Below are 70,152 nucleotides of genomic sequence, written 5' to 3' on the forward strand. Positions count from 1 at the left end.
TATCACAATGGATGTGCTCAGTGCAGGGAATGCCTGCAGGATGCAGCTCTCCTGCTAAAATCCAGGACAGCTCTAGGAAATACTGGACAAGCCAGAGTGCTGTGCTCTCACAACTTCATGGGAGGATGGAATTTTCCATGGTTTTGGACAAACACTGAAAATGATGAGAACTCGATATTCCCCACCTAAAAAAAACCCAACCAAACAAAAACCCCTCACCCAAAAACAACAACAACAACAACAACAACAACAACAACAATTCAGCTCTGCAGAACAAGTTGATTTGTTACAGCAATGGCAATTACTGTACACATTCCTGTGCACAGGCAGGTTCTGAGCAGGGTGAGTTTAACCTGCAGTGCTGCAGGACCTGCAGGAAAAGCCTCCCTGGTTATGCAGGGCTGGGACACACCTCCTCACCTTTTCCTTGTGGATCTAACAGGATTCAGGCTCCCAGCTGCCATCCCAGCCCCAGCTCTGCGTGCTGAGCCCATCCCAAGGATCCAGCCGGGATGTGATGGAGCCCAGCAGAGCCAGGAGGCAGCAGCACCTCTGGAGGCAGCGCCAGCTGTGCTGCCCTGCACGTGTCCCCAGGCTGTGCCCGGCTCCAGGGCACACAGCAGAGCTCCTGGAGCCACCACAGCTCCGTGGCACTGGTGTCTGCCCGGCTCTGCCGCGTGGGATCGCTGACAGGGACAGCAGGAAGGGTCCCTGCTCCTCGGCCACCACCCCTGCACAGTGGCTGGGAAGGGACCTGGGCTGCTGGACACGAGCCCAGGTGGGCAAGGAGAACAATCCTGGCTTGTATCCAAAACAGAGTGAGCAGGAGCAGCAGGACAGTGATTGTCCCCTGTGCTGGCACTGCTGGGGCACCCCCAGAGCTGGGCCCAGTTCTGGGCCCCTCACGAGAAAGGCACCGAGGGGCTGGAATGTCCAGAGGTGGGAACGGAGCTGGGGAAGGGTCTGGAGCCCCAGGAGGGGCTGAGGGAGCTGGAAAGGGACTCAGCCTGGAGCAAAGGAGGCTCAGGGGGCCCTTCTGGCTCTGCACAATCCCTGCCAGGAGGGGACAGCCGGGGAGGTCGGGCTCTGCTCCCAGGGAACAGCGACAGGAGGAGAGGGAACGGCCTCAGGCTGGGCCAGGGGAGGCTCAGGGGGGAGATCTGGAAGGATTTCTTCATGGAAGAAATTGATTTCTTCATTGTCAGGCACTGGCAGGGGCTGCCCAGGGCAGTGGTGGAGTCCCCATCCCTGGAGGTGTCCAAGGAAGGTCTGGATGTGGCACTCAGAGCTCTGGGCTGGGGACAAGGTGGGCATTGGGCACAGGTTGGGTTCAGTGACCTTGGGGATCTTTTCCAGCCTCAGTGATCCTGGGATTCTGTGAAGGGGTGCTCACGTCAGGTACCTCAAACACAACCAGTGTTGGTTTCACCTGTGCTTTCCCTCCCTCCCAACACACCTCTGCTCCTGTGGCCTCTGGGAAGAGCAGGGATGTGCCTCAACTCCAGCAAATCCCAGCTGTCAAATGGATCTGGGGCAGCAGGGAGGCGGCACAAAGAGAACCCCAAGTCCAGCCACTCACAGCCAGGCCTGCCATGACTGCAGCTGGTGAGATGGGCACTCCTGGACACACAGCAGCCACTGGGACACTCCTCACCCCTCCATCCTACACAGAACTCCAAGTTCTTGCTGTCAAAGGGCTTTCTTTGCTATGGATAGAGGGGAAAAATGCAGAAAAACAATAAAAGAATAAAAGCCAACCTGAGGATGTCCAAGCAAGGGTTGATCTGACTGAGGCTCAGGACACTCTTGTCCCCCATGATTCCTCCCAAAACCTGCTGAGCTTTAAAAAGGACACTGAAATAGGCTCAGTTTTGTGCCAAAGTCTCTCACAGCCTCTCCAGCACCAAGTTTTAGTGGATCAGCCATCAGGATCCCCACCAGGCTTGTGGTGGTGCATATTTCTGGGAGTTACTTTGTTTCTCTGTGACGTGTCTTTCCCCTCCCCTCCCTGTCCCTGAAACGTTATCCCATGGCTTGGTGTTGTGTGTCCCCCCGCCCCTCTCCCGAGGTTTGAAAGAGTCCGGGAAAGAGGCACCCAGCCTCTTCTCTCTTCTGGAAGCTAGCCAGAATAAACATCCTGCGATCCCCCGGAGGGAGAAGCAGCACCTTTTTGGTCTTTTCTTGGTCTCGAAGGATCTCCCTGACCCCTCCATTCGACAGAGCTAGCTTGGATTTACTTCCGGGGGGCAAAGGGAAGGACTCTTCAGGTGGCGCCCATCGCGGGGGCTTTAGAACCCCTCCGGACGGCTGGAAAACACCCCATGGGTGTTTTAACAAGCCTAGGTACTGTCACCTACCTCGCAGTTCTTCTGACGGGGGTCGAGTTGGTAGCTCGGTGAGTACACGAGTGTCATGGGGTGGCTTTACTTTTAAGACAGCTTAGAAAGAGGGGAAGTTGAAGCTGCTGGTGGCTGATGGGAGTTTTTCCTCCTGACTAATTATCAGTCATTTCCAAGAATTGACAGCAGATCTGACCATTAAAAAGTGAATTCAACTGGTAAACACCCCCTTAAGAAGTACAGACAGAATTCTCTTATTCTCTTTGGTTTCCGGCTTCTGAAGAGGTAACAAGGCTCTGTCTTGGCCTCCTCGCCCCCTCTCCAGGCCGACAAGGCCGCGGGGTGGAGGGGGGGAGAGGGGGGAACAGAAGCAGCCGAGCTTGGTTTTCAGTTTTTGCTGCTAGACTGAAACTTAACACCATGAACTCTTGCAGTTTTCCTAAAGCTTTTAATTCTTTTACTACCTGGATAAACATACAGATTACTCCTTTTCTCAGAAAGACAGAGAAAGAGAGAGACAATCAACATAGAGAAGACATCATAGAACCACCAAAAACAGTGAAGAAAAGAGTTAAGTTTAAATAAGAAAGAGAGAATAAGGAGATGCTTTACAGCTGAAATATCTTTCTGTTAAAGCTATGGAGATAGACAATAATAGTATAAAAAGACTCCTTTAATTCATGATGAGTGTTGGGAGGAATAGAGTATTCAAAGTGTAAGTTTTGAGCAAAAGCGAGAGAGTACTTGTGATACTGTGAGTTGCTGGAATTGAGTTGAGTGAAGATTTTGAAGCTTTGGGGGGCAAAGAGAAAACTGTGTTCCAGGAAGGCTCTCAGAAACAAATGAAGAAGACTTCTGCCTTTGAATGACTTATCCTTAAAAATAAAATCCCTAAGCTCAGTGACCCATACACACCTCGGAGAGATGTGAGATGGGAGGAGAAGATCTAATGACAGATTTCCGGGCAGCTGGCATTAGAGAAATAAAAAACTATGACAAAAATAGTTTTCTCGTGAGAAACTCCGTAAGCTAACAGAAAGAGGCTTCTGTTTCTCTACAAAGACTGATGAAAAGACTGTAGCAAGAATTAAGACTGTTTTTAACCACCAAAGTCCTAAAATTATTTGTCTCTACGTTGTCATGTGTACAGAGAAATAGTTAAGATGTGAAAGATAAGGGGGTTTTCTGAAAGTTTATTCTGGTGTTCTTATTCTTGTAGTTTGTTAATAAACTGTCTTTATTCCTTTTAAGTTTTAAGCCTGTTTTGCTCTTGTTCTAATCCATATCTCACAACAAGAAATAAATAATTTTTTTAATTACTGGTTTAAAACCACGACAACGAGTCAACTCAGACCGAGAACCTTTTTTTTTTTCTTTTCTTTTCTTTGAACACCGCGCATCCTTCAGGAAACAGGTACTGGGGGGGTCGCGGGGGGTGTGGGAAATCCGGCGGTTGTTGTGGGGTTTTAGCGGGGCACGGTGGTGGTAGTGCCGGTGCCAGAGCCTCTCCCTGGTATCGGGACCAGCGGAGTCCACGTGGAGTGGGGGAGGTGCACCGGCAGCAGGTCCTGGGCTCCGCGGTGGTTTCTAAACCCTGACCGCAGTTTGGATCTTTTCTGGTTTTTTCGGAGGTAAAAAAAAGGTTAGACCAGCCTGTGTAGTAAAGCCTTAAGATTGGCCATGGGTACTCTTTTGTCTACACAGGAAAGGAATAAATATTCCCTTATTAAGAATATTTTAAAGGCTGGAAATATCAATTTCTCAAAAAAAAAGCTGAGGAAATTAGTAAAAGGGTTTTTTTTCGCATTTTCCGGATTTAAATGTTGATTCCCTGCCTGACTGGGACAAGGTTGGACAAGCCCTTACTATGCAAGTTGAATTGGGGGACAGCACAGCTGGCAAATACCTCCCCCTTTTCCTTTTAATTCGGAAAACCAGCCTACAGAGGCAAAAGCCTCTGGCTTGCTCTTCCCCTCACCTTCCCTCAGCACCTCCGTCAGAGGGCTTGTCCCAGGCATTACAGGCAGACAAAAACTGCCTGTACCCTTCCCTCCCCGCAGAAAATCCAAAAAAACATAGCTTTAAATCCTCCCTGCAAGGAGGAGAGAGCTCTGCTGAACTTACTCAAGAACATGTGCAGAGCCAAAATGGCGCCGGCCGCGTGTTACCTGGCCACATGGTGAATCCCCCTGTGTATCCCCTTTCTCCTACCCATAATCCCTCCCACCCACCGGTTCCTGCCCCCAACCCTTATCACAACCCCTTTGTTCCCCCTGACATTCCACCCTGCACCACCCGCCAGCCCTGCCTGGCCCCACCCTATGACCCTGTCCCCCGAGGCTGTAACCCTATCCCCTGTCCCTCCGGCCCCTGTCCCGTGGGGAGGAGGAACGGGGAGGGAGGGAGTTACACCCCTTGCTCCTGCAGAGGGGCAGGGGGAGGGGTGTCCCGGCCCTGCCTCCCGCTGGGAGGCTGCGAGCCTCCCGGGCCCGGCATGGGGGGTTGCGGGCTCTCTCCTGGCTCCTGCAGGGGTGGGGCTGAGTCTCTCCACAGACCCGATGAGGGAATGAAACCCCCGGGACCCGGCATGGGGGTGTGCGGGACCCCAGGGCCCGGCATGGGGGTGAGGGCCCCCCCGCCCAGCTCCTGTGGGGGCGGGGCTGGGGGCGGGGCTGGGGGCTGGGCCGAGTGGGGGGTGAGGGGCGGAGCCCTTCCCAGTTCCCACGGTCCGGGGGGCGGGCCCGAGACCGAGCAGGGAGGTGAGGTTGCCTCACCACATTCCAAAGGCGGGTGTGGTTGCGCTGCTGCAAATTGCCCTGATGGCCCCGGGGGATGCCCCAGGGAATGGAAGGGTGAATCCTCTCAGCCTGCTCCCAGTGTGGAGCCACATGGTGCCCCTGGGGGATGGGGGAATGCGAGCCTTCTCGATATCCGGGCAGGACAAGCCTCTCCCCCCTGCCGGTTCAATGCAACTCCTGGGAATGGAGAACAAAATGGTTGTGACTCAGCCTTTTTCCCTCCTGCTGCTCCGGTGACTTTTACTGGAACAAGACCTCAGAATCGGCATTACAAGCCGTTTTCATACCAAGACAAAAAGGAAATTTGCAAAGTACAAAGAGAATTTGGCCGTAATAGTGAAATATTTAAAAGCATTGTTAAAACAACATTAACCTCAAATGATTTAGTTCCTACAGATATTAAAGATCTTTTTAGGTGTTTGCTTACACCATCTGAATTTGAATTATGGGAAAACACATGGAAGCGATTTCTAAAAAACATACTGGTGGAATTATTAAAAACTAATCACCAATATGTAGATTTATTAAATAATCCTATTACTTTAGAGCATTTATGTGGTGAAGGAGTATGGGAAAAACCTGAGGACCAAACTAGGGCATTGCTAAAAGCTGTGATAGATAAAATCACTACAGCTGCAGAAAAGGCTTTCACACAGCTACCTACAGCTGACACTAAGGGCAGTTATATTAATGTAAAACAAATGCCCTCAGAAGGATTCCTGCAATTCTTAGACCGATTAAGAGAACAAGTCTCCCGTCAGGTAGAAGGCCCTGTAGTACAGACAGAGTTAGTCAAGGAACTTGCTCAGAGAAATGCTAATGAATCTTGTCGTAGAATTATTTTAGGTTTGCCTGTGGATCCCCCTCCGACCCTTGCACAGATGTCAGCAGCCTGTGCAAGGAAAGCAGAGATGTTTTTGCAGGAAAAGAGACCTCCCTGGACCACCCCAAGATCTGTTGCTGCAGTTTCATCTGAGACAAGGAATGAACAGATGACATCTGACCAGCAACAGCGAATTTGTTTTTACTGCAGAAAACCGGGACATTTTGCTAAAAACTGTCCTTTAAAACAACAGAAACACACGGATACCAGCTTGCCAAAAAACTTACATCACAGCGCTTATCCACTCAGCGTGCAGACATAAATGAAGTGGAAATGAATCTCTGTCCTTTAATAAAAAGGGGGAAGGGGGGTGAAAAACTGCAAAAATATAATTGTGAAAAACGTTTGCCTAATAAGGTCTGGCAACCGCAAAAGCGATTCAGACTTATAACTTCTAAAGCTTTTTGTTTCAGATCTGACTGCTGGACTGTCGTGGGAGTAGATTTGCAGGATAATTCACAAGACCTGGCTGGACTGGATAGCAGGTATTTTGTTATTGGAGACACAGCACACACACCAATAGAGATTGAGGTGGCTCCCATGGGTGGCTCCCATGACAATTAAGGGAGACCTAACACACCTCATTCTCTTAGCTAGGTGCCCCCAACCACCTTACTATATAGATAAAGGGCAGGTAATAGCCCAGGTAATCCCTGTTCCAACAGAAGTCCCAGTAGATGACAAAGCACCAGGAGTCTACTGGGCAGAAGTAGTGGGTGAAAACAAGCCCATTATGGGATGTAACTTAACACATAAATCAGAACATCTCCATGTAGAAGGGTTAATTGACACTGGGGCAGATGTGACCATCATACTGGAAAAGGAGTGGCCCTCACACTGGGAACTACAACCAGTGGCAGGAAAAATACAGGGTGTTGGAGGGATGAAACTGGCAAAAATTGCTAGAGATATCGTCCAGATCAAAGGTCCGGACGGTAGGATAGCTAGTGTCCGACCTTTTGTAATTGACTACAAGTGCCCCTTGTGGAGGAGAGATACCATGTCTCAGTGGGGGGTGAAACTCACTATTCCTGAGACACCTCAGGATCTTTGATAGAGGCCACTGTAGAGCGTCCTGTCCAAAAATTATCTTGGCTAGATAATGATCCAATTTGGGTGAACCAGTGGCCTCTCAGCAAACAAAAACTTGGGGCGCTAGAAAAATTAGTGGAAGAAGAATTGGCTAAGGGACACATAGTAGAAACAACCAGCCCTCGGAATTCCCCGGTGTTTGTAATAAAAAAGCCAGGGAAAGATAAATGGCGTCTCCTTCAAGATTTAAGAGAAATAAACAAAAAAATACAAGACATGGGATCTCTCCAACCAGGAATGCCCTCCCCAACCATGCTACCACAAGATTGGCTACTAGCAGTACTGGATATTAAAGATTGCTTTTTTCAAATTCCCCTGCATCCAGAGGATGCACCAAGGTTTGCCTTTTCCATTCCTACCATTAACAGGGAAGCTCCAATGAAACGGTACCACTGGACAGTATTACCTCAGGGGATGAAAGCAAGCCCCTTCATCTGCGAGTGGTATGTGGGGTCATTGCTGTCCTCAGTGCGTGCTGAAAAGAGAGAGACTATCATTTTGCATTATATGGACGATATTTTAATATGCTGTCCCAATAACAACATACTGAAAGATACCCTTGACCTAGTGGTTAAAGTTTTAACCTCTGCTGGATTCCAATTGCAGGAAGACAAAGTTCAAAGGATGCCACCTTGGAAATACCTGGGCTTGGAAATTACAGCATGGACTGTTGTTCCACAAAAATTGGAAATTATTGGTAATCCTAAAACTCTAGAAGATCTCCATTCCTTATGCGGGTCACTAAACTGGGTCAGACCCTGGCTAGGTCTCACCAATGAGGACCTGGGCCCTCTACTCAATTGATTAAAAGGGGAGAGAGAGTTACTGTCTCCTAGGAAGCTGACTCCAGAAGCAAAAACTGTAATTGAAAAGGCACAAAGGACCTTGACAGAAAGACAGGCACACTGCTTCAAACCTGAGCTGCCTTTCAAATTTATTGTCCTGGGGAAATTGCCACATCTACATGGGTTAATATTCCAGTGGGCCGAGGGGCAGAGGGACCCACTCTTAATAATAGAATGGGTTTTCTTCTCTTATCAAAGACCCAGGACTATCACCAAGCCACAAGAGCTGATTCAAAAGGCCAAAGTAAGGCTGCAAGAACTGGCAGGTTGTGACTTTATGTGTATTCACCTCCCAGTCAGGCTCTCTGGAGAAGGCAAAAACTCCCCTGAGAGACTGACCAAAGAGATGTTTGAGCATCTGCTGCAGAGCAATGCTAACCTCCAGTTAGCTCTGGACAGCTATAGTGGGCAAATTTCAGTTCATGCACCATCACACAAATTGTTTCGTGAGGAATTCCATCTCATTCCTCGTGAGAAAAGGAGCCGGAGGCCACTCAAGGCTCTCACAGTGTTCACTGATGCATCTGGGACATCCCACAAGTCGGTGATGACTTGGAGAAATCCACAGACTCAGCTTTGGGAAGCTGATGTTGAGTTTGTAGAGGGGTCACCCCAGATAGCTGAACTAGCTGCGGTCGTGAGAGCCTTTGAAAAATTTTCAGAACCAATTAATTTAGTTACTGACTCAGCCTGCGTAGCAGGAGTGGTGTCCAGAGCGGAACAGGCAGTTGTCAAGGACATTGAGAACGAGCATCTCTTTAGATTGCTTTCAAAACTGATTTACTTGGTCTCGAATAGAGAACAACCTTTCTATGTGATGCATATAAGATCGCACACCCCATTGCAAGGTGAAATCGCTGAGGGGAACCGGAAGGCTGACTCCCTTGCTGCCCCAGCCGAAAAGGTATGTCTCCCTGATGTGTTTCAGCAGGCAAAAATAAGTCACCAGCAATATCATCAAAATGTGCCAGGACTGATTCGTCAGTTCCAGCTGACACGGAATCAGGCCAAAGCCATCGTGGCTACCTGTCCCAATTGTCAGCTTCAGGCAGTGCCATCATTAGGCATCGGGGTTAATCCCAGAGGCTTTAAGAGCTGTGAGGTGTGGCAAACAGATATCACTCACATTCCCAGTTTTGGTCGCCTTAAGTATGTACATGTGAGTATTGATACATACTCAGGAGCGGTGTATGCCTCTGCTCATGCAGGAGAAAAGTCTGTGCATGCTAAACAACACTTAGTACAGGCCTTTTCTGTATTGGGAATCCCTAAAGAAATTAAAATAGATAATGGCCCAGCATATAAATCCAAGGAGTTCCTGGAATTTGTCCAGCAGTGGGGAGTGGAACATAAAACTGGCATCCCCCACTTCCCCACAGGTCAAGCTGTAATCGAGTGTACACATCAGACGCTCAAACAAGTCCTAGCCAGGCAAGGTAGCAAAGCAGTGTGGATGTCTCCCCAGCAGAAACTCTGTAAAGCTCTGTTTACTAATAATTTCCTAAACTGCTCATTTGAAAACATGAATCCTCCTGTAACTCGGCATTTTAACAGTGGTGATCAGTTTAAATTGTCACAGCATCCACCGGTGTTAATCAGGGACCCTGAAACTTGGCAAACCAAGGGTCCCTATGAACTTGTCACCTGGGGGTGAGGTTACGCGTGTGTATCCACCCCTTCAGGCCCCCGATGGATCCCTCAGAAATGGGTAAAACCTTTTGTTCCAAAGAATCCAGCACCAGCAAGAAGAGAAGAGAAGCAAGTGGCTGTCACTTCCAAGAGAAGACGCCGCTGAAGAGAGCAAGAAGAAACCTCTCTAGCCTCTGACCTGCATACTATAACTGTGAATATGTTTTAAAGAATGTCTGTTTCCTTTTTTTTAGAAATAACCTACCTCTTACTCAAATCCATGATGAGCCTTAACCCTGCTGTCATCCTGCTCGCACTGAGCAGCCTGACAGCAGCCTGGATCGTCCCACAGCCACACCAGAACGTCTGGGTTACCCTGGCACAAACACTCCAACAGGAAAACATATGTCTATCGACTGCAGCAGCAAAAAACCCTATGTCTACCTGCCTGGTAGGAATTCCCTTGCAGCATGATGAATTCACACACAGCTTTAGTACACTGACTCCTGAGGCAGATAATAAACTACACAGCACTCATATAGAAGCAGAGTTAAGAAACCCAGTAGAAGAGTGGCTACCCCATTTTCCTAAGGCAACCCAGGAACCCCAGGAGTTAGAGCTACTGGGTTCCTCCCCAGCATCATACTGTGTACACTTTAGGGTCAGTCCTCCAACTCATAAAGAAACATTCCACCATATAATACAACATCGAGAAGAGTTCACAGCAAAAAGGTGGTGCCGTGTACTAAGCTACATCAAAGTGCACTCTTCAGCTCATACACATCCCAAAAGCCTCCCCAAAGGACTGTTCCTCATTTGTTGGGACCGTGCATGGGCAGGAATTCCATCCCGTCTCCTCGGAGGGCCGTGTACCATAGGGCGTCTATCACTGTTAGCGCCCAATCAAACATTAATTGGCGAGTGGACCCATAAAAACAATTTGACAAAAAGAATTCAAAAGAGAAGTGCTACAAAATCAGATGATGAAAATTGTGACTCAGAGATTTTCCATTGGTCAAAATCAAAAAAGGATTGCTGCATCCATTTTCCTTCCCTGGGTAGCTGCAGCTAAGGCTCTAGGTGAATTGGGACACCTAGAATGCTGGGTGGTAAAACAAGCGAATTTAACATCTAATGCCATAAGTGCCCTCCTAGAAGATGAGGAAATTACCAGGCAGACGACACTTCAAAACCGTGCTGCAATAGACTTTCTCCTGTTGCTCCACGGGCACGAGTGCCAGGAGTTCGAGGGTCTTTGCTGTATGGATCTAACATCGAAAGCTCCTAACATCCATGCCACGCTCCGAGAGATGAAAAGCATGATCAGACAAGTCAAGCAAGAAGCAGATGACTGGTTCAATGGACTGTTTAAAAACTGGGGACTCTCGGGGTGGTGGGCTTCAGTAGTGAAAACTATTCTGTCACTGCTAGTCATTGTTTTGCTGACGGTGTTAGTGTTTGGAGTGCTAAGCAAAATACTGTACAGAAGCATAGTTAAGCTAATCTCAGCTACCTCAGATGTCAACCATATAGAGTTGGCAGACCAGAGTAACCCTCACCAGCCTGCAAATGGGGATTGGTGGGCCACTTCAGGTCAGTAAGTAGTATAAGCTCATTACCTTTCATTCAATTACATATATCAAAGTAGGGGCAGATGTGGTGGTGCATATTTCTGGGAGTTACTTTGTTTCTCTGTGACGTGTCTTTCCCCTCCCCTCCCTGTCCCTGAAACGTTATCCCATGGCTTGGTGTTGTGTGTCCCCCCGCCCCTCTCCCGAGGTTTGAAAGAGTCTGGGAAAGAGGCACCCAGCCTCTTCTCTCTTCTGGAAGCTAGCCAGAATAAACATCCTCCGATCCCCCGGAGGGAGAAGCAGCACCTTTTTGGTATTTTCTTGGTCTTGAAGAGCCTCCCTGACCCCTCCATTCGACAGAGCTAGCTTGGATTTACTTTGGGGGCAAAGGGAAGATCTCTTCACAGGCTGAGTGAGAACTCCTGCATTCCCTGGCACCCTGAATTCCAAGGCCAAAGCCAAACAAAACAAGCAGAGCAAACCCTGCTCCTTCCCCTTCCCCCTCCCAGCCAGGTGGGCAAGGCAAACCATTCCTGCTGAAATACAGCTCTCAATTGGAAAGGGCCCCAAGATTGTGTCCCCTGAAAGAGAAAGCTGACAAGAGGGGGAAAATATTATTAAAAATAAAATACATCAATCACTCCACAAATTATACTCCAATACGTCCTTCAGGCAGGAAGGTCCCTGCTTGGTGCTGTATTCTCTTTCTTTGGGATTTGCTTTCTTTAGGGAACACACGGATTGCAGCAGCTGAGTGGATCACTTAAGTGGATCCTGCATATAACAGACACAAAATGTGTGTGGGGCATCGCTGTGAGGTGTTCTGGGAGGGATGGGATCGTTCCAGAGCATCTCTGGGCTCATTTCTGCAGCACAACACACTGAGAAAACCAGCAAGGGCTGGGGAGCACTGGGAGAAACCCCTGAGCCACTTTCCTTCCTCCTCCCTCCCTGCAGAGGATGCTCCTTCCTCATCCTCTGAGCCACAGGGCTTTTCCCTCCATTGTCATTCCTTCTCTTCAGCTGCATCCCAGTGCTTGTGTTTGGATTTGATACTGGGAATGAAAAATCAAAGCTTTCCTGGTGTTCCAGGAAAGGGATCCTCACAGGGATCAGCCAGGTCTGACACAGCATCCTCGAGTTAAAGCTCCAAATAAGATCTGTTCTTACCTCTTGTCGTGGTTTTAAACCACTAACTAAGAAAATTACTTACTTCTTGCTGTGAGATATGGATTAGAATAAGAGCAAAACAGGCATACAACTTAAAAGGGGGAAAAAAAAAAGAAAGTTTATTGACAAACCACAATAATAAGAACACCAGAATAAACTTCCAGAAAAACCTTTCCATCCCCTATCTACCCACTATTCCCTTTTTCACATGACAACAGAGACAAAAACTCTGGAACTCTGATGGTTAAAACAGTCCCAATTCTTGCTAGTCTTTTTACCAATCTTTATAGAGAAACAGAAGTTTCTTCCTGTTAATTTATGGAGTTTCTCACAAGAAAACTATTTTTGTTATAGTTTTCTATTGCCCTAATGTTAGCTGTCCAGAGATGCTATTATTAGAGTTCACTCCTCCCATTCTCACATCACTCTGAGGTGTGTATGGGCCATGCGTCTAGAGATAGCATTTTTAACGATAAGTTATTCAAAGGCAAAAAAAGAAAAAAAAAGTCTTCTTCATCTGTTTCTGTGAGCTTCACTAGAAAACAGTTTTCTCATGGCCTCTCAGGGCTTCAAATCTCTCAACAGTTTTCTCATGGCCTCTCAAGGCTTTTAATCTCCCAGTACTTCACTATACTATAATTACTCTTTACTCAAATTTACACTTTGAACACTATTCCTCTCTAGATCCTATATCATGAATTAAAGGAGTTCTTTTCAGGACTTCATTGTCCATCTCCATAGTTTTAACAGGGAGATATTTCAGCTTAATTAAAGCATCTTCTTAATTCTCTACCTTCCTTGAAGCTTCTTTTCTTTCCTGTCACTGGTAGTTTATAAAGTCTCTTTTCATGTTGATCTCTCTCTCTCTCTCTCTGGATAAAAAGATTAATCCGCAAGTCTCATCTGGGTAATGAAAGAGTTAAAATCTTGCCCAGGCTTTTGTAGATGGTTCGGTGATCTCTGCCGAACAGGAGCTGGAGCCGTCTGCGATGGAAGGTTCCTCATGGCTGCTCTGGAGCGTGTGGTCGCTGTTCCAACCTGCTGCAAGTCCAGGGCTTCCCTCTTTCTTCACTGGGCAGTTTCTAGTGAATTTAGTTACAGCAAAACCTACAGCCGAGCCAGAGATCGGCCTGGCCCGGCCCGGGCCCGAGGAAAACCTTCCCCAGGCCCCCCCATCTCCCGGGCAGGAGACGCGGCAGGCCCGGCCCCGGCCCCGCCCGGCCGCATGGCCTGGGCAGGGAACGGGAGGCCTGGAGCTCCGCCACCCTTCCAGCCAGGAAACAAAGAGAACCCAGAGAGCTCTGCTTTTACACTTTAAGGTAGGGTTCACAAGTTGATCCCACTTTTCAATGGCCTAAACTGCTGTCAATTCCCAGCAATGACCGATAATTGGTCAGGAGAAAAGACTCCAAACACTTCCCAGCAACTCCAACTCCCTTAAAGGTAAAGTAACTCTATGACACCTCTGCTTTTCACATCCAGGTAACTTTTCCTTTTCCATTTCCAACTTTTACTATTTAAAGGTGAAACCTTCTGTGGTTTGTGTCTGCCTGAACTGTTTGAGAAGGAAAATGGTTTGAAGAATATTGTGTCTTTTTTGGGGTTTTTTTGGGAATTGAAAGATGCTTTCCCCAGTGATTTGAAAGGAAAATAAGCATAGATGCATTTTTCAGAACTGGAATAACACCAGTTTAAAAAAAAAAACAAACAAAAAAAGCACAATCAACAGTTTCAAGTGAAACACTTGAAAATCAGATTAATAAATCAGGTCACTTCTGAGCAGGAGCAGCTGATCTCTGTCCCTTCAGTCAGCTTCTGTGTGATGCTTTTCTTTGCTTCTTTCTGTAGAGGAGCCAAACTAATTCCTTTCCCCTCCACTCCCCTTCTGGCACCGGTGGAAAATCTTCTCCCATCCCTGCTGGAGTGCTCTGCAGGAGGCTGGTGTGGCTTTGTCAGGGGTAAAAGCAGTCTGAGGAAGGTGCAAAGTGGGAGCCTGGGAAAGGATGGAAGGTCTGCAGCCTCTGTGCTGTGTAAAATGCTGCAAAAACTGCCCTGAAGACTGACCAAAGCCCCCCTCCCCTCTGTTAAACACAGATTTCTGTCAGGAATGAGGGCTCTGCCCTCAGCTCAGCACTTGGGGACTCCCCATGGAGCCACCCCAAGCATGCAGAGGGCACTGGCACTCCATGGGATGAGGTTTGTGTGGATACAGACCCCAACAACAGCAACCAGAGCTCCCTTCTTGGGTTCCATAAAGCAGATTTAGGTCCTAACCCATCTCTAATATGTCTGCTCCTCGTAGCCAGATGAATAAGAAACAAATATAAATCACAAGGAATTTATCTGATGATGGCAAGGAGAGAAAGGGATGAATAATTTATTTGACGGATATTATTCATCCATCCATGGAGCCAGCCAAGTAATGAAAACATTTATTCACAAATCACTCTGTTGACAATCGAAAACTTTGTACAAGAAGTAATTCATATGTATGATTTGACTCCTGGAAAACCCAAACTAGAGAGCTGACCTTGCTGAGGAGCAGGAAGTGCTAAAGCTGGGCTTATCTTAGACCCACCCCACGATTTCCATCTCTTTCCCACCTCTGGGACTACACAAAACAGATTTCCAGCTCTGAACTATGGAAAACCTGACTTTCACCCACAGCCGCCACCAAAAATCATTAAAACATGGCACATGACTTTCCCATGAAGGCAGAGATGCTCTTCCCACCAACCAAGCCCCACTCCAGAGTGCAGGAGCTCCCTCCATAAATAAACCACTAGAAAAGCCTAAAAATAACTGATTCTTTTTCTTCCAGAGGACATTCAGCTGCTTTCCAAGATCTGGGCAGTTTATTCCATTATCAGAACTCCTTCCTCCATCCCATCTTGGAGCTTCCAGACTGTTTAAATAACCCAAAGTGTCCATATTCCCTCTAAGTAACAGGAACAACAGTCAAGCCAAGTCAGAGCTGCCACAGATGGAAATATGCTATTTATGGCCCCCTGAATTTCAGTCACTAGTATATGGCCTCAGCTCCTCTAAAAAGGATCACAAATCTACACAAAGTCCCCACGTGCAGCTCTGTGCTTTTGGGTCCTCCAAGATATTTAAAATCCCGTGGAGATGGAGTGCTCCCTATTGACCATCCAAACACAAAGAAACACACATTATCCCAACATGACTATGGAATAAATCACCATCTGCTTCCAAGAAGGTGAGGAGGAAGAATTCCTGCAGCCACAGCTCTGGAGCTGGTGAAGCAGAAAACTCGTCATGGTTCAATTAATCTCACAAAAAGAATCAAAATCATGGCTGCCTCTCTGAAATAGATGCAAATCTCCATTCCCCTCTGGTGAGTGAGGCAGGGCTGGCAATCCTGTCTGAGCAGGTTGCTTATGAGATTTTAGTGCTTGTGGGAAAGCACAAGGGCACAATCCTGGGCATCTGGCATTTGCAAGGTGCTGTCTCCTCCCAGCTGAGGGCAGTGAATGAACAGAAAAGCTCAGGCAGGGCAGACAGCTGGGGGCTCTTTGTAACAGACCCTGAAGACCTAAATCTGGAGGGAGAAAGGTGGGAGGGATTAGAGAAGCCTGGGATGATTTAGGACACAGAGCCAAGCTTCACACTTAATTCCCAGCAAAAGCTCAATAAAGGCAGATGTGCTCACAATTAAGAAACTGCTCTTGGAATCTCAGACTGGTTTGGGTTGGGAGGGACCTTAAAGGTCACCCAGTCCCACCCCTGCCATGGCAGGGACACCTTCCACTGTCCCAGCTGCTCCAAGCCCTGTCCAGACTGGCCTTGGACACTTCCAGGGATCCAGGGGCAGCCCCAGCTGCTCTGGGCACCCTGTGCCAGGGCCTGCCCACCCAGAGTAAAAGATTTCTTTGCCATTATCCAATCCAAGTTTGTCCTCCTTCAGTTTAGAACCATTCCCCTTGTCCTGACACTGTCTGCCCATATGAAAAGCCTCTCTTCCTCTGTTTCATAGGCCACTTCAGGCATGGGAAGTGGCTCTGAGGACTCCCCAAAACCTTCTCTTCTCCAGGCTGAACCTCCGCAGCTCTCCAGGTCTGTCTCTACACATCAGAGGTGGTCCAGCCCTCCCTCATCCCTACCTCCACCTGCAGCAGGATGGGATCTGAGCAGCAGGACCTCCGCCAAAGTCCCAGCCCAGGCACTCAGCTTTTGGTCCAAATTCAAAAACCCCTCTGTCTCTTGCTCCCCAGCAGCCAAAGGGAGATCACCCGGAGGGACCATCCCCTGCTCAGAGCCAGCTCCAGGGGTGACCAGCCCTCACCCCAAAGAGCAGCTCCCTCCTCCCCCATCCTCAGCCAGGGCATAGTTCCCATGAAAGTTTTCAGTGGCCCACAAAAACAGCCACAAAATCAGCAAAGTTTCATCTAAAAAATAACCCAGAGCTGGGCTTGGAGCCTTCCCTGGAAGCAGAGCTTTGGTTGAGACACAATTCCCTGTGGAATTCCCATGGGGAGTCTCTGATCAATTAGAGAACAAAAGCTGCTTTATCCAGCCCTGCTCTCCTGCTGAGGGGCCATACTGAATACCAGACAGTATCTCCTTAAACCAGAGAGATTCCCCATTCCAGCAGCAGATATCTGGGCAGCCTCTGTACAGCGCAACACCTTTCCCTAATATATCATGCTTCCATTTCTAGAGCCCTTCAGTAGCACTGTACTCAGAAGAGCTACAAAAATAATCACAGTCAATATTCTGGAGTCTTAACAGAGGCTTTAGTACCATTTATAAGTGGAATTTGTAGTAAACCACTCCTGCCTGGAGAGCAGGATCTCACTGAGAGCCCAAGAACTTCAGAAGTATTGAAAAGCTCCACCACAACCATTCACCTGCTGCATTTTAAATTTTGAATTTTCATTCATTCTCCCCTAATTATCAAACCCAGCCCTTCCTCTTAGCTCCAATTAAACCTCCATAGGCGTCTTCTAAGCCAGATTTAAGGGAAATTTGAACCACAAGAATTTGCCAGCAAATTTTATTTAAAGAAGCAGAGAAGTCTCTACCCTCAAGTAAATGTCTCCAGATTCAGCCAGCAGCAGGAGAGCTGAGGGCAAGGTCTGCTAGCACTTCTCTGTCCTCATTCCCAGGAGGATGGGATGGGATGCTCCTGCCTCAAGCATGGGGCTGACCAAAGGGATGGAAGAGGAAAAGAGGAGTTGGTATTTCACATTTTTGAGACTTTTTTTTTTGTTTGTTTTGCAGGCAGCCAAGCCAGCCTGGAGGCACCAAACAACATCAGCTAAAGGCATCCTGAGGGTTTTGCTGGGATGGGCAGGGTGGTCACTGATGTGCAGGTCACGTCCAGCAGCTCCCTGTGTCCAGTGCTGGGCAGGAGCAGGAGCTGGGCACTGAGGAGAGCCAGCTGTCCTGGAGCTCCATCTAGTGCAAGGCACCCTGGATTTATCCTGTCTCCACATCTGGGGAAGCTCCTGGAGCCACAGGATTTCCAGAGACTTTGCGCTTCACGATTCCCCCCATTTGCAGCTGTTGCTGCTGCTGGTGACACCATAAAAACACAGTTCAGGTGCATTTACAGCCAGGAAGGTACCAAAAGGACAGGGATTCTCTCTTCTTTTAAATCCTCTGGTTAGTTTTCAACTTGGAAGTACTTGGGGCTGCAAAAAGTGTTGTTCACAAGCTCTGCAACCTCTGAAAGAGCAGAGCAGCAGCAGGGCTCAGGTGGCTCAAACACAGCTCTGGTTTTCAGAAGGATTCCGACTTTTCACGTCTTGACTCCTCCATTGTCTTTGAAAGCCTCCACCACACCAGAAGGGCTCAGAGCTTCAGAAAAAGGTGGTTTCCCCTGAAAATCTTGCTGGGAGCTGCCAGCAAACAGGGAACCACACCATGAGCGTGAGAGGGTGAGCTCCTGGTTTTATTTTAAACACCAGTATCAAAAAGGGGGGAGAAAACATAAAAATAAAGAGGCCTATTTGGAAAAACAGAAATGTTAATTTTCAAAGGAATTACAGAAAAAATGGGATAAGATCCTTCTCATTGCTTTTTCGCCAGATACACTGAGCTGGACACAGAGACTGAGGATTTCTCTCCCCAGTGAAAATCCTTTTCCTAAAGCCCCTCTGCCATCCATGGCCACCACAACAGCCCCAGATCCCAGTGTTCTCCCCTCCTCCTGCACAGCTGCTCCTCAGGGAAGCCAAGACTTTGTGCACTTCATTATATTTTTAACCACACCTGCTATTCAGGCACTTTCAACTCCTGAGAGGGAGGGGAGATTTAAACAGAGATGTGTAAATACCTGAATAAAGACATGAATGATTAACAGAAAAAACTGTTAATAACTGTTAATTGTTTCCATGCCAATTGCCAAGATGCAGTAGAGGCTACAAGGGATTTCCAGCTATTAACAGGTGAGGAGGCAGTGGTGTTCAATGAAGGTCAAAGAGTGATTTATACAATGTGCTACAACACTTCTGCTCACTTTTTTATTAAATGTCTCTGCAGTGCTATTCCCTGGGAATTCCTGTTTTACACAACTTAAAACTGCTCAGCTTTCCATGAAATCACAGGATCATTAAGGTTGGAAAAGCCCTCTAAGATCATCAAGTCCAATTTTTAACCAAACACCAGCATTCCCACTAAACTGTATTGCCACGTGCCACGAATACTTGGCTTTTGAACACTTCCAGGGATGGTGACAACAACATCTGTGGCCAAAATGTGATGGTTTGGAGCCAACAGTGGGATATCCCCTAATGCACAACTCCTGCTGGAGAAATCTCAGGGAAACTCCATGCTGCCAGGCTTGGGAGTTTGAAAACTCTCAAAACCAAAAAAGAAATCAAAGCACAAATGTGTTTGTTCCTTGGAATAAAATACCTGTGGTTTCCCATGCTGGCTGCAGCCCCCCATCCCAGGGGATTCTCCGTTTTGTGTGGGCCCATCAGCTGCTGGTTTAATTTGGCCGTGAGTTCCACATGTCTCACAAAACCCTCTTTAAACAACTTCCAGAAATGCTTTTATTCCGAGGATGTTCTGACTTGAATGCATCTGATTCATCCCCCACCCCCGAAAATGACCCTTTTACAGCACAGCCTGAGCAGCTGAAGGGAAGCAGAGTTGTTCTCTCCCTGCTATCACAATCAAGTTGTTTGGTATAAAATGTGGCTGAGGAGTGAATCCATAATGTTCCTGGCCATGTAAGGAAACTGCTATTACCAGGAGGAAAATGCAGGTAGTAACTCTGCGGGTTTTTCTCCACTGGAACTGTAATTAATGTGGATGCTGTGCACTAAGTACAGGGAGAAATACAGACTTCAGAGCAGTGAAAATGCATCTCATTAACACCGGAACTACTGTATCGTCCAAATGCATTATGTTCAGCAAGGAAAAGCTGGGTAATTGAATTCCCACCAAAGCACAGTTCATCTGCATCAAACAGCACCATGCTCATCATGCAGCTCCTTCGGGCTGCTGCTGGAAATGAGGATTAATTAGGATACCTGCTCGTTACTCACAGAGCAGGCACACACACTGTGGTCAGGCTTGGGGCTGTAGTGAGAGGCTCTGCTCAAACCCCAGCCAGGCAGAGCAAGGCAACTCCAAAACTTTGGATCTTCTTGCACTCAAGATGCCCCAAGAGTCAACATTTTTTTTTTTGTCCGTGAAGAAAAAGCTGGCAAAAACCCCCAACAATTCACAGGAAGACACCTCTGCTGCATAAATATTTCAGTAATAACTAATAAGTGATTTATGGAATTGGTTTTGAATTATTCTAGGCTGGATTGGCTCGAGTGGCAGGGATGTGCATAAATCATTCCATGCACAGCACCCCCCAATCCCAACATGCGGCTAATGAACCCTCCGGAGCCAAACACACTCCTCCTTCAGGAAGAACCCACTGATCTGCAGCATTTTAATGGGTAAATTATTATTAATTTAAATAAATACATGAAAAACTCCCAAATTCATCAGAGGAGAGAGTTTGGGAAGGGGAAGGAGGCATCCAGACAGAAACAGCAGAGAGGGTTTGGAGGTTTGGAGCTGGAAATCTGTGCTTTGAGCAGTCTTTCAGTCAGATCCAAGTGGGACTAATCCATCCCTTTGCTGCAGAACCTCCCATCCATGAGCCCCAGCACTGGGGTGTGTAAGGGCAGCAGGAGCTCGTTAAATGCATTTTAACTCATTATCATCATGTATTCTCCCTTTTCCTCCCCTGTCACATGTTCACCAGAGCCCCAGCACACGGCTCTCTGGTATCCCACCGACACAACTTCCAGGCTGAGAAACCCCTGCAAAGCCAAACCCCAGAGTTATTCTGGGCACAGGCATCTTGGGCTAAAGCAGCACACGGAGAGGAGGTCACCCCATCTCATCTTGGGGTCCTGGTATGATTTTCCTCCACATTCACCCCAGACCCTGATCCCCCCCAAAGCCCCCCACAGTGAGAAGGGGCCAGCCCCCTCAGCATGCCCTTTGGGTGTCATTTTGGGCTGTAGGGGAGGCAGTGGGAGCAATCCATCACCCTCAACCTTTGGAAAACCGGTGACTGCTGGGATATCATTTTAAGCTGCCACTTGGGTGAATTTTACTCCCTAGAGGTGCAAAGGATGCTGAGCTCTGGCTCATTCTGGCTCCCTAAGGTGGGACATGATCCCATCACTCCCAAGACCTCACTGTGCTCACCAGTGCCTCAGCTCCCATGCAGCCTGGCACACCCCATTACTTCAGTGCTTCAAATCCCATTATTCAGCTCTAAGGAGGAAATCATTTTAATTAAGGAAATTAAAAATGTGTTTGCTTTGGAATTTTAAGTAGGTGTTAATTTGAAGGGATGAAAAAGAGCCGTGCAGCCTGCTTGTGTGAGGAGCAGCAGGGGATGGGGATGGAGGAGGGGAAGGACCCTCTGCAGCACCTGGGGTCCCTGGGGAGCAGGGGCAGGGCACTAAGGCAGGAGCAGCAAAAGGCAGAGCCACCCCCCAGCTAAGGAGGGCTCCTGCTGATTCCATTCCTGCAGGAGAGTGGAGCCAGGTGGGAGTCAGGCTTTTCTCCCAACAAGTGACAAAAGGAGTAGGGCCTCCAGTTACACCAGGGGAAGTTTAGGTTGGATGTTAGGGAAAATTTCTTCATGGAAAGGGCTGTCAAACACTGGAACAGCTGCCCAGGGCAGTGGTGGATCCTCCATCCCTGGAGGAATTTCAAACCCCTGTTGATGTGGCACTTGGGAACATGGTTTAGTTTAGCAGTGCTGGGAGAACAGCTGGCAGTCAATGATCATAGAGCACTTTTCCAACCTTAATGATTCCACAGATCTATGAAATACAGCAAAAAAGGTGTTGGAAAATCCTTCAGAGAAGCTCTGAAGCCGTGAGGCCACAAGGAGGGACAAGAATATTGCCAAGCTGGCCCTGGTCCCTGTTACCGCTGAAGATCAATAGATCACGTGGACACAGGTTGAGGTGTGGTGAAGAAAGAGCAGAGTTTATTTTTCCTCCCAGGATTTATAGGCTTCTTACCATGGCCAGGCATTGGATGCTCAGGATAACACTTTCTCACTGCACTGGCCATGAGAAATGCCCAGCAGAAGACGTGTAACAGAAAGAATGTACACATATCTATGTTTACAGTTACTGTCCTGGGAAAGTCCTTAGAAAACTATGTTAGCAAGCTCAGAAGCTGAGTTTTCAGGGCGACAGGTCCCCATGGGCTGCAGTGTCCTCTCATGTCCCCTGGTCCCCAAGGGCTGAGGTTCACCTGGAGGTGCCAGGTCCTGCTTCCATTCCCTCCTTCACTTGTTGCTAGTCTCCAACACCACAAGACTCCATCAGTAGTGTCCCAGGCTTTCCACAGGTGCCACCAACCCACTGGGAGCTCAGCTGAGTGCCAGTGCCACGGGGGGGCGGGGGGTGGGGGGGGGTGGCTTTTGGCCAGAAGGAAGGAGATGCTTCTCACTTCGTGTCCTTGCAGCAGAGACAGCCCAGAGAAGGCTGCAATGCAAGGCTCAGCTTAATGCAGCAGGGTAAGAGTCCTACCAAAAACAGCAGCTAATTACTTAAGTAATACCCAGTGTTATTAATGCTGCAGCTCTGCCATCACCCATGTATTTATAATAATAGTGTTCCCACTGTACTAGCATTAATCATAATGGATTTACTAAGAAATTAAGGGGGAAGGGATATTATCTCCCTCGGGAACAGCACTTGACAGCAGCCCTATTTACTGTGTGGATTTGGATTGGTTTAATTCTCAATGTCTCGCTCATTAATCTGCTTTTCCAACAGCCCCTCACAAACACCCCTCTGGGAGCACAACCACAGGAGGAGGGAGGCAGGACAAGCACAGCCAGCTGAGGGGGGCTCAGGCAGAGCAGCCCCAGGGAATCCTGGCACAGGGTCAGCACAACCACCAGGGCTGTCTCATGGGGTGTGAGGGCACGGTCCTCTCCTGCCTTGGTGGGCAGTGTGCACGTCTGGGCATCACCCTCTTCTCCAGCCAATCTGCTATTCTCAGCTCCATGCTTAAAAACTCCTTAGCTTTACCTGGTGAGCAAGGAATAGTCAGCATCTCTTCCCAACATTTCTAACAAGAGCTCAAAGGTTTTATTGAAACTTGTTTTCCCATATGCCTTTCTCCTCATCAGGCTTCTGGCTCGGGACACTTGGACCAAGAGCAGCTTGTCCAAGCCAGGGAATGCAGTGAGACACCCACAAAGCTCAGGCCCACCAGCCTAACCAGAACCTATTGAGCTTTCACCAACAGCTCCTGTCTGATGAAAATGAAAGATTAATGTATGTCCTGAAAGTCAGATGATCTGAGTAAAATTAAATCCTGATGAAAATCAAAGCTTGGTAAAAATTAAAGCCTGAAGTCCAAAGTGATCCAGTGATTTTTACCAGGAGTATGGCTTTCCTTGGTTAGTTTATAGCTGTGAGGAAAGACAGAGACATTTTATCACAGCTTGCATTAAACCCCTCTGATGCTTTGCCTGGGAGAGTGGAAGTGGCCTGGAAGCTGTGCACCTGTCAGCAGGAAAACAAGCTGGAGGAAAAAGGCTCCCAAATCCCAGAAAGCCCTGGAGCCTCCTGGGCTGGTGTCCCCATCAGGGGCAGCTGGCTGTCCTCAGCCAAGGAAACACTGGGATTCCACTGGATTTATTGTACCTATCCATTGCATCACACAAAGGATCTGAGGACACCTGGCTAATTTTTTCACCCCAAGTTCTTGATACACAAATAAACACACTTCCCCCTTTTCTTTGTCCATTTAATATTTTTTTCTTTCTATTTTCTGCTTGAGGAGAGGGCTGGGCTGAGATTCATGAGTGTTCAGGAACACCCCCATGTCCAGCCCCCAGCCAGGGAGGCCGCAGTGAAGCCTCCTCAAGGTCTTCTCTCCTCCAGGCTGAGCAGCCCCAGCTCTCTCAGCCTTTCCTCAGAGCAGAGGGGCTCCAGCCTGCGGCATCTCTGGGGCCTCCACTGCCTTGCCTCCAACAGCTCCAGCTCCTTCTGTGCTCAGGACCCCAGAGCTGGGGCAGGGGTGAGCCCGGGAGGGGCTGCAGCTTCATGGGCACCAGCAGGGAATTTTGTGTTATCCCTGGAGAGGAACTAAATGCACTCTGGTGTTGAGGGATAAAATGAAAGGAATCAAGCCTGCCCTGGGCAGGGTTGCCACCAGCACCAGCATTTCCTTGTGCAGTCTGAAGGGATCTGTCAGGGGCAGATCCCAGGGCTCCCCTTGCTCCGGCCCCCAGCCCAAAGCAGCTGCAAGGATGGCAGGGCTGGGCTGTGGGTCCGTGCCCAGCTCAGTTCGGAGCTCCCTGTGCCACCACAAGCACAGGCTCCAAAGCAAACCCTGCCCATGGGGACACAGCAGCCGTGCAACACTGGCACCCTGCAGCTGAGGCCAAGCCTGCAGCACCTTGGGGTACCCACACAGCCCAGACTGTCCCCAAGACTTCCTGGAGCCTGAGCCCAGGCTCAGAGGCCCCAGGGCTCCCTTCTGGGGAGCTCCAGAGGAACTGAATAGAGAGAGCCTCGGAGCCCTCAGCAATCCTGCCAGCAACCCACGGGCTGCAGGACACAGACGGCGCTTCCTGGCTGGGAGAAGCCTCGTGCCCATCTCCAGGCACCACAATCCCAGCGATCCCCACAGCTCCAGCCCCTGCCCAGCTCCTCTGTGGGCAGCGTTAAGGCTTCAGCAGAAGCACCAAAGGCCGAGGGCCTTCTGGCCATTTTCCCTTCCCCACTGCACGCCTGGGCAGCTTGCTGAGCACAAGCACCCTTTTCCCCTCTCCCCCTATGCCCTGTGCACACTGGGCACCAGAGAAAGCACCTGAGACAGTGGGTATGAGAACACATTCTATATTTCTATATATAATTCTGTATCTATATTCTATATATTTCTAATTCTATATTTCTATATTAAAGAAGAACAAAGAAGAAGGAAAAAAAAAACCATCTTAAATAAAATTCCTGCTCGGCTCAATGGCCCCGGCAGACAGAGAGCCTCTCAATTTAGCTCTCCTCAGAGCTCCAGCAGCACAGCCAGCCACGGGCCCACAGACAAGGGCGGTTCTTGCGTGCCCTGCGGAATCCATCTTGCCACTTCTGCAAGATGGAGCCTGGAGCTGCCCGGAGGACAAAGGCTGTTTCCAGAGCCAGCCTTCTGATGGCAGGGCTGATGTCCTGTGCCTTGTCATCAAGGGCTGCAAGAGAGAGGAACAGATCTCTATGGTCAGATCTGCATCTGCAGGGACCCGAGGAGAGCCCCGTGCAAGGGCCAACCCAGGTGGCTCTGGCCATGGCCAGGAGGGAGCAGGGACCAAAGGGATCAGCCCAAAGCCACTGGACACTATTGGCACTCGTGCCCCTGAAATCTCTGTGTGTGCCCTGGCCACACCAGGCCTGGTCCGCACAGGGAGCAGAGCCCTCGGCAGCCGGGGCAGGGATTGCAGCTCCCCTTGGCAGCCGGGGCTGGCAGCCCGCTGCCCTCACTCACCCTGACAGATGCTCTGGAGCTCTCGTTTGTTCCCCCGGAGGTGCCACCCGGCCATCCCTGGGAACACAGAGCCTGTCAGGGTCCCAGCAGCACAGCTCCCTGCCAGCGGCGCTGCCAGCCCTGGGGCCACACGGCCTCCTGCCCCGGCAGGGCTCAGCCCCGGCCCTTGCCGCATCCTGACTCAGCCCAAGGGCCCGGCTGCCAGAGGCCGGCAGCAGCAGCCCCGAGGGCAGCCGGGGCTCCAGGGCCGGGGCAGCAGCCGGGGCTGGGGCCGAGCTGCGGCGGGGCAGGGAGGGAGCCCAGCCCGGTTCGTGGCTCACCAATGAACCTGATGGCCGCCGCTCGCAGGGACTCCTGTGGGCTGTCCAGGTACAGCAGGACCCGGTGCAGGTGCTCAGCCGCTCGGCTCCTGTCCTGTGCCAGCTGCAGAGAGCGGCGGGAGGGAAGGGTTGGTGCGGGCTCTGCCCCTCGGCCGGGCACTGCTGCCTGCGGCCAGCCCCGGCCTCCCGTGCCCGCCCAGCCCTGAGGCACCGGGCAGCAGCCGCTGGCGCCGGGCTCTGGAGGGGGCAGAGGGCCGGCTGCTGTCCGGGGAGCCGCGCTGCTGCCCTGCCCGACAGACCAGCGGTGCCGGGGCTCCATGGGCACACGGCTCGGGGCCACAGGGGGCTGGAGTAGAGCCCGCGGGACCCAGGGAAGGGAGCAGCGTGTGGGGCACAGGCTGGCGGCCCTGGGTGCGGCACTGGGCACGGCACAGCTGCCAGCTGCACACACTGAGCTTCTCCAGCCTGAGGCTGGGGCTTCCAGCCCGCCCTTACCAGGCCCTCGCCGAACCTCCAGGTCTGATCCACCCGCAGCATCTGCTGGAGATCCTTCCTCTTCAGGAATCGGGCGGAACAGAGCAGCGTTTCCCGGGAGGCCTGGAGAGCAGCAGAGACCCAGAGATGGCACCACAGCCCAGGGCACAGGACCCACGTCCCTGGGCCAAGACCAGGAGGGAGCTGCAGCCTGCAAGGCAGCAGAGCAGGAGGCAGCCGAGCGCCCTGCCAGGGAGCCACGGCAGCTGCCGAGTCCTCACATCAACCACGCGCTGGTTCTCGTCATGGCAGTGCAAGGAGAGTGGGAGCAGGCTCTGCTGCACGTGGGACTTCAGGGCCTTTTTCCCCTCCTTTGGTACTAAATCCATCATCTCTTGGAAGATGAACATGGAGCACAGCTGCACCTGGCTATCGTCCTGTACGAAAGGAAGAAATAAAGACCTCAGCATCAGCTGCTTCAGGCCCACCTGGGCACAGGCCTGCAAATGCCCAGGGCACAATGCCCAGGCAGCAGCCATGGCTGGAGACACAGAGCCTTACATTGTCAAAGAGCGGCAGGAGCGCCTCAGCCAGCTGCAGGCCGAGGGGGATGGTTATCGGGCCACCATTGTACAGGAACAAACGGCTGAGGAGAGCGATGCTCATCCCAAGCACATCGCTGTCATTTTCCCACAGGAGCTCCACGAGCCTTTCATGCAGGCTCCACATTCTTTTGGCCTGTGTGGAACACAAGTGTGTGAAATGCCACCCTGCTGCCACAGGGCCCAGAGGCCAAAGGCCTTTGCCAAAGCCCTGGGGCAGGAGGCAAGAGGCAGGAGGCAGGAGAGCTGGCAGCAGCTGCCTCAGTGCCCAAAGGCCAACCAAGCGCAAGCCACTGCCTTCCCCAGCCCCACGCCGGCAGCCGCTGCCCCCTTCTCACCATGGAGGAATTCTTGCCGAGCACCACAAGGCCTCTGAGTGCCAAGCGACGCCTCTCCCTGCACTCGCTCTGCAGTTTGTTTGATGTGATCTCCAGGACGCTGTCACGGTATTCACTCGAGTCCAGGCACTCCAACATCTGAAGGGCACAGGCCGGTGATGGGGCAGCAGCGCACAGGGCTGGGCCCAGGCAGCAGCACAGGGCGTGGGCACCGTCCCGGGCGGCTGCGGCACCGAGAGGGCAGAGAGCTGGGAGACAGCTCAGCGAGACAGCGCTGCCCTTCAGGCTCACCTCCACAAGGAACGCCATGGCGGCCAAATCCCCGTGTGCCGTGTCCTTGCTGAGCAGCCCGAGCAGGTAGAATGCAATCGCAGAACACAAGGGTAGGGACACGTGACGCATTGCTCTGACGGGAGGAAAAAGGAACCAAGACCCTGAGCCAGCGGGACAAACCTCTCCATGGACTGACTCCCAGGAGGAGCTTGGCCCTTCTCCACCACCCTGCAAGGGGACCCAGGCCCTTTGGGAAGCAGCTGCTCTTGGGCACCCTCCTCTCCTAGGCTTGTGCAGTGTCCTTGGCCATCCCTTGGTGACAAGGCCCTCTGGCCCCTGACCACGGGGACTGTGTGGGGCACCCCAGGCACGGGGCACAAGCGCTGTTTGGTGGCAGCTCACCTGGCCAGCACACCCACAGCACAGTGGTGCGTGCCAGCACACAGCAGCGTGTCCCAGCCACACTCGTCTTCCACTGCCGCCACCACATCCTCATAGTGCAGTCGGCAGAGCAGGGCCTTCAGGGTGTGCACTGCAAACCTGTGTGCACAGCAAAGCCCAGGTGATGCTGGGAGCACGGGCTGCTGCCCTGGGGACATGGCAGGGACAGGAGGACTGGCATGGAGCACCTGTTGGGGCTGATGGCAAGGCCGTGTTGCTGCTGGCATCTCTTCCAGAAGGTATCGACCTTCTCTGGCAGATCCAATGTGCTGAAGAGCACTTGCAAGAGCAGATGCACCAAGAGGCGGGGGAAATACACTGTCACTGCATGTGGGACACAGGGCAGCTGGAGTATCTTCCATATCACCACAGTTGCCTGCGAAGGACAGAGCAGCCTGAGTCAGTGCTCAGTGCCCAGGTGTCCATGTGGCAGGGCCCGAGCGTGGCAGGGAGAGGCCAGTGGAGATGTAGGGACAGCAGCCGGCCTGGTGGCCCTGGAGCTGCTCTTAGGCCAGGTTTGAGCCCAGTGCCTGAGGCAGGGAGATGCCATGGGAGGAGGGAGGATGGAGACCTGAGGGACAGGTGACCTTGGGTCAAAGGTCAGTTGCAGAAACTCACAGCCAGGGCAAGGACAGCCGTGTGGTCCCCGTCGGAGGTGCACATGCTGAGCTCTGGCCAGGTGCCCAGCACATCCAGGAGTATCAGCATGGCTGGCTCTGCAGCCCTGCACGAGCACATGATGCTCTTCCACATGGTGGTAGCAGCTCTGTGGGGACAGAGTTCTGTGTCAGGGGGGTCTGGGACACATCCCCGTGGCCTGGGCAGCAGCAGGGAGCTGAGCTGGCTGCCAGCCCTGCCTCTGCCCACTGCCCCTCTGTGGCAGCCCAGCCCTGTGGGGACTGGCCCCTGAGGGCAGCAGGCTCAGGGGCTGCTGTGCCAGGGCTGACAAAGGGAGGAGCCACAGGGCCCTGGAATCCTCTGTTTGTCAGACACCTGGGCCAGGCTGTGCAGGGGGATGGCCTGAGCCCTCTGGGCACGTGGGCCCTGTACCTGTCACACCATGGGGCCACACGCAGGAGAGCCATCACCACGTCAGCAGGCTGTGCCTCTGTCAGATCCAGAAGGGGCCTGCACAGATTGTACTCAGGAAACTCATTAGCCTTGAGCCACTGGTGGATGAACCTCACCATGGGGAGCACCTGGAGAAGGCACAGGGAAACTTGGAAAGCTGCCAGCAGGAGTAATGTGCCCAGCTTCCCAGAGAAGTGCTTCCCTTCCCACCACACTGCCACGGCCTCAAAGGCTCACAGTGAGCAGCTGGCGTGGCCAAGCAATTCCTGGGAGGATCGAAGCCAGGCCACAGGCTGCTTACTTGCTTTGGACTGGAAGGACCCTCCTCCACAAGCATGTCCAGCAGGGCAGCACTGGTCTTGGTTTTGAAGATGGGAGAGTATGCTCTGACCACAGTGCCCATGGCACTGGTCTCTTCCTCCCGAATTCTCTTCATGAATTTGCAAATCATCTGCAGCAGAAGGGCAAGAAATGAGGGACATTGTATGGATGCTCCAAGCGTGGTGCTGGGCTGAGCAGGGACAGCAGGCCCAGCCCAGGGGGGGATGGCTGCAGGTACCTGCGCTGTTGTGCGGAAGAGGCCACGGCTGCGTTCCTGCTCTCGAGTGCGCTCCATGGCTGCTCCTGGCAAAGAGCGAGCGCAGCTTGAGCTGAGGGGCTGCGGGAGAGGCCGGAGAACACAGCCCAGCCCTGCACTCCCCAGGCAGGGACAGCCCCGGGATGCCCCAGGGCACAGAGTACAGCTCCAGGGCGTCTGCCCCAGCCCCACTTCTGTCCTGTCCATGGGCGTGTCCCTGGGGGATGGGATGGGATGGGATGGGATGGGATGGGATGGGATGGGATGGGACGAGGCCAAGCTGGCTGCAGGCCCAGGTCTGCCGCTCACCCTGCTGCGGTGGCTGGAATTGCTCCAGCTCTCCAGGCTGCTGTGCTGGGGCAGTCCCAGGGCCTTCTTTCTCCTCCTTCACCCAGGTCATCTTGGGGACACTCGGAGGTCTCTGCTCAACATCACTGCCTGGATTCATGGCTACTTGCAGCAGAGGTGGCTCGGAAAAGGTCTGAGTTGGCAAGTCCTGCAGCTGTGCCTGGAAGGCACCTGCAGGAGTGAAGTCTTGGCAAGGCTGCAGGACAGCCAGTCCTGCACTTGGGTCTCAGGGGCTCGTGCCACAAGGACAGGAGACTCGTCGTCAAGGACCGTGGTGAGGAAATGCCACGGTCTGGGCTCGAGCACACCTGAGAAGTGTGGTGCTTCACCTCACCAGAAGTGAAGCCTCGGGAAGGCTGCAGGTCACCGAGTGCTGTGGTCTGGCCTCGAGGTGACCTGCAGGAGTAACGCCTCAGAAAGGCTCTGGGTCAGCAAGGAATGAGTGCGCCGTGCGGGGGCTCCTCACAGCACCACTCTGTCCCGTCCTGCCCTGTCACGTGCACCAGGCACTGTGGTGTGGCTGTGTCACCGCCAACACTAATGTCACCCCATGTCACAAAGGGCCCTTGGACACCCTGTCCCGTTCCATTCCACGGTTACCATGCTGCACCGTGTCACCAAGGGCCGTTGCACACGCTGCCCCCTGCCCTGGGGCTCCACCCAGCCCGGCCAAAGTGGCCCAGCTTGGAAGCAATGCCTTGGCCCAAGTGTCTCAGACAGCCCAACAGGATCTTTAGGAACAGCTCAAACCATCAGCAAAGGCTGCCCTGCTCTGTGGGCTCAGGGCAGCAGAAGGAGCCCCCTGGGCTGCCGAGGCAGCCGTGGCGGGAAGGGCGCGGGGCCCTCCACAGAAGCTGTCACGGCCTCCTTGGGACATGTCCCGCCTGGTGGCCATCCTAAACGTGGCGGTGTGACACAGACCAGGAACATGTGGGCCAGGGCCCGAGTGCTGTTCTGACCCCACTGAAATCAGCAGGGGTGTCAGAATCCTTGCCAAAGCAGGCCTGCCACCCCCCGAGCCCTGGCAGTGCTGGTGCCCATCTCCTGCCCCAGAGACCTGTGCCCTGGGGGGGCTTCTGTGCCAGAGGGCAGCCAAAGCCAACGTGCATTGGGGGCTCTGCTCCATCCTACAGGGACTGTTGGCCAGAGCACCTGGAACAACTGGTGGCAACACTTGGGATGTGTCAGATGATGTTGCTCCTTCCTGGAATGTTGTTTTTCGTGGAAGGGATTAGCAGTAGCACAAAAACACCAACAGCTACTGAATTTCGCTGGACAAAGAGACTCCACAGAGATGCTGTCATGTATCCTTGTGCCTTTCTGTCTTTCTTGCATTTTGGAAGAAAAAGAATTGGCCCAGCCTCTGCTGCAGTTGCTGTGTGTCTGCCTGTGGCAGCTCATGTGCAAACACAGCTGGCGGCCTGCTGAGCACGGCAATGGACGGCCACAAACAGGGAGGTCCCCAGTGAACATCGAGGCAGACACCTGGGGAAGTGCAGAGCATAGGGATAACTGTGGGAACAGAAGCTGGTCTGTGTCTCTGATCATGGTGCTGATGCCCTAAAGCTGGGCAAGAAAACAGTACTCCATGGTATAAAGGCCTATAGAGCAGGTATTTATTTATTTGATGCTGGGAGGGAGTGGCATAGCTTCAGCACAAACTCACTCCTCCATTCTTCACACAGTACTACCTTTTATACATTTTTTTAACTTAATGTTCACATTATACTTTCCAAACCTTCATATTGCAACCTATTTCATAATCACATGCTAAATTTGCTGATTTCCAAAAAATTCTGCATTCACATACCCTTTTACAAAGTAATTAATTCTTTCTGCATCCAGCTTTTTGCATAGCTGAAGCATTATCTCACTGCCTCGGCACCAGCGTGCCTGGTGTCCAGCCTAGTGTCAAACTAGGACACTGCAATAAAATGGAACAAGGCAGTGTTGGTACCTCCAACACAACAGTGGCAGTAGAAAGCAGGGCTGTTGTTATCTCAAGCCAACCATTTGTGTATCCACTGGAGTCACAGAAGCACCTGGGCATTTCTGCAGCTCATTTAGGATCCAGCTGGGAGGCTCCAACCAAAGCAGCAGGGCTGCAGTTGATTTGTGCCCTGCGCTAGGAACATGTGAAGCCACGGATGGCTGCTGAGGAGACGGGGCTGTGATGCTCGCGTGCAGCCAAGAGAGCAAGAGCAGCACCTTTCCAGGGTGTGAAGGGGCTACAGAGAAGTGGGAGAGTGACTCTTTGTCAGGAACTGTAGTGACAGGACAAGGGGAAATGGGTTCCAATGGGGAATAGGAGTGGATTTGATGTTAGGAAAATATTCTTTGGTGTGAGGGGGGTGAGGCCCTGGCCAGGCTGTGCAGAGAGGCATTAAAGGACAGGCTGAACAGGGCCCTGAGCAACCTGGGGAGGTGGGAGGTTACTCAGGGCTGAACAAGAGGACCTATAGGGTCCCACCCAAGCCAAACCATTCCAGGATTCCATCATTCCAGGCCCTAATGGAAGTGGTCCCAGGACTCCTGTAACATCACTGCCCCCAGAGTTGTGATGTCTCAGCCCGTGTTCCAGCAGCAGAAACGCAAGCAGGGCAGGATCCCCTCGCTTGGCTTTTGTCTCTTGAACAATCTGAGCACTGGCAATGCAAAGCAGAGGAGGGCCAGAGCTTTTGGGGGCTCCAAGCCCTTAATATCAGCCCCTGCAGCTGAAAAAGCCGCTCCCCAGATGCTGGCTCCAGCAATTCCCAAGGCCATAAAGGCCTTCAGAGCCTGAATGTGGATTTTGCATCCGTGTAGCTTGGTGCCAGCGCTCAGCCCAGGAGTTCCTGTGGCTGCAGCAGGAAGGGTGGCAGAAGGTTTCCTGCCTGCTTTGCATTGCTGCAGGGGCTGCTCCTGTCAGAGCCCCCTCTCTGCTGGTGACAGCTTTGCTCTTGGGGACACCGCTCTGCAGCAGCCCAGGAACACGAGCGGTGCCCAGTGCCGGGAGCGCCACCAGTGGTTCCCCCCTGTGCACGGGGACCCCAGCCCCAGGGTGGCTGTGCCAGCACCCCCAGGGAACTCCAGCCTCAGGAACCCAAGGCAAGGGGAAACCACAGCTGTGCAAATGCTGCCTGTGCCCAAAGCAAATGCAAAGACAGACAGCCTGTGACAAACAAGGACAATTTATTTACACAACAGCACCACCACCACCAATGAACTACAGAATGTATTTACGTTATAAGAATCTTCATAGCAACAATCTATAAAATGTATTTACAATGAAAGGACCTCTATAGCAATTGCAATCTAAGAAATGTATTTACATTAGAACCTAACTGCAGCCTATAGAACATATATACTGAAGGGACTGTGTCCACCATCTCTGTTATTCCTGCAAGAGAAGGAGGCATCTTGGCCACTCCAGCCCAGCCCTGAGGGCTGTTCCTGTGCACGCTCTGGTGCCGTTTCTGCTCTGTCCAGAGCCGCTTCAGCAGCAGCGACTCAGCAGCGCTGCTCGAGGAGACATCACCACCCTCCCCATAGAGGTAGAAGCTGTGCAGACACAGAGCTCTGTGTCAGGGGAGCCTCGGTCTCAGCACCATGGCCTGGGCAGGCGCGGGGCCCAGGCTGGCCGCCAGCCCTGCCTCTGCCCGTTGCCCTGGCAGCACCCAGTGGCTGTGCCCTGCCAGGGCCTCCTTGCCCTCCTTGTCGCCAGCCAGCCCAGCCTGGGCACCTCGGGGCTGCTGAGGCCCAGCCTCGAGGGCTTCTGCTGCAGGCATGGCAGTCTCTCAGGGGAAGCACCAGAGCAGCGGGTGACAGGAACAAGGTGACTGCCCGGGGGCTGCTCGTGGCCTCTGACACCCAATTCCTCAGGGCTTCCACCACCCCGGCCCCTCAGGGGCCTCCTGTGCCCTTGGAACCTCCTGCCACCTCCTCCCTCACACCTGCCCCTTGTGCCTTCCCACTGCCATGTCCCATCAAGGCCTCTGCAGCACCGCATTCCTTCCAGGCCTCCCTCCACCCCAGCCCCTCTGGTCTCCCCCAGCCCGGCCAACCTGCCCGGCAGCAGCGCAGCCCCGATGGAGCTCCAGAGGAACCGGATTGAGAGAGCCTCAGAGCCCTCAGCAATCCCGCCAGCAACCCACGGGCTGCAGGACACAGACGGTGCTTCCTGGCTGGGAGAAGCCTCATGCCCATCTCCAGGCACCACAATCACAGTGATCCCCACAGCTCCAGCCCCTGCCCAGCTCCTCTGTGGGCAGCGTTAAGGCTTCAGCAGAAGCACCAAAGGCCGAGGGCCTTCTGGCCATTTTCCCTTCCCCACTGCATGCCTGGGCGGCTTGCTGAGCACAAGCACCCTTTTCCCCTCTCCCCCTATGCCCTGCGCACACGGGGCACCAGAGAAAGCACCTGAGACACTGGGTATGAGAACACATTCTATATTTCTATATATAATTCTATATCTATATTCTATATATTTCTAATTCTATATTTCTATATTAAAGAAGAACTAAGAAAAAGGAAAAAAAAAACATCTTAAAGAAAAATCCTGCCCGGCTCAGATGGCCCCGGCAGACAGAGAGCCTCTCAATTCAGCTCTCCTCAGAGCTCCAGCAGCACAGCCAGCCACGGGCCCACAGACAAGGGCGGTTCTTGCGTGCCCTGCGGAATCCATCTTGCCACCTCTGCAAGATGGAGCCTGGAGCTGCCCGGAGGACAAAGGCTGTTTCCAGAGCCAGCATTCTGATGGCAGGGCTGATGTCCTGTGCCTTGTCATCAAGGGCTGCAAGAGAGAGGAACAGAGCCATGGTCAGATCTGGATCTGCAGGGACCCGAGGAGAGCCCCGTGCAAGGGCCAACCCAGGTGGCTCTGGCCATGGCCAGGAGGGAGCAGGGACCAAAGGGATCAGCCCAAATCCACTGGACACTATTGGCACTCGTGCCCCTGAAATCTCTGTGTGTGCCCTGGCCACACCAGGCCTGGTCCGCACAGGGAGCAGAGCCCTGGGCAGCCGGGGCAGGGATTGCAGCTCCCCTTGGCAGCCGGGGCTGGCAGCCCGCTGCCCTCACTCACCCTGACAGATGCTCTGGAGCTCTCGTTTGTTCCCCCGGAGGTTCCGCCCGGTCATCCCTGACAGAGCCTGTCAGGGTCCCAGCAGCACAGCTCCCTGCCAGCGGCGCTGCCAGCCCTGGGGCCACACGGCCTCCTGCCCCGGCAGGGCTCAGCCCCGGCCCTTGCCGCATCCTGACTCAGCCCAAGGGCCCCGGCTGCCAGAGGCCGGCAGCAGCAGCCCCGAGGGCAGCCGGGGCTCCAGGGCCGGGGCAGCAGCCGGGGCTGGGGCCGAGCTGCGGCGGGGCAGGGAGGGAGCCCAGCCCGGTTCGTGGCTCACCAATGAACCTGATGGCCGCCGCTCGCAGGGACTCCTGCGGGCTGTCCAGGTACAGCAGGACCCGGTGCAGGTGCTCAGCCGCTCGGCTCCTGTCCTGTGCCAGCTGCAGAGGGCGGCGGGAGGGAAGGGTTGGTGCGGGCTCTGCCCCTCGGCCGGGCACTGCTGCCTGCGGCCAGCCCCGGCCTCCCGTGCCCGCCCAGCCCTGAGGCACCGGGCAGCAGCCGCTGGCGCCGGGCTCTGGAGGGGGCAGAGGGCCGGCTGCTGCCCGGGGAGCCGCACTGCTGCCCTGCCCGACAGACCAGCGGTGCCGGGGCTCCATGGGCACACGGCTCGGGGCCACAGGGGGCTGGAGTAGAGCCCGCGGGGCCCAGGGAAGGGAGCAGCGTGAGGGGCACAGGCTGGCGGCCCTGGGTGCAGCTCTGGGCAGGGCACAGCTGCCAGCCGCACACACTGAGCTTCTCCAGCCTGGGGCTGGGGCTTCCAGCCCGCCCTTACCAGGCCCTCGCCGAACCTCCAGGTCTGATCCACCCGCAGCATCTGCTGGAGATCCTTCCTCTTCAGGAATCGGGCGGAACAGAGCAGCGTTTCCCGGGAGGCCTGGAGAGCAGCAGAGACCCAGAGATGGCACCACAGCCCAGGGCACAGGACCCACGTCCCTGGACCAAGACCGGGAGGGAGCTGCAGCCTGCGAGGCAGTAGCCCAATTGGCTTGTCCTTCTTTACAGAGTGAGAGGGACCGTGCAAAGGGAGCTCGGTGGGTTTGGCAGGTGGATGCCCATCAACAATTAGCAAGAATCCCCAGAGGTCGTTGAGGATTCCAAAGGGCTTTCCCTGCTGCTCTCTAACCACCTCTAGCACCTGGCCCACACTTCTCAAGAGCAGGCTTGGAAGCAGAAAGCCTCAAGACTTTCAGCAGGAGCCTCTGGCTTCACCCACAATGGCAGCAAGCAACAAGGGAAAACATACAGGACTTCCCCTTCTAGAACAAAACACTCCCAACATCCCCATGTAAGAGCCTGGAATGCTCAAGATGGAGCTTCAGTTCTGAAGATCAAGATCATGTCAAGCTACTTGGTAACAAACGAGGGATGTTCAATGCCCAGCATAAGGAACCAAACCTAAGAGAAACATGAGCTTGCACTCAACCTCTGCATGCTTTAACTACTACTCAATTCAGGGCTGGGTGGCTTGCTTTTGACTTCCCACAGGAATGTGCTTGGCAGCACAAACAGGAGCCCAAGGCTGACGAGAGCTTTGTTGGCTTTAGATGTCAGAAAAATAACCTTCATATTGTGACTTTTTTTTCTTTTGAGACACTTCCATTTTATGTCCGTGGAATGTAAAAACATCTGAAAGGCTCTGCTCCCTGCCTTTACCTGGTCTCTGCCAGCTGCTTGCAAAGCTCTTGCCTCCGCTGCTCCATAGCTGCCAGTCGTCCCTTAAAGGCAGCCTTCTCCTGGCCCAGCAGCTCCTTCTCTCTGTGCACCTGGGCCAGTGGTTGCCCTTGGCCAGAGGATTGCAGGCGCAGCTGCTCCAGGGCCCTGCTTGATAACTCTTGCTCCTGGGAAACCTGGAAACAGGACAAGGTACAGCTTGAGCCCTTCCTCAATGATGGTGTGTGCCATTTTGAGGCAGCTGTCCACAGCAGTGTCCCTGTCTTCTTCTGCCAGAAACAGCATCTGGGCTGATGTGGCTGGCACAACTCCCACTCCCACAGGTGCTGCCTAGCAATGAGGTGTCCAGAGCCATGGTGACATCATCCCTCCTTTGCTCCAGCAGATCCCTCTGAAGCTGCAATTCCTCCAGTGTCTGCCTCTTGACTTACAGCTCGCTCTGCAATGAGGGGTCTTCTCCCTCCAGTGCAGCCTCCACTGTACAAGAAGGGCCAAGACAAGTATTCAAGGGACAGCCAGTCTCATTTCCAAAACCAACCTCCATCCTGTCCTGCTGCTGGGCCTTTTCCACCTGGGGTGACGTTTCCTTCTGCTGCTCGGTGTTCCTTTGACGCAGCCACAAGGCTCCTGGCTCTGGGATTCCCATGCATTGCTGCAGCTTTTCCCTGGACTTCTCAATGTTTTCACAGCAACTGCAGAGACAAGGCTCAGTCAGAAGAACAAAGAGGCCTCAAGAGTCACCAATCCCATTTCCAGCACTCCAGGCTGGAGCAGGGGGCAGTGGGCTAAGGAAGACCTTGCTCTTTCCTTCCCTAGGAAATCCTCCAGAGGCAAAGGGAAAGGCAGGATTTTGCCTTCCTTCAGTGAGAAGCAGTGGCTGGGCAGAGGCACGCAAAGAACAGAATTCAGGGAAGCGGTATGGTGAGAAGAAGGAGTCTTCTATTCCAACATGGCTGTGCATCTCCCACACAGCCTTAGGAGTCACAGTAGAGCATGAAAAACCCTGACAGGACGATGCTCAAGAGCCACACCTGGTAGGGCAGGTGATTTCTTCACCCAGGAACCTCTGAACTCCCAGACCTGGAAGCAGATTGCATCTGGAATGCAAGAGGAGGAGGAGGAGGAGGAGGAAATGTTCACCCTCTGATTTCTTCTATCAGATCCTCCATCTGCTGATAGCGGCTTGTGACCGTTTGAGTTTCCTCGTCCATTTGACCAATACGTTCCTGCAAGCGCCCACAATTCCCTGAGACTTCCCGAAGCAATGCAAAGGGATCCTGTTTATCCGTGGATGTCAGAGTTGAGAGGATGCTGCCAGGATTGTCAGTGCAGAAGATGGAATGGGCCATGCTGTCACTGTCGTCTGTCAGTGCCTGAAAGCCCACATCCAGCTGTTAATCAGGCATTCTCTTCCTATTCCAAAGGACCACTGAGATGCCTCTTCTGATCCCACAAGAACCAGTGTCCATTCAGTTTCAAAATCCCAGCCAGCTCAGCACAGTTTACTCACCTCAGGGGCTTGGGAGGATTGTCCCTGGTGAGAAAGACCTCAAGCTCCCTGGAAGAGCACAGGGAAGAGCACACTCAGACTTCCCTGGGCATCCTATGCCAGGGCCCCAGCACCCTGACAGGGCAGAATTCCCTGCAAATAGCCCATCCATCCCTGCCCTGTCTCAGTGGGAAGCCATTTTCCCTCGTCCTGTCCTTTCAGGCCCCTGCCTTAAGTCGCTGTCCAGCTCTCTTGCAGGCCCTTCCTTCATGCATTGATAGGAGCTCTAAGATTACCCTGGAACCTTCTCCCACCTGGACAACCCCAACTCTTGCCTCCTTTGCCCTTGGCACAGGTGCTCCAGCCCTTGGAGCATCTTCCTGTTATCCCCGTGGCCTCCCCTAGGCCACTGGGGATCATCTCAGAAATGTCTGAGAGAAACCCCGGGTTGCTCTGGGAAGCGCTGAGGCTGCACTGTAAATTAGGCTGAGGGGAAGGTGATGACCCTTGTTTGTGCCCATGGCCCCTCCCGTTGGACAAGGATGGAGGAGGAGATGTGGCTGTGCTCTGGGATGGCCAGGTGCCCCCCATTCCCTCCCAGGCCTGTCCCCACAGCAAGCACCAAAGCTGCTGGAGCTCTGGAACAGCAACTGTTAAACCCTTGCTATTCCCAGAGGGAAGCCTTCCCTGAGGCACAGCCCAGGCCCACCCAGGCCCCTGCAGGGCTTGGCACAAGGAGAGCAGTGGCTTTCTCACTCACCCGTCGCGTGTCCATCCGCTCCTTGGCACAAACAGTGTCCAAAGTGCAGTGTCCAAAGGCCCTTGGCCTTCGCAGGGTTTAACCCCAGTGTTAAAAGGCCCTTGGCCTTTGCCGGGTCCTAACCCAAATATTCAAACGTTCTTGGCCTTTGCAGGGTCACTAGCACACGATCAAAGTGCTGTTGGCCGTCGCAAGGTCCAAGCCCAAGCTGGGCAGCTGGGCAGGGACCTGGCTCATAACATGAGTTCCAAGTTGCTGCTCCAGGCAGCACCAGTTTTAAGGCTCAGCATTCTCAAGACCCACATGCTCTTCTGGGATGCGATCAGTTCCTGAGTCACAGGAATTCTCCTGTCTTCCCTGACTGTCCTAGTTTAGGGCAAATCAGGAAGGAAAACTCTAAATGGGGATTTCCACAGGGAAATGCGCCTCCCTACCAACTGATTCAGGAAAAGGAAAAAAAGAAAAAAAAAAAAATTCCTTGGAGAGAAGTGGAAAAAGCTGTTTGTTTAACAGAAATTGAATAATATTAAATAATAAAATCTCTTGCCGTTCGATGGGATGGCAAATCTAGGAAATAAAAGTCTTTTTCATGTGGTGTAGCTCGGCTCGCTCAGGTTCTTATCAGTCCCTCTGGCGCTGGAAAGTGCCGAGGCCCAGGCCCCGGTGGGCCACAGGCGTGAGCTCCCGGGGTTTGGCTGGGTGTTCAGTCCAGAGCAGGCTTGCACAGATCCAAGAAAATTGGAAAAAAAACAAAGGTCCAGGGAACTCCTCTGCCTCAGCTAGCTAAAACTAACTAAAAGCCAGAGAGAAGCTCTGTCCCGCTGTCTGTCTGTGCTGCCGACACCACAGTCCAGAAGCGGGATGTGTGGGAGTGATGTTTTTCCTTAACACACTGCGTGCTTCTTCTTCCCCCTCTCTTGCTCTCAAAGCCAGTCTTAAAGGTGCACAACTTAATATATAACATAAACCAGACGATTTGGGATACCAGTATCATAAAGTCACCCCACGACACTGACCAAGGGGAGATGTAAGAAAAATCCTAAAAAGGTTCTTGGTGTTTATAAATATTCACGGAAAGTAAAGCTTTGCCTTTAGGACAGCCACCTGAGGAGGAAAAATGGTGTTTCAGGGACTTTTCAAATTCCTACACAGAAATGCCTAGAGCTGCAGTGTTTAAGGCTCATTGTTGTAGTATGTTTATTCAGTTCTGTTAAAATTGTTAGTGTTTCGTCTGTTTGATATGTTCCTGGTTGTCTCCCATTTACTGCTTTGGTTGGTTCCATTTGTCTGTTATGTAAACCCCTCCCAGTTTTTCTGAATGTTCCCCGTCAATCACCTTTACCCTGCCCCAGCTCCCCATCCATCCCTGTAAACCCCACCTCTCCTTCCAGCTCCTTCCATGTATGTCATCCCTTCCTCAAAACACTATTGGTTGTTATGTTGTATTCCCGCCTTCTTTGTATCCCCATTGGTCCCTGGTATTGTAACCTCCTCCCCTTACCCCTCCCTCCGCGAGCTCCCATTGGACCCTGGGCACTGTGGAGCCAGCCCAGAGCTCCGGGGCGGCCAAGAGCAGCGTCAGCTCATAAAATGGATTAAGAATCCTGAGACAGCCACAAGTGCATGTTTTTCCTGCTCTGCTCTCTGTTTGCGAATATATCACTAGGTCTTCTAGGCAGAAGAAAAATCCTGCTGCTTACATCAAAGATTCCTCACTAGGAACAGACCTTCAAGAACCAAATGGGTCTGCTTGGAAGAGCTTTGGCAGGTGTTTTTTGCCCTCATCTTTGATAGTGTTTGTCTGTGTCCTAGGGAGGATTTCTGTGCCCCAGTTGACAGGAACTGCCTTCTGAGCAGGGCACAAATCCTCTGTGCACAAGAGCTGCACCTGCCTTCTCCAGGGCCTGTCTCTCCAGAGACTGATGGCCCAAGGATGTCCCTGCCAAGTTAAGATTCAGAGACTGATGCAGCTTCAAGTCTCTGCTTCCACAAGAGCAGCTTTGGGCTCCTTGAGCACAGCTGCAAAGGAGCAGGACAGCTCCTGGTGAAGGTCTGACAGCTCCTGGCTGGTTCTTGAACAGCTCTCAATGTAGTTCTGCTGGTGGTGCTGTCGGTCTCGGGCCAGCTGTGACTGCAGCAGGGACACCTGAAAGAGGCACAAGGCCCGGCTCAGACAAGCCCACGCTGGCAGCAGCATCCACAGCCCCACGGTACCGGCTGTCAGGGCAGACACAGCCTCGAGCTGCAGCCCTCACCAACACTCTGCCCTCGGGGAAGGGGAAAGGAACAGGCTCCCAGACTGGCCCTGAACAGAGCTCAGATGATCAACAAGTCCAGTCCACGGCTGCCAAACCCTTCCCACGTACATCCCTCAGCCCCCACAGGTCTAGCAGAGCGAGTTCCAACAGCAGTGAGGAACCCAACTCTGATTTCCAAAGGACACATTTGGGCCACTGACCCCTTGCTCCACAGGCTGTGCATCAGCAGGAGGGCTACTGCTGCTCCCCTGAGCTGCTGGAGCTTCTTTCAGAAGTTGACCTATTTTGCTGCTCAGACTTGGAGACACTGAACGTAAAGGACTCTGGGGGGAACACTCTCCTAAAAGTTCTGATTCTTCTTCCTTCACGTTCCACCTGCACATTGGATGGGAGAAAGGTCACAGAAACCTGTCAGCAAACATGGAGCAAAAGAACCTCTGGACATCAATGCAAGATCTCTGCTCTGAGAGCCTGAATTGCACCAGACAACACTGGGGGCAAAAAGCTCTCGCTGGGGGCTGCGCAAGAGAGGCCAGGGTGTGTCCAGGGACACGGGGCCAGGGAGGGAGACAGTGCAGTGAAGGCACCTTTGAGAAAGCCATGGGCTGCCGCAAGAGACAGAACAAACAAAAGGCTGTGCCTGCAGCAGGGACAGGGAGAGGCAAGGAAACAAGCAGGGCACTGCAAAGCACTGCCTGGGCAAACGTGCTGTGCTCCAGAGGAGCCTGAGGCTCCGTGGAGGCACAGAAAGCCCATTTTACGTGCTCAAAAGTTCTCCTGGGCTCAATGGTTCATTCAGGCATCATCTGCTGATGCAAGCGGTTGCTGAGGTTCCAGCCTGCTCTGTGAGACAAGTAACAGCTGTTCCTCTTGTGCTCCAACAGCCTGCTGGGGATTCAGAGGGGAGATGATTGCCTTATTTCAAACACCACAAGAGCTGTCCCTCAGAAATCTCCAGCTTGGCAAGCATCCTCGAGGCACCAGCAGTGCAGCTGCTGCTGCTCACATCTCTTGGTACAAAACTCTGCTGGGTTTAGTCCATCGCCCTGCTCACCTGCTCCATTCCCTCCCACACCAAATCCAAATCCCCACGTGTTGCCATGATCTTGTGTGAGCACAGGAGAAGCAGCTCCCCATGCCCAGCATTTGGCCTGCAGCTGATCTGAGCAGCAAACTCCAGAGCTGTAGCAGTCATTCTGGGCATGCCAGGAAACAATCTGCCAGTCAATGGTCTCTGGCTGGGGCCAGGCAGACAGACAAGGCTGCCTGCCGCAGCCTGGGCTGCTTTGGCCAAGCAGGCCTGGACTCACAGGGATATAGAGTCCCACTTCTTTATGGGAAATATCACTGGAATCCTTCAGGGACATTGGAGTGGAGGTCAGTGCCTGTGCCTACCTGGAGATGAGACTGGCCCATGCAGTTGTCAGGAGATTTTCTCTGCAGGATTACAAAGTTTTTCTTCAGAGTCCCTTTGGCCATTTCGCTCTTCCTCAGTGCAGCACTCAGGAGCTGAGCATTCTCTGTCCCTTTGATTTCTTCTCTTCCTCTCTTCTTCAAGGCAGCAGCAGTCCCATGGTCCAACTCTTCTTGCATGTCTTCCCTCTCCACTTCCAATTCCTGGGTTATCTTCTTCCCTCTTTGGATGTCAGGTGCACCCATGTCCTTTTCCAGGTCTCTCAGCTGCTGGTGGTACAATACCCGTTCATGCTGCCAAAACAGGGAGAAGAAGACTCACTTCCTTGGTTTGCTTCTCATACCAGATCTGGACTCCTGCTGCAGGGGCAGGCACGTGCTGCCCCCCTCTCTCTGCCTCTCGGGCTGCTGCAGACCTTGGCTGGGCCCCCCTTGACGCTGCCTCTTTCCCAGCTCGCTCAGCCCATCCCAGCTTCCTTTCTGCCCGTCCCCGACCTCTGGCAGCTCCACTCCCGTGTTCCTTTGGGCACGAGCTGCCAGAACTGCAGCCAGGATTTCAAGTCAATGCTAAGCAGGATTTAGGCAGTGCCATGAGGATGTGCTCTCCATCAGGAAGGAGGAGCAAACACCCTCAGCATTTCATTCCAAGGCCTTGGGGCAACAGGAGTGGTTTTCCAACACTCCTGTGTAGAGTTTCCATGGCAGCATCCCCAAGAGCCCCACTGCCCTCTCTTGCAGCACCAATGGCCAGATCAGTCATTCCCTGCTGCCACTCAGGACGAGTTCTCCCCTTGCAGGCACACATCCTGATCTGCATCAGCACCTGGCTTTCCTCTCTTCTCTCCCCACTGCCTGCTCTCACACGGCCAAGGCCAAACACCTTTCAATTAACAGCAACCTAGGTCTTCTCATCCCTCCTGCCAGCTCCAAATATTTAGAAATCTGAACATGGATTTGGACACCAGAAATTGCCCAAACCATGCAATGTCAATGGAGACAGTGTGGACATGGAGAACTAAAGCTTCCAGGGCACAGAACTTCAGCATGGAGGAAAATCAGCAGCCTCAGTGCTAACTGGCTTTGACATGGCTACAACATCATTTCCTCCTTGTTCAGAAGAATGCAATTAGGAAAGTTAAACTGGAAAAAGGTGCTCCTTAGAACTGGTAACACAAGGTGCAAACATAGCTAGGAAATGGTCCTTTGTGGCATCTGCCATTCTCACCAGCACATCCTTCCTTTCCTTCTCCTGGCTCTCCAGTTTCCTCTGCAGTGGTGCCACCTCCTGACGAACAGTCACAGCCTCTTCCTTCAAGGCAGTTTCTAGAGAGGTCTTCTGCTGTTCTGCCCTCCATATTGCTGCAGGAGGGAAGGGGAAAGAGAAGGGAGAAAGCAAAGCAAAGTAAACTGATGGGCACCCTGCAGAGACAACAGCACTGTCTTCTCTGCCTGCCGTGGTTTGCCAGGCCTTAAGCCCACAAGAGCTTCCAAAAGTGAGAGAAATGAAGGAAATTTCCAGGCAGAGAAAAAAGCAGGAATGGCAGGGGCAAGGTTCAGAGGAATAGCAAAGTGTGTTTGCTCTTGGCCTTGTGCAGAGTGAACAATCCAAGAGAGACAAAGCAGCTGGGATGCCTGTGCAGCCCTGCTCCAGAGAGGCCAATAGCCTGGAGGCTTTGACAGGGCCTGAAATTTGGGGGAATTGAGCTGAGGCATCCAGCTTCAGCTGCTTAGCACAGACACAGCACCTGAAAGGCACCAGCTGTGTATGGGATCAGCCACAGCAGAGCCAGTTGGCACCGCCAGCCACAGCATCATCCTTGAGATAAACTTTGACTGGCGCCTGGATGGATAAGTCTCGTGCTGGTTGTTTTTCCTGTCTGCCATCTCTGGGCAAAGGCCTTTACCTCTGCATGGGATCAGAGATCCCCGCTGGTGGAACAGGATGGGGCAATGGATGGGAGAGAAGTTGTACCTTGCTGAGTTTCCTCCAACAGTGTCTGCAGCTCCTGATTGCAGGCCTTGATTTGGTTGTTGTCAGCCTGAGCCATCCTCAGCTCCATCTCCATGGCCTCACAGTGTGTGGCCATGGCCTCTGCTCTTTCCTCAGAGCTTTGGAGCCTCAGACGCAGCTCAGACATCTCAACCTGCAGCACATGCACAGCGTCCCTCAAGCTCTGTTCTCCTGCTTGGGACTTTTCCAGCTCCTGCAGCAGCTCCTTCTCTCGAGTGTCCTGCTGAGCTGCCTTCTCTGTCACTGCATCCTGCAGGGCCTGGATCTGGAAGATGGATGCAGAGAGCCTCAGGGACTGGGCTGCTCCTGAGGCAGCAGAGCGGGCAGTAGGGAGAGCATTGAAGGAGAAAAGACTTCAGGCAGAAATACACCAGAAACAGAAGGTGCAGAACCAGGAATCCAGTAGAGACAAAGGTAGAGAAAACAGGGGAAGGGAGGCAAGAAACACCCTTGAGGCTGCAGCTCTGAACACGGGCTGAACTGGCTGTGGTGGAAGTGCCCTGCCCAGCCTGCCATAGCCACGTCTGTGTCCCCACATTGCTCAGTGCCTGGCACAGGCACCAATCCTGTCAGGGACAGCACTGCTAACAGAGGGACAGAGAAGCTCCAGAGGAGTGTGCTGCGGCTTCTGCTCCCAGATTTCCTGCTGGGACCCAGGAAAGTATGGGGGAAAACTTTGGCAGCAGACACCAGATCCAGCCTTGGCCTGAGGGTGCAGCAGCAGCAGCAGGCCTGGGAAGAACATGTGGATGCTGCTGGGAGGGGAAAGAGGTTGGGACTAGCATGCAAAAGGTGGTGTTGTGTGTCCCTGGAGAAGAGGATGGAGTGCACAGCTTACCTGGGTGTTGAGCTGCTTCAGTTGTCCTGCACAAATTGAAGAGAGTTGTTCAGCCTGCTGAAGAGCAGAATGAAACTGAGACAGCTCATTGTTCAGCACCTGGGTCCTTTCTTCCAGTGATCTGAGGCACAGGGTCTTTTCCTCCAGAGACAGAATCAGCCTAGATAGGAAGCATGCAACTCATTACTATATGCGATCACATTTTATAAATTCTTAAGATTTGCTCCACCTCGGAGAAAACTGCTCTGTCCGATGAGGCTCTGCAAACTGATGCTGCCTGGTGCAGGAACTTGGAACTCATGAGCTGGGTCCCTGCCCAGCTGCCCAGCAGGGTTGTGGGGACATGGGGGAGGCAGGGCTGGTGCCTGGGCCAGCAGGGAGCAGGGATGAGGCGAGAGCCGGGGAGGGCCTCTCCAACAGTCCCTGCAATGTTGGGACTCAGACCGTGGCAACCGTCAACAGTCCATGAAATGTTGGGGATTGCACCCTGGAAACAATCAACAGCTCTTGGCTATTTGGGTTTGGACCATGGAGCTGTCAACAGCTTGTGACCATTGGGGCTTGGACCTTGCAACGGCCAACAGCACTTTGATCGTGTTTGATCGCTATTGACCCTGCAAAGGCCAAGAACGTTTGGAGATTGGGGTTTGGACCCTGCAAAGTCAAACTCCATTGGACATTGGGGTTTAGACTTTGCAAATGCCAAGGCCCTTTAGGCACTGAGAGTTAAACCCTGCGAAGGCCAAGGGCCTTTGGACACTGCACTTTGGACACTGTTTGTGCCAAGGAGCGGATGGACACGCGACGGGTGAGTGAGAAAGCCACTGCTCTCCTTGTGCCAAGCCCTGCAGGGGCCTGGGTGGGCCTGGGCTGTGCCTCAGGGAAGGCTTCCCTCTGGGAATAGCAAGGGTTTAACAGTTGCTGTTCCAGAGCTCCAGCAGCTTTGGTGCTTGCTGTGGGGACAGGCCTGAGAGGGAATGGGGGGCACCTGGCCATCCCAGAGCACAGCCACATCTCCTCCTCCATCCTTGTCCAACGGGAGGGGCCATGGGCACAAACAAGGGTCATCGCCTTCCCCTCAGCCTAATTTACAGTGCAGCCTCAGCGCTTCCCAGAGACAAACTGGGGTTTCTCTCAGACATTTCTGAGATGATCCCCAGTGGCCTAGGGGGGGCCATGGGGATAACAGGAAGATGCTCCAAGGGCTGGAGCACCTGTGCCAAAGGCAAAGGAGGCAAGAGTTGGGGTTGTCCAGGTGGGAGAAGGTTCCAGGGTGATCTTAGAGCCCCTATCAATGCATGAAGGAAGGGCCTGCAAGAGAGCTGGACAGCGACTTAAGGCAGGGGACTGCAAGGACAGGACGAGGGAAAATGGCTTCCCACTGAGACAGGGCAGGGATGGATGGGCTATTTGCAGGGAATTCTGCCCTGTCAGGGTGCTGGGGCCCTGGCATAGGATGCCCAGGGAAGCTGTGGCTGCCACTGGATCCCTGGGAGTGTTCAAGGCCAGGTTGGATGGGTCTCTGGGCAACTCCTGTTTTGGTGTCCTTAGAAATGATGAGACACATTCCAGCATGTTTGTTTGTGCTGCTGTCAAACTAGTGGGCTGAAAATATTCCCAAGGAGGGAAGGAAGAGCTCAGCTGGAATTGCTGCGCTCTGGGACAGGCTGGGAAGCACTTAGATGCGACTGGGCAGGCATGCAGTCTGAGTGTGCTCTTCCCTGTGCTCTTCCAGGGAGCTCGAGGTCTTTCTCACCAGGGACAATCCTCCCAAGCCCCTGAGGTGAGTAAACTGTGCTGAGCTGGCTGGGATTTTGAAACTGAATGGACACTGGTTCTTGTGGGATCGGAAGAGGCATCTCAGTGGTCCTTTGGAATAGGAAGAGAATGCCTGACTAACAGCTGGATGTGGGCTTTCAGGCACTGACAGACGACAGTGACAGCATGGCCCATTCCATCGTCTGCACTGACAATCCTGGCAGCATCCTCTCAACTCTGACATCCACAGATAAACAGGATCCCTTTGCATTGCTTCGGGAAGTCTCAGGGAATTGTGGGCGCTTGCAGGAACATATTGGTCAAATGGACGAGGAAACCCAAACGGTCACAAGCCGCTATCAGCAGATGGAGGATCTGATAGAAGAAATCAGAGGGTGAACATTTCCTCCTCCTCCTCCTCCTCCTCTTGCATTCCAGATGCAATCTGCTTCCAGGTCTGGGAGTTCAGAGGTTCCTGGGTGAAGAAATCACCTGCCCTACCTTGAGCATCGTCCTGTCAGAGTTTTTCATGCTCTACTGTGACTCCTAAGGCTGTGTGGGAGATGCACAGCCATGTTGGAATAGAAGACTCCTTCTTCTCACCATACCGCTTCCCTGAATTCTGTTCTTTGCGTGCCTCTGCCCAGCCACTGCTTCTCACTGAAGGAAGGCAAAATCCTGCCTTCCTTTCCCTTTGCCTCTGGAGGATTTCCTAGGGAGGGAAAGAGCAAGGTCTTCCTTAGCCCACTGCCCCCTGCTCCAGCCTGGAGTGCTGGAAATGGGATCGGTGACTCTTGAGGCCTCTTTGTTCTTCTGACTGAGCCTTGTCTCTGCAGTTGCTGTGAAAACGTTGAGAAGTCCAGGGAAAAGCTGCAGCAATGCATGGGAATCCCAGAGCCAGGAGCCTTGTGGCTGCATCAAAGGAACACCGAGCAGCAGAAGGAAACGTCACCCCAGGTGGAAAAGGCCCAGCAGCAGGACAGGATGGAGGTTGGTTTTGGAAATGAGACTGGCTTTCCCTTGAAAACTTGTCTTGGCCCTTCTTGTACAGTGGAGGCTGCACTGGAGGGAGAAGACCCCTCATTGCAGAGCGAGCTGTAAGTCAAGAGGCAGACACTGGAGGAATTGCAGCTTCAGAGGGATCTGCTGGAGCAAAGGAGGGATGATGTCACCATGGCTCTGGACACCTCATTGCTAGGCAGCACCTGTGGGAGTGGGAGTTGTGCCAGCCAGATCAGCCCAGATGCTGTTTCTGGCAGAAGAAGACAGGGACACTGCTGTGGACAGCTGCCTCAAGATGGCACACGCATTTTTTAGCCAGGGATATGGGTGTTTGTCAGCATAGTGTTGCATGCTTCTGCAAAATTTGTTGCTTTGGGCAGCCACAGAGCCTCTAAAACAGGGAATGGAGCTGGGGAAGGGTCTGGAGCACAGGTTTGACAAGGAGCAGCTGAGGGAGCTGGCGGGGCTCAGCCTGGAGAAAAGGAGCCTCAGGGGGCACCTTCTTGCTCTCTACAGCTTCCTGTGACAGGAAGGTGCAGCAGCTGAGGGTTGCTCTGCTCCCAGGGAGCAAGGGACAGGACACGAGGAAACTGCTCCAAGCTGTGCCAGGAGAGGTTTGGATTGGGCGTTACAGGATAGCTGCAAGAGAAGGGTTTGTTTCTGATGGTCCCTCTCAGACAGTCTCCGTTCTGGGGTATGTGGTAGGTTTGGCAAATACACAGCAGAGATTTTGCTTTTGAAGAAAAGAGCTCAAAAACACGGTTTGGTCATCTGGCTTGAATAGCAGCAAGGGCCATTAGACACCTTCTCTGTGTAAGACAAGTCAGTAGTATTGTTGGTGTGAATTGCTGCACCAAGACATCTGCATTGGCCACATCAGCCAGATTTCCATCAGTCACTAAATGTCTGCTCACCACAAGAGCCATTTCCCTGCCAAGCATCCCCTCGTTGCAGAGAGCTGCTCTGAACATGTGGAGAGGTGACACTTTGATGGGGGTTTTGTTCTAGAAGAGGAAGTCCTGTGTATTTTCCCTTCCTTCAGGGAGCAAAATTGCTTTCCCCAACCTTCCTGAAAATATCCAGGGCTGAAAAAGATCCTGATAGAAATTTTGTTTGCCAAGTGTCACTTGAGGAAGATGCAGTGTTTTTGGGTGACAACATGGAGTTTGGAGTAGGGATGTTTGTTGGCAAGGAGCTGTCAAGTCCCAGGCAAGGCAGCAGGGCCTGACACAGCAGCTCCAAGGTAACAGTGGCAGAGGCTTTTGCAGCCCAGGGTATCAGAGCTGCATAGGGCAGTGCTGTGAACCTTGGAGGCCAGAGCACAGGTGCTCCTTGTCCTCTGGCTGCCTGCGAGGTGGCACTGGCTGGCTCTGCACAGGGCTCCTGAGGAAGGGCTCAAGCTGTACCTTGTCCTGTTTCCAGGTTTCCCAGGAGCAAGAGTCATCGAGCAGGGCCCTGGAGCAGCTGCGCCAGCAATCCTCTGGCCAAGGGCACGCACTGGCCCAGGTGCGCAGAGAGAAGGAGCTGCTGGGCCAGGAGAAGGCTGCCCTTAAGGGAGGAATGGATAACATGGAACGGCACCGACAAGAGCTTTGCAAGCAGCTGGCAGAGACCAGGTAAAGGCAGGGAGCAGAGCCTTTCAGATGTTTTTACATTCCATGGAAAGAAAATGGAAAGGTCTCCAAAAAAAGAGAAATATGCCACAATGTGAAGGTTATTTTTCTGACATCTAAAGCCAATAAAGCTCTCATGAGCCTTGGGCTCCTGTTTGTGCTGCCAAGCACATTCCTGTGGGAAGTCAAAAGCAAGCCACCCAGCCCTGAATTGAGTAGTAGTTAAAGCATGCAGAGGTTGAGTGAAACCTCAAGTTTCTCTTGCGTTTGGTTCCTTTTTGTGAGCATCCCTGGTTCACTGAACATCCCTCGTTCCTTACCAAGTAGCTTGACATGATCTTGATCTTCAGAACTGAAGCTCCATCTTGAGCATTCCAGGCTCTTACCTGGGGACATTGGGAGTGTTTTGTTCTAGAAGGGGAAGTCCTGTATGTTTTCCCTTGTTGCTTGCTGCCATTGTGGGTGAAGCCAGAGGCTCCTGCTGAAAGTCTTGAGGCTTTCTGCTTCCAAGCCTGCTCTTGAGAAGTGTGGGCCAGGTGCTAGAGGTGGTTAGAGAGCAGCAGGGAAAGCCCTTTGGAATCCTTAACGACCTCTGGGGATTCTTGCTAATTGTTGATGGGCATCCACCTGCCAAACCCACCGAGGTCCCTTTGCACGGTCCCTCTCACTCTGTAAAGAAGGACAAGCCAATTGGGCTACTGCCTGTTTAGCCAACAATACTAAAATAAAGGTGGCAAGCCTACTCCTTGACCTTGCAAGAGTTTAAACAGCAGTCTCTGCATTCAGGTAGTTTTTGTTCAGACAAAAGGGTGTTGGTATTTTTTACAAGTGCTGCCATGACCATGAGATTTTTCTGCATCATGCCAAGTAGTTCTGAAGTCTCTTAAATACATGGTGTCTGGAAGATGATGTAACTTTATGTCCATTTTCAAGAGCATTAAAAAGTCAGGAGTTGGGCAGGACAAGAGTCTGTCCTGTCCCCCTGCAGAGCAGCTTGCAAGTGCTGATGACAGAAGGGCTGTGAGCAGAGGCTGAGACTTTGCTCATCAGCCCATCCTGTCTGGGCACAGCTCCCCAGTGTCATAGGTCAGGAACAGCAAGTGAAGCTCTGGCTGTTGAGGTCAAGTTGGGCTGGGCTGTGTGTGCTGTGCCAGGCCATAAGGAAGGCCAGGGCACTCCCTCAGAGGGCCCTGCTTGGCTATGGAAATGGCACAAAAGTGCCTTCTCTGGACGAGTTTCCATGTGACCCATTTTCCATAGTGATGTGTGGGGATCTTGAGCCTCGTTGTCCTGGAATAACCAGCTGTGGGTGTCAGGAGCAAGCAGCTCATGTCTCTCTGTATTTGCAATTTGTAGGTCAGCAAAAGGAGAGCCTGGAATCCAGCCTGTCTGCTGCTCAGCAGCAGATATCTCAGCTGGAGATGAGCAGGGACCATCTGGAGGCTCAAGTGCTCAGAGTCACGCAGGCCAAGGCAGTGGTAGAAGGTGAGGACCTCGTGTGCTTTGTTTGTGGTGCCGCCCCTGCCGAGAAAAGCTAAGCACCCTGTAAAGCCACCTCTGTCCACAGGGCTTCTGAGGAGTGGTGGGGCTGGGGGCACTGAAAGGGCCTGAGGTCAGTAAAGTCAGCAAAGACTCTGACTCCTGCTGTTGGTGATGTTTGCAGGACAAGTGAAATTCCTGCAACGAGAGCTGGAAGCAGAGAGAGCTGTCAGGACATTGTTTCTGGAATGCAGAAACCTCCCCTCCTCAGGCAAGTGAACATGAAAGGCACCGTGCTGAGGTGCTGGAACAATGGCAAGAAGAGAAGGCAAAGAGAGAGTGGGAACACGAGAAGGTGCTGCTTGAGCTGAGGCAGAAAGTTGCCAGCCTGCAGGTCTAACAAGATTAACAAATTAGATTTGAAAAAGCCAAGCGACAGGTAATGGTTCTGAAGGGAGAACTGGTGTGATTTTTTGCAAGGCTGGAGCTGTGGAGATAGCAGGCTATGGGGGCTGTGTGGAGCATGTCCTCCATGTCCTCTCCATTGAATTTGGGCAGGTGAAAGGTGACCGGGTCTGTCTTTGGGACCAGGAATGAGCCCTCTCACAGGAAGCCAGGCAGAAACATCAGCTTTAAGTTGAGATTTTTGTGCTGCTCTTGTGTTCTGTTTTTCTAAGACATACCTCAGAGTTTCTTCACTGTTCTCTTACCACTCCCCTTCTGGTGTGTGCTGGTAGGTGTTCAGTGCCAAAGTGAGATTGTAGGACTTTTGTGGGCACAGGGAGTGTGAAGCAGAAATGCTGACAAGGATGAGAAAAATCTATTTAACGACTCATCTGGAGTATTTCTGAAGAGGAACCCAGAGATGTCTTCTGGGCTGTGTTTTAAGTCACTTCCTGGGCAGCTGTGGCTCCCCAGGGCAGACAGTGGCCCAGGGGAGCAGCAGCCAAGTGCTCTGAGGGCGCGTGAGCCCATCCGTCTTTGCCTCTTGCCACACAGATGTTGCAGGCAAGTGTGAAACCCTCTGCTCTTTGCTTCTGTGCAGGTGCTGCAGGAAGAGCAGAATGAGAAGAGGGCTTTAACAGAGACACTGCTCCAAACTCGGGGACAGCTCAGCCAAGCGTGCCAGCAGGTCCAGCAGCTCAGGCAGGAGGTGAAAGAGCAGCAAGAGAAGGGACAGGTAAGTCTGAGTAGGCAGGGAATGGAGTGCAGGGCAGGGACAAGGGCACAAAAGGCAGCTCCTGGGAGTGAGGAGGCAAGGGCTGCCTCAGGCTGTGGGAGCACAGAGCCTGGTAAGCTCCAGAGCTCAGGCCAGGAAGGAGGGCTTGCAGTGCAAGCAGAGCTGGGTTGAGAAGCCACAAGAAGTGGCTGAAGGAATGGGATTTGGAGACAGCAAGTGCAAAAATCTGAGCCTGAGGGCAGGTCCCAGGAAGTCGCTCTGCATTTTGTTGCCAGACCATCAAGGCAAAGCTGCAAGCTGAGCTGCAGGAAGCTCACAATGAAATGCTGGCAGTGCAGAGGAGGCACAGGAAGAACTTCAGGGCATCAGAGAGAGGAGATGAATGTCCTCCTTGAGCAGAGGGATGCTCTACAAAATCAGGTGAGTGAAACAGCAGTGGCACTGCAGTCAGCCAGGGAGGACTCTGTGGCCTTCCTGCTTTTCCATGGCAGAGCAGCAGCTGATGGGGTGATCCCTGGGGCTGCCTCATGCTGTGGGGGCTCCATGGCAGCTGCTCTGAAGGACACTCAGTGCTCTGCTGAATCTCAGCTGCTGCCCCCTGGACAGCTGGGCCAGTCCTCTGGGCTGTTGGCCAGCAACCATCAGCATGGACTCCTGCTGGACTCTTCTTGCTAGCCTTGGTTTGGGAGGTGCTTTTTCAGGTGGGCCACTTAGAGATTTAACCTTAAGTTGTCCGTCTCTATTGGGAATCTGCCGGTCCCAGGACAGGGAGAAAGGGAAAGTTTTCCTTTCTCATTCCTAAGTGCCTCTACTGTGGCTGACAGAGGCAGGCTGTGGCTGTCGCCTCTGACTGCTTTGTTCTGTTTGACTGGAGGTGGAAGAGTTGACATCTCAGCTGGCAGCCTCCCGAGAGTTCCTGGAAAGCAGAGTCCAGAGAGCCCAGCAAGATGTGAGCGAGGCCCAGGCACAGTCAAGGCAGAAGCAATTGGAGGCTGAACACATCCAGAAGAGGCTGGAGGAGGCAGAACATCAGAAGAAGGAGCTCCAAGTGAAGCTGCAGAAACTGGAGAGGGAATGGAGTGAATGCAAAGAAGTGGCACTGGAAAATTTTGAATTGCAGGCTTCCGTGAATGTCCTAGAGAGGGAAAGAGACAGGTAAATGAAAGCCTGTGGGACTCTGCAATGTGGTGAATGCATTCCCTCTTTGCCATCTTTGCACCTACCTGGGGCTCTGGCAGCATTTCCTAAGTGGCAGATTCTGAACTCTCCATGAAGACACATCTCATTATCTGTATGTTGTGTTCATTCTCTAATATTTTAAGCCTTCACTTGGAGTTTTTCTGAAGACAAAGGCTTTTGGGGTAGCTCTTTCCCTCTAGGGAGTGTTGTGCTGTTAGGTTAGGTTAGGTTAGGTTAGGTTAGGTTAGGTTAGGTTAGGTTAGGTGGGTGTGTTAACAGTGCTGGAGCTGCAGTGTAAGAAGCTGGATACATCCATCAGCTCCACCTTGGCTGCTGTAACTTGAGGCCTTTGGGATCTGATCAGCCTGGCATCTGATGCCTTTGCTGGGCAGAACCTTCTTAAGGCCCTGAGTGCTGATCAAGCCCAGATTGCCCTGGGAGGCACCCAAGAAACAAGAATATTTCTTGAAAGAAATTGGCCAGGAGACAAGACTCCTGTTTGATGCCTTTAATTAGGATTCAGCTCTTGGGGTGGGGGGCCTGAGGGCTTGTTTGCACCATGGCCATTCCCACACTTGCAGCTCCAAGGAGGAGGCACAATTCAGCTTTGCAGCACACACTGCAGAGCTGGGGCTTCTGTCCTCATGAGAGTAGCCAGAAGGCCTGTTGTTCTGGCTCGTTGTCTAGGGGTGTCAGTCCTTTCCAGTCCTCTTAGGTCACGGTGATGCAGGAAGATGGTTTCTAAGCAGGCTTAGGTGATGCAGGGAGATGATCTTAGCTTGCTAGAATATGTTTCCTTGTCCTTTTATTCCTCTGTTAGCTCATTGTTTTGGTGTCTTGCATGCCTTAGTTTGCGTATTACTTGGTTGCACAGCTTCCTGGGAGTTTCTTTGTTCTAGTGTGGCACAGCAACCATGGGAGTTGTCTCCTTCTGTGGCATACCTTTCTAATGGGTTGCTTTTGTTAGTTTAATTTAGCCCCCATGGGAGCAGCTCTGTTACAGTAGTAGCAGGGAAGGAAGGGAAAGGTACAGGAATGTCTCATAAGAACCTTTAAAACACTTCAGAACCTGGTACGTAATTAACATTACTAATAACCATCGGAGTAAACAAGGGGTACAAGGTTTACAAATGGGATAAGAACATTAACTGTATGTAACTAAACACAGTATTTTAACTGGGGTGGATTTCTTGAGAGATTTTATTCATGATATCTCTGGTGCATTGCTCCTGATAAAATGCGCACACACACACACACACACACACCCCCCCGCCCCCCGCCCCGGTGCCTGGAGGGGCTCAAGCAGGGTCCCTGCCACCCTCCACACTCACAGGTGTTACTGACTGTGCAAAGAATGCAAGAAACCAGAGCAAGGTTAGGGGGGCTCCTCCAGCTGATCAAGTCAAGCCAGTCTTCAGTGCCACAGGATTCTTCTTCCAAGAAGACAAAGGAAAGGCAGAGCACTCTTGCTTGCCTGGAGGTTTCTGCATCTTTCATCAGCTTGAGCTCCAAGCCTCTGTTGCCACTTCTGCCTTGGGCCTTTGTTCCTCCAGCTGAAAGTAGGATGGGTGCTGGTAAATCTCAGGGAACTTGCCAGACGTCCCCTGGCTGTAGGGTGCTGCTCCTCCCACCTGGACATACAAGATGGGGGAAGGAAACGTCTCTTCCATGTTGACCAAACCTCTTCCCCTTGGAGCCTGGTTAGTCAGAAGAAAATTCTTCCTCTTCCCTAATGTCTTCATTGCAGGACTTTGTTAGGTTTGTATGCACATTCCCATCTCAAATAGAAGGTAGGCCATGAAGGCAGGAACTCCCTGTTCTTTCAGGAACAAAAGCAGAGTGGGCACATGCTGGGCTGTGACTGCAGGGGGAACAAACAGCCAAGTTGTTTAGACAATCCTCATTGGACAGAGCAGTTTTCTCTGAGGTGGTGCAAGTCCTAGGAGTTTATAAAATGTGATACCATTAGTAATGAGTTGCATGCGTCCTTTCTAGGCTGATTCTGTCTCTGGAGGAAAAGAGCATGGATCTCAGAATGCTGGAACAAAGGAACCTGGTGCTGAACAATGAGCTGTCTCAGTTTCATTCTGCTCTTCAGCAGGCCGAACAACTCTCTTCAATTTGTGCAGGACAACTGAAGCAGCTCAACACCCAGGTAAGCTGTGCACTCCATCCTCTTCTCCAGGGACACACAACACCACCTTTGGCATGCTAGTCCCAACCTCCTTCCCCTCCCAGCAGCATCCACATGTTCTTCCCAGGCCTGCTGCTGCTGCTGCACCCTCAGGCCAAGGCTGGATCTGGTGTCTGCTGCCAAAGTTTTCCCCCATTCTTTCCTGGGTCCCAGCAGGAAATCTGGGAGCAGAAGCAGCAGCACACTCCTCTGGAGCTTCTCTGTCCCTCTGTTAGCAGTGCTGTCCCTGACAGGATTGGTGCCTGTGCCAGGCACTGAGCAATGTGGGGACACAGACGTGGCTATGGCAGGCTGGGCAGGGCACTTCCACCACAGCCAGTTCAGCCCGTGTTCAGAGCTGCAGCCTCAAGGGTGCCCCTTGCCTCCCTTCCCCTGTTTTCTCTACCTTTGTCTCCACTGGAATCCTTGGTTCCACTGGAATGCCCTGGAATCCTGCACAGGCATCCCAGCTGCTTTGTCTCTCTTGGATTGTTCACTCAGCACAAGGCCAAGAGCAAACACACTTTGCTATTCCTCCGAACCTTGCCCCTGCCATTCCTGCTTTTTTCTCTGCTTGGAAGATTCGTTCACTTCTGTCAGCTTTGGAAGATTTTGTGGGCTTAAGACCAGGCAAACCCAGTCAGGCAGAGAAGACAGTGCTGTTGCCACTTTGCAGCGCCTCCCTCATCTCAAGGAGGACATTCATATCCTCTCTGATGCCTTGGAGTTCTTCCTTGTGCCTTCTATGCACTGCCAGCATTTCATTGTGAGCTTCCTGCAGCTCAGCTTGCAGCTTTGCCTTGATGGTCTGGCAACAAAATGCAGAGCGACTTCCTGGGACCTGCCCTCAGGCTCAGATTTTTGCACTTGCTGTCTCCAAATCCCATTCCTTCAGCCACTTCTTGTGGCTTCTCAACCCAGCTCTGCTTGTACTGCAAGCCCTCCTTCCTGGGCCTGAGCTCTGGAGCTTACCAGGCTCTGTGCTCCCACAGCCTGAGGCAGCCCTTGCCTCCTCACTCCCAGGAGCTGCCTTTTGTGCCCTTGTCCCTGCCCTGCACTCCATTCCCTGCCTACTCAGACTTACCTGTCCCTTCTCTTGCTGCTCTTTCACCTCCTGCCTGAGCTGCTGGACCTGCTGGCACGCTTGGCTGAGCTGTCCCCGAGTTTGGAGCAGTGTCTCTGTTAAAGCCCTCTTCTCATTCTGCTCTTCCTGCAGCACCTGCACAGAAGCAAAGAGCAGAGGGTTTCACACTTGCCTGCAACATCTGTGTGGCAAGAGGCAAGGACGGATGGGCTCACGCGCCCTCAGAGCACTTGGCTGCTGCTCCCCTGGGCCACTGTCTGCCCCGGGGAGCCACAGCTGCCCAGGAAGTGACTTAAAACACAGCCCAGAAGACATCTCTGGGTTCCTCTTCAGAAATACTCCAGATGAGTCGTTAAATAGATTTTTCTCATCCTTGTCAGCATTTCTGACACCCTCCCTGTGCCCACAAAAGTCCTATGTCGTGGTTTTAATCCAATTACTAAGAAAATAACTTATTTCTTGTTGTGAGATATGGATTAGAACAAGAGCAAAACAGGCATAAAACTTAAATGGAAAAAAAAAAAAAAAGTTTTTTGACAAACTACAATAATAAGAACACCAGAATAAACTTCCAGAAAAACCTTTTCATCCCCTATTCACCCACTATTCCCTTGTTCACATGACAACAGAGACAAAAACTTTGGAACTTTGATGGTTAAAACAGTCCCAATTCTTGCTACAGTCTTTTCACCAGTCTTTGTAGAGAAACAGAAGTTTCTTCCTGTTAATTTATGGAGTTTCTCACAAGAAAACTATTTTTGTTATAGTTTTCCATTGCCCTAATGTTAGCTGCCCAGAGCTGCTATTAGTAGAGCTCACTCCTCCCATTTTCACATCACTCTGAAGTTTGTATGGGCCATAAGTCTAGGGATAGCATTTTTAAGGATAAGTTATTCAAAGGCAAAAAAGTCTTCTTCATCTGTTTCTGTGAGCTTCACTAGAAAACAGTTTTCTCATTGCCTCTCAAGGCTTCAAATCTCCCAGCACTTCACTATACCATCATTACTCTACTTTTTACTCCAATTTACACTTTGAACCCTATTATTCCTCCCTAGATACTGTATCATGAATTAAAGGAGTTCTTTTCAGGACTTCATTGTCCATCTCCATAGTTTTAACAGAAAGATATTTCAGCTTAATGAAAGCATCTTCTTAATTCTCTACCTCTTCTGAAGCTTCTTTTCTTTCCTGTCACTGGTAGTTTATAAAGTCTCTTTTCATGTTGATCTCTCTCTCTCTCTCTCTGGATAAAAAGATTAATACACAAGTCTCATCTGGGTAATGAAAGAGTTAAAATCTTGCCCAGGCTTTTGTAGATGGTTCGGTGATCTCTGCCGAACAGGAGCTGGAGCCGTCTGCGATGGGAAGTTCTTCATAGCTGCTCTGGAGAGTGTGGTCGCTGTCTCTGCTTGCTGCAGGTCCAGAGCCTCTCTCCTTCTTCACTCAGCAGTTTCTAGTGAATTTAGTTACAGCAAAACCTGCAGCCGAGCCAGAGATCGGCCTGGCCCGGCCCGGGCCCGAGGAAAACCTTCCCCAGGCCCCCCCATCTCCCGGGCAGGAGACGCGGCAGGCCCGGCCCCGGCCCCGCCCGGCCGCATGGCCTGGGCAGGGAACGGGAGGCCTGGAGCTCCGCCACCCTTCCAGCCAGGAAACAAAGAGAGCCCAGAGAGCTCTGCTTTTACACTTTAAGGTAGGGTTCACAAGTTGATCCCACTTTTCAATGGCCTAAACTGCTGTCAATTCTCAGCAATGACCGATAATTGGTCAGGAGAAAAGACTCCAGGCAGTTCCCAGCAACTCCAACTCCCTTAAAGGTAAAGTAACTCCATGACACCCAGCTTGAGGAAATGAATGCAGAAGGAGGTGCAGAGTTGTTCAGAGAAGGTTTGGTGAAGATAAAACTAAGATAAAAAAGAGATTTGCTGCTTCTTTCTACCAAACTTCCAGTGTTTGGTGTGTTTGCAAAGCCCCTGCTTTGGTCAAGTGGCACATGACCATTTTCTCTCTCTCAAGATGGGTGCACAGGGGAAAGAGGTGCCTGTGTGGAAAATCTTGACATTTCCTGCAAAACAGTGAATTGCCTGGGTGTAAAAATAAACATCATAAACATAAACATAATATTATAATAGTTAATAATAATAATAATAATAATAATAATAATAATAATAATAATAATAATAATGATGGCAGGGTGGAGGCAAGGGCAGCCCTGCCCTGGGGAATCAGCTCCTAAATGCCCTGGATGCAGGTGTTTGGGGAAGGCTGGGGGGTCTGCAGTTTGGCCCTGTGGGACAGAGGGATGGAGTTCCCATGCCTGGGCAGTCCAGGGGAGGATGATCCAGAGCCTCATGGCTCTTGTCAAGTCTCTGTGTGAGGCAGATTTCCCCCAAGACCTCACTCCAGCCTTCCAGAAAGCAAATAGTTCTGTGTTCTGCTTCCCCAAACCTGTGTCTCCTCATCTGCTCCACCCTCTGAGTGCACTCACAGCCTGGCCAAAAAGAATTAAAAGTTTTTTGTGGCTGGCAATTCAAAAACTATGAAAGCTCACAGACAAATTCTGTGGGGTTGGTTGGAAAGACAGAGTGAGTTTTGGAGGGTCTTTGTTCTCTTTGCTCTTCATCTGCACAAGTCTTCACACTTTCCATTACAAGTCCCAGCCAGAGCTCCTGCTGGGGAAAGGAAAAGCTCCATAGCCATGAAGTGGAGCATTCCCTTCATTCCAGCAGCCCCTCATTGACCAGGAACTCCACAGGTCACCGTGAGGCAGTTCATTGCCAGATTTCACCAGGAGTAATTCATAACCAGGAAAAGGCATCCCTGGGACTCCCAGAACTCCTGAATAGTTCATTATCCAAGGCACAATGCCTTCTGAGCATCCTCCTAGCAGGGAGGCTCCCATGTGGATACACCAAAATCCTCTCCAGCATTCCCCAGCAAGGAATCCCTCAGCTGGCATCTGCTCATTGCTGCAATAGCTGAAATTTAATTTGATCTTAATAATTAAACCTCCAAATAACAGCTTTCACATGCCAGCTGAACCATTAAATTCCAGGAGTCCATGCAAGCCTTTTTGCAGTGAGTGGAGTTTACTCATGTGGAAATTTCCTGGTGTGCTACTGGACTTGATGCAAATTTTGTGGCACTGAATAAAAATGTTTCTTTTCCCTTTCAGACGACGATAGAATCCGTGAGTTGTTTGGTTGGGTTGGTTTGGGTATTTTTAATGCGCTTGGCACAAAGAAACTCCTCGTTGTTTGAGCTGTGCCTCAGTGCTGATGCACAGGACCTTTTCCAGAGCTGGTTTTAGAACTGGAGTCACTTTGCAGCAGCCTCAGCTGGAATCTGTGGGGGTAAAAATCAACAGTGGTGCCTCCAGAACCCCTCTGAGAGTCTTCTGCAGGGCCTTGTCCTGAGCCTCACCCTCCAGGACACACCAGCCAAGAAATGCAGTGGGACCACCATGGCACCAGCGCTCCCTGATAGACTCAACCACAGGAAATTACACCAGAGGGTGTGAAATATCAGATTTTCTCTTGTCCCTTGCTCTACTCAGTGCCCGTGGCTGTACAACACAGCCAAACATCCATCCCTGAGCTTGGCTCAGGAATCCTGGCAGCTTTGGAAAAAACCACTTTGCCACCACACGTGTAAGGCCAGCAGAAAGGCTTCCCCCGAGCAGCTCCTCCTGGATTCCAACCACAGACCTCTTCTTAAACCTAAATAATTTAAAAGGCACAAGCAAGACCTCTCTAGCTGCTCACACACCCATATCTGAGTATCTTTACTCACCGAAAAAGTGCACTCATGAAATTGTAATGTACATGTTAATTAATGTACATATTTTCTCTGTAAATTTTGCACAGCTGTAAGTGGCCAAATAAATAATGAATGCCGTGGAATAATTTATGTGAGCTCTGTTTCTTACTGTACATGTTTTAATTACCGATATGGACGCATCTCGATGAATTATTGAAAGTCAAAGAATAAATAATATTAAAATTAAAAAGTACACGAGAAGCAAAGTTCAAATAGATATTTAATTCTACTAACACGTTGTGATGTAATCCTTGCCCCATAATTGGCAGCAGGAGAGGAAATGTTCCTCCTGGCCAGCTTGAGCTCTGTTTCTTCTGGGGTTTTTTGTGCCTTTCAGTGTTGAAATTCATCAGCTGAAGCTACAGGGATGCTTTTCACCATTGGACCTTCAGAAGGAACTATGTTAGTTACATTAATTATGTCAATTCTTCCCTGTGAGGCTGCTGAGGCCCTGGCACAGGTTTCCTGTGGCTGCCCCTGGATGCCTGGAAATGTCCAAGGCCAGGCTGGATGGGGCTTGGAGCAGCCTGGGATAGGGGAAGGTGTCCAGGCTCCTTTGTGATGCCCCAGCACCAACTCAGGCAATATCAGCAGCTTGTCACACTCAGATCCTCCAGCAGAGAATCCCACAGCACTCAGGGGTTAATTGGGGAAGCTCCAAAATTCCCACGTGGAGCTACAAATTGTCATCCAACTTTTACACAGTCAGCCAAAGGCCAGGGCTGTTCTGGGCCTCCAAATGCAGCTGTTGCACACTGTGAGCTGGTTTTGCAGCTGGGACCAGAGGTGAGGAACAGCTGGGGGAAGTGGCCAGTAATTAACGCTGCTGGTCATTAGCATGCTTGATTACTTACTGCTTATGCACTGCAGAGTAATTGTGTGCAATTTGCTGTCAACTGTGGGTTCCTCAAAGGTGCTGCCTTTGCAAGAACTGCCCTGGATGCTTTGCCCAGGGAGATGTTGGCAAAACTTGGGCAGAAGCTGTGCCTAAGGGGCTCCCTCAGGAGGTGTTGGACACACACTGATGTTTCCTGAGTGGATGGGCGCAGCCACTGCCCTCAGCCCAGCAGGAATCCTCCAGCCAGAACTGCTGCTGGCCTGTCCATCCTCCCCTCACTCAGTGCACCAGGATGGGTGTCACTGCTGGACACAAAATGAGTCACAGGGACACAGCTCGAGGTGTGGTGCAACAGAGTCCTTTATTCTCTCAGTATTTATAAGTTTTTGACCACCACCAGAGAATGGATAGTCAGGTCACCACCTTCCCAACCACACTGGCTGTGAGAGGTGTCCATCAAAAAGGCAAATGCTGGCTTGGAGATGCCAAGTCCAGATCCCTGCACTTGTGGGTGCATCCATGGGGATCAGGAGCTGCTTGCCCAGAAGGAGCTGGCCACCAAGCCCAGTCTCTTCTGAGGGACAAAATTCCCTCTCCCTGCTCACGGAGCCATCCCAGCCCAGCACAGGATGGGAGGCACAAACACCAGGGCAATGAGACAGACTGGAAGTGACATTCTTAAATGGTGTCACTTCCAATTAGTCTTTGTGCCTGCAGAACGAGAAGAACTATTTTTAAGTTAAGTTGGAGATTTGTTTTCGAGCTTTTCCAAGGTATAGCAAGCATTTTTCTCTCCAAGATGTCACAGCTTGCGCTTTTGAGCCTTTTTATGACTTGTCTTTGCTTCTTTTCCTTTTTTCTCTCTCCTGTCATATCCCAAACATTCACCAATTTTCCCCACAAAGACAGTATCCACTTGTGCTTTTTTATAAAGGGGTTTTCTATGGAACTTCTCAGTGAACAATTAATTCTTTGGCCAGCTCTGCAAATGGAAAATACTTGATTGAAGAGCAGCAATATGTGGACAACTCAAGAAACACACAAAATATCTTTAAGACAAATTAATTTTCAAACAAAGATGCAAAAATAAATTGCAATTTGCAAATACACTGAAGGTAAAATTCCCCCCCAGAATGGGTTGGGTTGGAAGGGACCTTAGAGATCATCTCATTCCTCCCCCAGCCATGGGCAGGGACACCTCCCACTATCCCAGGCTGCTCCAAACCCTGTCCAGCCTGGCCTTGGGCACTTCCAGGGATCCAGGGGCAGCCCCAGCTGCTCTGGGCACCCTGTGCCAGGGCCTGCCCACCCTCACAGGGGAGAATTTCTTGTGTATTTCTGACTTAAATTTCCCCTCTTTCAGTTTGATCCCATTCCCCCTTGTCCTGTCACTGCAGCTCCTGAGGAAGAGTCACTCTCCCACTTCCCTGCAGCCCCTTCACACCCTGGGAAGGAGCTCTGAGGTCTCCTCACAACCTTCTCTTCTCCAGGTTCAGCTTTCCCAGCCTGTCCCCACAGGGAAGGAGCTCCAGTTCCCTTGCCAGCATCTCCTCCTGGTTCCTCGTGGGACACAACTGATGGAACTGCTCAGGCTGAGCTCGTGGGCAAGATCCCAGCAGCCCCAAACCTGGACAACCCCAGACACTGCAATTTAGACCCAAAATGCTCGGGATGGTGAGGCTGAACATGGGGCAGCACAGCCCACATCTCAGTCAACATCCAGCATTTTATTCTGGCCTAGATCCTCCACTGCTGACATCCCCTTTCTCACGTGTCCACCTGCAGGACTGAACAAATCCTCTCTCCTGGCTGAGATTTCCTTGGCTTCCCCAGAGGGGAAGGAGATGGAAAACCAAAGCCCTGGAGAAGAGGGAGGTGGGAAACCATCCCTTTTTCACCACCTGGGAGCAACACAAAATTCTGCTGTTCCAAACAACACCTGGGGCTGTTTGCTGCAAAGGACGAGCACAACTCAGGGGCTGCTTAGCTCCAGACCAAAAATAAAGTCAAAAAAGCAAAGTCAAAATCCTTTCCAGGCTGTCCCCTGCCCCCTGGCCAGCCAGGTGACTGTCACTCAATACTGAATTTGTGCATCTCACAGGAACTTTGCCTCAAATGATAAATCAAGCAGGTTTTTTTAAAGCCCCACCTTATCACAGTCTCTCCTCCGGCACTTCCATGGGAAGGAATAATTATTTTGTGCTCACTGCATGTATAATGAATTTTCAGGCATACTTGTTTGATCTATAGCCTTGAAAATAAAAAATCCCATTAGTCTAACAAGCTCACCAATTATTTCCTGGGATCACTGAGCCTATTCCAGCAGAGAAAGTTGCATAAAATTGAAAGTGAACAGGGAACAGTGCAATATGTTGTTTTACAGGGTAAAACATTCTAAAGCAGTGTTTCACATTGTGTTTGGGGGCAGAGGAAAGAGAACTGGAAAGAGCAGCGAGCTTGGGTCTGCCTTAGCTGCGTGGAAATACCTGGGCAGGGAAGAAACATTTAAAGTTGCCTGAATTTAGATATTAACTACTCTTGTAGTTAACTGCTCTGTCCAAGCCAGCTTTTGCAGGTTCCATGTTTTAAAAAAAGGCTTTTCCAGGACACCCATTCTCACTCATTTCAGATATTGAAACCCAGGCTGGTGAATGGCACTCCAGAAAAATCAGTGTCTCTCTCTCAGCTCCAAAGAAAGCCTGAATAACTTGCTCAGACACTGGAGGTACACAAAGTTGGATGATGCAGATTTCCTCTCCCCACCCAACCTCCCTCAGTCCCCATGAGCTCCTGGGGGCTGTGGGGACACCACTGAGCTCTCTCCAACCTCCAAATTAGTCCTGCTGCCCTCTGGGGTCACCACCTCTCTCCACTGCCGTGGCCAAAATAAAAAATAATTCAAATTGCTCCCAGGAGCTGCCTCAGCTTCAGCTGGAAGCTGAACCCAGCACACAAAGGGATTCATTCACTGAAGGCAGCAAGGGGCCAAATCCAAGGCAAAGATTCCCAAGTAAGTCTGCAGCTTGGAATAAGCTGGGGGTTGGCATGGACAGGACACAGCTTCAGTTTGAGCATCTGTGTCAAAGCAGCAGTAAAACCCCCAAAGTTGGTTATTGCTGGGGGTTTCCATCAGGATTACACCCAAATCTTGCTCCACATTTGGCAGCTCACAGATCAACACACTGAGGAAGCACCAGGAAAGAGGCTGGACGTGGCAGGGGTGGCTGCAGGGTTTCATCAGCCCTTTCCCTGCCACTCTGAGTGTTGGAAGGAGAACATATCTGAATTCAAAGCACAATTTAAATCTTGTTTGCTCTTTAGGGATGTTGAGAGATGTTTTTGCTGTGGTTCTGGAGGGGCGGCAGCAGCAAAGGCAGGCAGTGATTAGAGAAATGCCTAAAATTAACAGTGTTATACACACTGGCATTCCTGACTTCCAGCACTCCACACTGCACCCAGAAAGGTGGAAGTGGCTGCTCAAACACCCATGAAAATTACAAATTAGACAGAGCATGAAAACAGAACCATTTTGTGCTGGGGGATGGGGTCAGCAGCAAAAATGGACCTTCATGGACAGAGAGGATGATTTGACTTAATCTAACAGGATAATTGCAGGCCTGAAGAGTTTGGGGACTGAGAATGAAGAGTTTTGAGGGTTCCATGGCACCAAACCAAGCCCAGGGTTGTCCCCAAGATGCCAGCCCAGCCCTGGGAGAAGCCAGGGCCAGAGGCTGCGGGATCTTGTCTGGGTTCACCCAAACTGCTCCCTTCTCTTTCAGCACCAGCACATCCCCTTTTCCTGGGCCTTGGAGTATCCATCTGTGTTCCTGCCCCTCACCCTGTGCCTCCCTGCAGGTCACAGCTGCTCTTCTGCTCCTTGCAGCCTCCTCCTCCTCCTCCTCCTCCTCCTCACAGCACTGACACGGAGAGGTGTCCCCAGGTGGAACAGGACGTGCTGAAGTGCTCTGGCTGAACAGATCCCACCAGGAATCAGGGGCTGCAGAGCAACACCAGCACAAATGGGCTCTCTGGGGGCTGGTGCCATCCCTGCCCAGGTAAATGACCATGTGCAGAGTCAGACAAGTGTATTTCTATTACAAAAGGCTAAAAAACCTACCACCACCAAAAATCCCACACATTTTCTCCCTGTTCCTGTCTCTGGAAAAAGATCCACAGCTAAAAACAGAACAAGGGAGTCTTCAAAACAACCAGGAATGATGAGAGAAAGGGCACAAGTGGAGTAACTGAGGCATGAAAATGGAGTTTTAGCTTGTCACATTCAGTACTGCCTAGAGGGCCCTGGAAATACTGAACCCCCTGTCACCTATGTAAACTTTAGAGATCCATCCCAGCAGGGCCATGAGCCACTTCTGGCTAAGCTGAGGTCTGTCAAGCGCTCCTCAGGCACACAGGAGGACACCAGTGAAGGGTTTGGGCACCTCTGGTCACATCTGCTGAGGTGCAGGGTGCCCCACTCTTCCCAGCTGATTCCCAGCACCAGCAGCACATCACAACCTCCCAGCTCCGAGCCACAGGTGAGCAGGGCTGGAGTCTGCCTGCTCCAAGGAAAGGTTTTTCCCAGCTGCAGGAGACCCCAAGCCCAGCCTGTGTTTGCCAGCCCTCCTGGCCGTGAGTGAAGTGCTTTCCCTGGGGGAGCAGCACAGTTTGATTCTCCCTCCAGCTGCCTTGGCTGTCTCTTACTGACCCCTTCAGCCGCAGGGCTCTTCCTGGAGCACGTCCTGTGCATCAGGATTGTCTCCCCACACCTCCTGGCCAGCACTCCTCAAAGCCTGGCCACCCAGCAGCTCTCCTGTCCTCCAGGACACAGCCTGCTGGGAACTGAGGGAGCTTCACCTGCTCACGTGGGATGGTCCAAATGGGATTTGTCCTGGACCCAAATCAGCCCAGGACTTTGCCCACGTGGAAATTTCACTCCTTTGCAAAACAGAAGCACACTCTGACACTGAAGAGAAAATTTTGGCAGCCAACCCTGCTTCTGCCAGGGATTAGCACTGGAGACCCTCGCACTGGGGATGGACACCTCCTTCATCCAGGAGCTTCAGATCAGGCCTCACCAGGGTCCAGAAGGTCACACAAGGACAAAACACTGAAGTGGAAGCAGAATTCCTGGGCACAGCCCTTCCCTGGGGACCCTGGGGGTGCTGGCTCAATAAAGCAGAAGGATTTTGGAAAAGTCTGCTACTGGCCCTGAAACTGGGCTGGCTGCTAAGGCTGGGAGCAGAGCAGGGTCACCAAGAAAAGGGGGCTGGAATGTTCTGAGGCAGGAAACTGCTCAGTGAAGCTGGGACAGGGAGGTGGGACACAGCCTGACACAGCCTGACACAGCCACGCAGCTCCTCTGCCCCAGGCAAGGGCTACACAGGGAATTTGGGAATTGCACACCGTGTGATCCCGCTGTGATGCTCCCAGGAGCCTCAGCCTGGGCTCCAAAGGAAAACTGCTGCTCCTGAGGAGCTCTTCAAGGACAGTCAGCAGTGGATGAAGGAGGCTCAGAGAACAGAGGGCAGCTGAGAGGCAGGGCCAGGGCTGGGGCTCATGGTGTGTCCTCAGAAAAAAAGGGAGACAAGATTTTCTCTCAGAGCTCAGGACCACTGGGAGCCTCTAAGGCATCACTTTTTAGGGACATCACAGAGAAGGAAAGGAACAGAGCTCTGGAAATTGGTCCACTTGGTCTTCACTTAAAAAAACAACACTGACAATAACTGGGGCTGAAGAGGAAAAATTATCACAGAAATGTTTGGGGTGGAAGGGACCTTAAAGTTCGTATTGTTCCTCCCCCAGCCATGGCAGGGACACCTTCCACTGTCCCAGGCTGCTCCAAGCCCCGTCCAGCCTGGCCTTGGACACTTCCAGGGATCCAGGGGCAGCCCCAGCTGCTCTGGGCACCCTGTGCCAGGGCCTGCCCACCCTGCCAAGGAACAATTCCTGCCCAATACCCCATCCAACCCACTCTCTGGCACTGGGAGCCATTCCCTGTGTCCTGTCCCTCCATCCCTTGTCCCCAGTCCCTCTCCAGCTCTCCTGGAGCCCCTTTAAGCACTGGAAGGGGCTCTGAGCTCTCCCTGGATCCTTCTCTTCATTTCTCCTGGCCCAAGCAGTTGCTCTGCCCACAGAAACTCCCAGAGCTCCTGCCTGGTCTCCAAGAAACACAGCTTTTCACCTTTCTTTCCCCTTTCAAAGCCTGTTTATCATTTGCTGTCTATTAGGCTGTCTTCCATCATCCAGCTTTATTCCTGCCTGTGAGTCCAGCTGGAAATCTCCACATTTACTCTTGCCCACCCAAGACCAGAACCCCAAAACCAGAGAGCCCAGCCCAGCCCTCCCGAGCTCTGCAGCAGACTTGGTTTAAATGCCAAGGTGAGGCTGTTGAATTCCGTCCCAGTTTCAGATATATTATCCCAAACCCAAAAGGTTTCTTGAATAAAACATGAAAATCCAGAATGCCATCTGTGCAATATCATTGGGCTAATTAAGTTAATATTAAATACAATTTGTTTTACCCAACTCCTACATTTTTCATTTTAAGCGAGTTACAGAATATTCTGGGTGAAATAAGTGTTAGAGAAACTGGTACTGGAAGCTCCAGCAGCTGAGCTGGAAACACCTGGGCTGCACATGAAGGGGGAGTCTCAGCAGAATCTTCCTGGAGCTCTTGTTAGCAAAAGAAAAATGACAAAGCATCCCTGGTAAAAGTGACCCTGCCCCCGTGGGGCTCTGTTTGGGAAGAGCCCTTTGGAGCCAAAAGAAAATGATGTTTTTCCAGGAGCAGCCCTGGGGTCTGACTGAGGGAAAGCTGCCTCAGAATCCCCACCAGCCTGTCCAGCCTCTGCCACTTTCCTGGGGGAAAAAATAAATAAATCTTGTAATCCAGAGGCAGAGCAAGCAGCCCTGGGCAGGTGACCCCAGCAGCTCTGCCCTGTGCCTTGCAAACCTCAATGAGAAACATCTCCATGGGCTGCCCAGCCACCCCCCAGCCCCATGGGGAGAGGTGCCAGCCCCCAAATCCACGCTGTCCCCAGATCCACGCTGTCCCCAGATCCACGCTGTCCCCAGATCCATGCTGTCCCCAGATCCACGCTGTCCCCAGATCCATGCTGCCCTGGGGAATTCCGTGCCAGGAGGGCACCAAGGGATGGCTGGGAGCTGCTGAGAGTGGACAGGACTGGTGGAATAACAATCTGTTGGTTTAAGGACCTGCACACATACCCAGAGCTGTGCAAAGGCAATTCCTACAGCCTGGGCCAGCAGCAGGAGGTCTGAGTGCCCCCAGGTCACCTTTCCAGGGCCAGCCAGCCCATCCAGACACCAGCTGCCCTTTCAGGAGAGGGAATATATCAATCATGCCCTTTGCTCTGACACAGGGGATGTGACATTCCTGCAAAGCACTCGCAGGTGAAGAGACTCTGGAAGCAACAGGCTGGAAAATCCTGCTTCTGCCAGAGACACCAACCCCTGCCCCTCTCACAGCTCTCTGGGGGAGAGAGATCTGCACCTCTCCATCAGCAGGGACACATGGAACACCTGCCCTAGCAGCCTCCATCCTCCCACTTCCCAGCCTGCATCCACAGGACTCATTGAAACACGTGCAGGAGATGCAGCAGTGCAACTGCCTGCTGCTTAACTTGAGGTGAGCAGTGGGATTTGCATCAAATGTATCCCAGTAAACCCCTGCCACAGGCTAAGGCTGCAGGCAGCCCTGAGCAGATGGTGATTTTCCCAGTGCCACCTCTGTATCCCAAGGGCCACACAATGGGTGTATCACATATCCCAAGGGTATCACAATGGATGTGCTCAGTGCAGGGAATGCCTGCAGGATGCAGCTCTCCTGCTAAAATCCAGGACAGCTCTAGGAAATACTGGACAAGCCAGAGTGCTGTGCTCTCACAACTTCATGGGAGGATGGAATTTTCCATGGTTTTGGACAAACACTGAAAATGATGAGAACTCGATATTCCCCACCTAAAAAAAACCCAACCAAACAAAAACCCCTCACCCAAAAACAACAACAACAACAACAACAACAACAACAACAATTCAGCTCTGCAGAACAAGTTGATTTGTTACAGCAATGGCAATTACTGTACACATTCCTGTGCACAGGCAGGTTCTGAGCAGGGTGAGTTTAACCTGCAGTGCTGCAGGACCTGCAGGAAAAGCCTCCCTGGTTATGCAGGGCTGGGACACACCTCCTCACCTTCTCCTTGTGGATCTAACAGGATGCAGGCTCCCAGCTGCCATCCCAGCCCCAGCTCTGTGTGCTGAGCCCATCCCAAGGATCCAGCCGGGATGTGATGGAGCCCAGCAGAGCCAGGAGGCAGCAGCACCTCTGGAGGCAGCGCCAGCTGTGCTGCCCTGCACGTGTCCCCAGGCTGTGCCCGGCTCCAGGGCACACAGCAGAGCTCCTGGAGCCACCACAGCTCCGTGGCACTGGTGTCTGCCCGGCTCTGCCGCGTGGGATCGCTGACAGGGACAGCAGGAAGGGTCCCTGCTCCTCGGCCACCACCCCTGCACAGTGGCTGGGAAGGGACCTGGGCTGCTGGACACGAGCCCAGGTGGGCAAGGAGAACAATCCTGGCTTGTATCCAAAACAGAGTGAGCAGGAGCAGCAGGACAGTGATTGTCCCCTGTGCTGGCACTGCTGGGGCACCCCCAGAGCTGGGCCCAGTTCTGGGCCCCTCACGAGAAAGGCACCGAGGGG

At 52.0% G+C, this 70,152-nt stretch overlaps 1 protein-coding gene and 1 pseudogene across 1 annotated transcript; one reads left to right on the forward strand and one right to left on the reverse strand.

Moving 5' to 3' along the window:
• The first annotated feature begins 9,779 nt into the window (after positions 1-9,779).
• LOC147650255 (uncharacterized) lies at positions 9,780-11,262 on the forward strand (annotated as a pseudogene).
• A 13,411-nt stretch (positions 11,263-24,673) lies between these two features.
• LOC147650256 (maestro heat-like repeat-containing protein family member 7) lies at positions 24,674-30,342 on the reverse strand. Its single transcript, XM_086852770.1, has 15 exons — positions 29,732-30,342; positions 29,405-29,469; positions 29,147-29,296; positions 28,825-28,973; positions 28,393-28,540; positions 27,963-28,150; positions 27,736-27,873; positions 27,352-27,466; positions 27,061-27,198; positions 26,682-26,858; positions 26,402-26,557; positions 26,142-26,243; positions 25,647-25,749; positions 25,327-25,383; positions 24,674-25,033 (listed from the first exon to the last, which is right to left on the reverse strand). The coding sequence occupies exons 1-15, from the start codon at positions 29,868-29,870 to the stop codon at positions 24,843-24,845; spliced, it is 2,016 nt and encodes a 671-aa protein (XP_086708896.1). The 5' UTR covers positions 29,871-30,342; the 3' UTR covers positions 24,674-24,842.
• Between the last annotated feature and the right edge of the window lie 39,810 nt (positions 30,343-70,152).

Source organism: Cyanistes caeruleus, chromosome 16, assembly GCF_971803275.1.
Source record: "Cyanistes caeruleus chromosome 16, bCyaCae1.hap1.1, whole genome shotgun sequence".
NCBI classification, from domain to species: domain Eukaryota; kingdom Metazoa; phylum Chordata; class Aves; order Passeriformes; family Paridae; genus Cyanistes; species Cyanistes caeruleus.

Coding starts and splice junctions, on each gene's coding strand:
- LOC147650256 (XM_086852770.1), bottom strand. CDS start 29,870: ATGAATCCAGGCAGTGATGTTGAGCAGAGACCTCCGAGTGTCCCCAAG. Junction 28,151..28,392: donor CGGCTGTCCTTGCCCTGGCT/GTGAGTTTCTGC, acceptor TGTCCTTCGCAG/GCAACTGTGGTGATATGGAA. Junction 25,034..25,326: donor GCTCCAGAGCATCTGTCAGG/GTGAGTGAGGGC, acceptor TCTCTCTTGCAG/CCCTTGATGACAAGGCACAG.